Source organism: Jaculus jaculus, chromosome 6, assembly GCF_020740685.1.
Source record: "Jaculus jaculus isolate mJacJac1 chromosome 6, mJacJac1.mat.Y.cur, whole genome shotgun sequence".
NCBI lineage: Eukaryota > Metazoa > Chordata > Mammalia > Rodentia > Dipodidae > Jaculus > Jaculus jaculus.
In genome coordinates this window covers 65,901,117-65,973,205 of record NC_059107.1, presented here as the reverse complement: position 1 = coordinate 65,973,205, position 72,089 = coordinate 65,901,117, and the positions used below count along the sequence as shown (strand labels likewise).

At 42.6% G+C, this 72,089-nt stretch overlaps 1 long non-coding RNA gene across 1 annotated transcript; it reads right to left on the bottom strand.

The window, feature by feature from the left end:
- Window positions 1–33,017: 33,017 nt before the first annotated feature.
- On the bottom strand, window positions 33,018–70,779 carry LOC123461587. The gene is made up of 3 exons (XR_006637727.1): window positions 69,967–70,779; window positions 69,654–69,744; window positions 33,018–33,347 (listed from the first exon to the last, which is right to left on the bottom strand). It is a non-coding gene; the product is annotated as an uncharacterized LOC123461587 (long non-coding RNA).
- Between the last annotated feature and the right edge of the window lie 1,310 nt (window positions 70,780–72,089).

Here is a 72,089-nt window from a genome sequence, read left to right as displayed (position 1 = left end):
TACAGATATATATCCAGTTTTCCCAACACCATTTGCTGAAGAGGCTCTCTTTTCTCCAATGAGTATTTTTGGCATTTTTATCGAATATAGGTGGCTATAACTACCTGGACTTACATCTGGGTCTTCTATTCTGTTCCATTGATCTACATGTCTGTTTTTGTGCCAGTACCACGCTGTTTTTGTTACTATGGCTCTGTAGTATAGGTTAAAATCAGGTATGGTGATGCCACCCACCTTATTTTTGTTGCACAGTATTATTTTAGATATTTGAGGCTTTTTGTGATTCCAAATGAAATTTTTGATTGTTTTTTCTATTTCCATGAAGAATGCCTTTGGAATTTTTTTTTTAAATTTTTATTTATTTATTTGAGAGCGACAGACACAGAGAGAAAGACAGATAGAGGGAGGGAGAGAATGGGCGCGCCAGGGCTTCCAGCCTCTGCAAACGAACTCCAGACGCGTGCGCCCCCTTGTGCATCTGGCTAATAGGGGACCTGGGGAACCGAGCCTTGAACCGGGGTCCTTAGGCTTCACAGGCAAGCGCTTAACCGCTAAGCCATCTCTCCAGCCCTGCCTTTGGAATTTTGATAGGGATTGCATTAAACGTGTACATTGCTTTTGGTAAGTTTGCCATTTTCACAATATTGATTCTTCCAATCCTGGAACAAGGGATGTTTCTCCACTTTCTAGTGTCTTCTGCAATTTCTTGCGTGAGAGTTTTAAAGTTCTCATTGTAGAGATTCTTTACTTCCTTGATTAGGTTTATTCTAAGGTACTTTATTTATTTTTATGCAATTGCGAATGGGAGTGATGCTCTGATTTCATCCTCTGTGTGTTTGTTGTTAGCATATATGAAGGCTACTGATTTCTCTGTATTTATTTTGTATCCTGCTACATGGCTGTAGGTTTTGATCAGCTCTAACAGTTTGCTAGTAGAGTCTTTAGGGTCCTTTATGTATAGAATCATGTCATCTGCAAATAATGATAACTTGATTTCTTCCTTTCCAATTTGTATCCATTTTATGTGTGTCTCTTGCCTTATTGCTATGGCTAAGACTTCCAAAACTATGTTAAATAAAAGTGGGGACAGTGGACACCCTTGTCTTGTTCCTGATTTTAGTGGAAAAGCTTCCAGTTTTTCCCCATTTAGTAATATATTGGCTGTAGGCTTGTCATAAATAGCTTTTACTATATCGGGATATGTTCCTTCTATTCCCAGTCTCTGTAGGACTTTTATCATGAAGGGATGTTGGATTTTGTCAAATGCTTTCTCTGCGTCTAACGAGATGATCATGTGATTTTTGTCCTTCAACCCATTTATATAATGTATTACATTTATATATTTGCGTATATTGAACCATCCCTGCATCTCTGGGATACAGCCTACTTGGTCAGGGTGAATAATCTTTCTGATATATTCCTGTATTCTGTTTGCCAATACTTTGTTGACAATTTTTGCATCTATGTTCATGAGGGAGATTGGTCTGTAATTTTCTTTTTTTGTTCTATCTTTGCCTGCTTTTGGTATCAGGGTGATGCTGGCCTCATAGAAGGAGTTTGATACAATTCCTTCTTTTTCTGTTTCCTGGAAAAGCTTAAGAAGAAATGGTGTTAGCTCTTCCTTAAAGGTCTAGTAAAATTAAGCAGTGAATCCATCTGGGCCTGGGCTTTTTTTAGTTGGGAGATTATTGATAACTCTTCAGCTCTCCATGTTCGTTATAGGTCTATTTAAGTGATTAATCTCATTTTGATTTAATTTAGGTAGGTCATATAAATCAAGGAAATCATCCATTTCTTTCAGATTTTCATACTTGGTGTAGTATATGCTTTTATAGTATGTCCCTATGATTTTTTGAATTTCTCTTTTTCATCTCTGATTTTATTAATTTGTGCCTCTTCTCTCTTTCTTTTGGTCAGATTTGCTAAGCGTTTATCAATCTTGTTTGTCCTTTCAAAGTACCAACTCTTTCTTTCATTAATTCTTTGGATTTTTTTTTGTGTCTATGTCATTAATTTCTGCCCTAATCTTTATTATTACTTCCTGCCTGCTGATTTTTGGTTTGCCTTGTTCTTTTTCCAAGGCTTTAAGGTGAAGCATTAAGTCGTTTACTTGCGACCTTTCTAAGTTCTTAATATTTTCACTTAAGGCTATAAACTTACCTCTTAGAACTGCCTTCATTTGTCCCAGAGATTTTGGCATGTTGTGTTCTCATTATCATTTGACTCTATAAATTTTTTGATTTCCTTCTTGATTTCTTTATTGCCCCATTCATCGTTTAGTAGTGTATTGTTTAGTTTCCATGATTTTGTGTATGCTCTATAGCCTTTCTTGCTACTGATTTGTAGTTTAATTCCATTTTGGTCAGATAGAATGCAAGGAATTATTTCAAATTTCCTGAATTTGTTAAGATTTGCTTTATGTCCTAATATATAGTCTATTTTTTGAGAATGTTCCATGTGCTACTGAAAAGAATGTATATTCTGCAGCCTTTGGAGGAAATGTCCTGTATATATCTGTTAGTTCTATTCCTTCTATGGCCTCATTTAGTCCAGATACCTCTCTGTTTAGTTTTTCCTGGGATGACCTGTCAATTGATGAGAGTGGGGTGTTAAAGTCACCCACCACCATTGTGTTTGGTATTATCTGTGACCTTAGTTCTAATAGTGTTTGTTTGATGACTTTGGGAGCTCCCATGTTAGGTGCATATATGTTTAGGATTGTAATGTCCTCCTGTGGGAGTGTGCCTTTCTTTAATCAATATAAAGTGATATTCCTTATCTTTCTTAACCAACATTGGACTGAAGTCTACATGTCAGATATTAGGATAGCAACCCCTGTTTGTTTTTTAGGCCCATTTGCTTGAAACACCGTCTTCCAACCTTTCACCCTAAGATAATGTCTGTCGTTTGTAGAAAGGTGTGTTTCTTGGAGACGACAAATTGTAGGATCCTGCTTTTTAACCCAGTCTGCAAACCTATGTCTTTTCGTTGGGGCACTGAGGCCGTTGATATTAAGAGATATTATTGAAAGGTGTGTATTTATGTTTGCCATTTTTTTGTGTGTGTGGTTCTGGTTCTACCTGTGCTCTCTTGTGTTAACTAGTATTTGAGTAGTGCTTGTTTTTTCTAGATTCCCTATATGTCTGCTTTTCCTTTTCTTCAGCATGGAGGATTCTATCAAGTATTTTCTGTAGAGCTGGTTTTGTCTTCAAATACTCCTTTAACCTGCTTTTGTCATGGAATGTCCTTATTTCTCCGTCTATTTGAATGGATAGCTTTGCAGGATAAAGTAACCTTGGTTGACAGTTGTTATCTTTCAGAACCTGGAATATATCACTCCAAGCCCTTCTGGCTTTAAAGGTTTGTGTTGAATAATCTGCTGTAATCCTGATGGGCTTGCTTTTGCAGGTAACTTGATTTTTCTCTCTAACTGCTTTCAATATTTTTTCTTTGGTTTGTGTGTTTGGAAGTTTGATTATAATATGGCAAGGAGAGGTTCTTTCCAGGTTTTGTCTCGCTGGGGTTCTAAAGGCTTCCTTTATCTGCATTGGCACCTCTTTCCCAATTTGGGGGAAATTTTCTTCCATGATTTTGTTGAAGACACCTGCTATGCCTTTGGAGTGGTATTCTTCTCCTTCTACTATGGCCTGAATTCTTTTTATTTTATTTATTTATTTTATTTATTTATTTATTTATTTATTTATTTATTTATTTATTTTTTTAAATTTTTTTGCCCTGAATTCTTATATTCGATCTTTTCATAGTGTCCTGAATATCTTGAAATTCCCACTTATACTTTTCTATAAGTTTGTCTTTCTCTTTGTTGGACTGTATTAGATCTGCCACCTGGTCATCTAGCTTAGATATTCTGTCCTCTCCTTCATCCATTCTACTGGTGAGATTTTCTACAGAGTTTTTTATTTCATTAACTGTGTTCTTCATTGCTAGTAATTCTGACTGGTTTTTCTTTATTATTTCTATTTCCTTATTTATGTCTTGTATTGCCTTCTTTATTTCATGAAATTGGTGTCCTGCCTCTTCTTTGATTCCTTTGATTTCCTCTTTGAGGTCCTCTTTGACTCCTTTGATTTGTTCTCTGACTTCTTTGAACATATTTACAATCATTCTTTTGAAATCTTAGGCATTTCCTCTAACTTGTTGTCACTGGAGGTCATTTCTGATGCATTAATACTGGATTTATATCGTCTTGCTTTTTAGTGTTTCTTGTGTTATAATGTATATATATTTGCATCTTGGATTAAGTTAATGCTTGGATTTTCTAGCTAGCTAAGTATTCTTAGCTGTATCAATTGATTTGATGTTATATATCTTCAGGAAAGGAGCTTAAAGTGTTAGGTGTGGCTCTTAAGACTCTCAGAGTATCTAGAAAGGTGCTCCTAGGGGTTGAGTTTCCCTGCTATGGGAGTATTCTAGTAGGCTGAGTGGAATAAAATACAGGTAGATTCTAAAATTTAACTAAACACTACATATTCAATCAAAAACAGCACCAAGGGCTGGAGAGATGGTTTAGCGGCTAAGCGCTTGCCTGTGAAGCCTAAAGACCCCTGTTCAAGGCTCGGTTCCCCAGGTCCCACGTTAGCCAGATGCACAAGGGGGCGCATGCGTCTGGAGTTCGTTTGCAGAGGCTTGAAGCCCTGGCACGCCCATTCTCTCTCTCCCTCTATCTGTCTTTCTCTCTATGTCTGTCGCTCTCAAATAAATAAATAAATAATTTAAAAAAAACAGCACCAAATATTTATGCAAGAGTAGTTATTGTAACAACCAGATCCTCTATGAACAAAGAGGTTAAGATTTCTGGTCTGTTGAGGGATCCAAGTTAGCTTGTGACCAAGTGAGACCCTTCCCTGGTGCAATCAATCCCAGTCACCTTTTTGGATGATTTTGGTCTCAGTCAAGTTGCTGCCTGGGTTGTTGGGCTGCTGTTCTTATTTCTGGAGCAGGGCACTGGATTTTCCTGTGGGGCAAACCAAGCCTGGAAACTGTGGCCCTGCAGAACAGCACCCCCCACTGGTGGAACCACCAGTGCTGCTCCTGAAGCTGCCGCTGCTGGATCTGTCACCGTTGCTGCTAAAGCTGCTGCTGCTGGGTCTATCACCTCTGCTGGGTCCACCACTGCCACCGCTGCTGCTGCTTTAGCTGCCACTGCTGGATCCTCTGCTGCTGCTGCTAGATCTGTGACTGCTGCCTCTGAAGCTGCTTCTGCTGGGTCCGCTGCTGCTGGTGCCGGAGCCACTGATGTTGCTGCGGGACCCTGCTCCTGCTTGGGTCCTGCTGTTTGTTCAAGTTGGCATGGCTGGGTCCCGGGACCGCTGCTCTGTTCGCTGGAGCTGGGTACAGGTGGTGGGGGAGAGGAAGGAGCCCCAGCTACTCTGGTTCTCTCGCTGTTCCACGTGTCACTCACTGCCATTCTCTCTTCATGTTTCTTGAGTTGTGGAGAGCTCCGGTGTGAGTGGAAGCTCCCCTCACCTGGCTTTTCCTGTGGCTGGAGCCAAGCCTGGTGGCTTTCTGGTGTGCTGCCACAGCCAGTCGGTGGACCTGCTGCGGCCTCTTTAGCCAACCTGTGCAGGCTCTGGATCTCTTCTACTTCTCCACTGCCATTTCCATTTCCTATACACCTCATTTTTTAGTAAAAGTGTGTATTTTGCTGAGTTTTTTTGGTCTTTATCCCCCCCTAGGCTGCTTTGGCGTGGTACCTAAGCTGCCATCTTAACCAGAAGTCCCCAGTGGAATTTTGATGGGGATTGCATTGAATGTGTAGATTGATTTTGGTAAGATTGACCTTTTCACATATTGATTCTTACAATCAAAAAACATGTGATGTCTTTCCATTTCCTAGTATCTTCTGCAATTTCTCTCTTGACTGTTTTAAAGTTTTCATTGTAGAGATCCTCCACTTCCTTAGTTAGGTTTATTCCAAGGTATACTTTTTTTTTTTTTTTGAGGCAATTGTGAATGGAGGTGATTCCCTGATTTCATCCTCAGCATGTTTTTTGTTAGTATATTGGATTTCTGTGTGTTTATTTTGTATCATGCTACACTTATAAAATTGTTTATCAGGGGCTGGAGAGATGGCTTAATGGTTATAGTGCTTGCCAGCAAAGTCAAAGAACTCAGGTTTGATTTTCTGGGACCCACATAAACCAGATGCACAAGGTGGTGCATGCTTCTGAAGTTCACTTGCAGTGGCTGAAGGCCCTAGTGTGGCCATTCTCTCTTTCTCTCTGCCTCTCTCTCTTGAATTAAATTTAAAAATGAACAAATTTTTATTGTGCTTACCATAAGATGGTGGCTTAGCAACCACACCAAAGCAACTTAGGGGAGAAAAAGCAATAAATAAATAAATAAACAGCAAAATATACTGTTATATTAAAAAGTGGTGTATAAGAAATTATCAACCACAGTAAAGAAGTGGGAGAGATCCAGAGTATCTAGGGACCACAGAAGCAGCTCCAGCAGCAGGGACACCAGGTTCACACAGCCATGGCTACCAGGCTCAGCCTGAGCTGCAGGAAAATCCAGGTGAGAGGATTTTCCACTCACACTAGCCTCCTCAAAAACTCAAGAAACATGAAGGGGAGGACAGAAGGGACCAGTGCAGCAGGTTGGGAGGATGAGGATCATGGGGACCAGCAGGAGAACTTCAGCCACCATCCACAGTCTAACCCCACTACCAGTGCCAGATAGCACCAGACACCTGGGTAAGGGAACTCACCTACACAATACCCAGCACAGGTGAACAGAGCAGTCTGACACAGGCAGCCTTACTGAGCCCACAGTGTAGTAAAGGGGGCCAAGTGGGAGTGCAGCATAATTGAGACCAAAGCCAGCCCAAAAGGTAACTGGGATTACACCAGGTCAGTACCTGCCAAATAAGCCTGCTACATAGGCTTGCATTGGAAGTGCTAATTTCAACTTCCATGTCAAGGTAAATTATATGTTAAATCTGATAGATGGTCAGATTTGCCATGCTTTTTCTTTTCTTTTCTTTTTTGTGATTTTTTGAGGTAGGGTTTCACTCTAATCCAGACTCACTATGTAGTCTCAGGGTGACCTCGAACTGCTCCTGAGTGCTGGGATTAAAGGTGTGTGCCACCATGCCTGGCTTGGATTTGCCATTCTTAAATAAGCTATATCTGGGGGTTGTCATTTGTTGCTTCCTGATTTACAGTGTCTTTGTCTCCTTTTCTGTCATTCATTGGGTAATGGTCTCAATCGGTCACAAGCTGACTTTGGAACCCTAGACAAGCCAGAAATCTCAACCCCCCCAGTTGACAGGATTAAGGGCATGGGGAAACACACATCCTTAGGGACTGTGACTTTGTTACAGAGGATCTGTTTGTCATAATACCTACTCTTGCATAAATACTCTGTGCTGGTTTTCATTGAATGTGTATATTGTTTAGTTAAATTTTAGAATTTGTCTGTATTTTGTTCCACAAAATCTACTAGAATACTCTCATAGCATGCAAACCCAACACATAGGGTCACTTTTGTGGTTACTCTGAGAGTCTTAAGAGCCACAACTAGCACCTTAAGCTCCTACCCTGAAGATGCATGATATCAGATTGATTGAACCATCTAAATCCAAGGATTAAATTAATCAAAGATACAAAAACTTCTACATTATAATACAAGAAATACAAAAAATCAAGACAATATATATCCACCAAAATGTATAAATTCATCAGAAATGGCCTCCAGGAAGACTGATTTAGAGGAAATGCCTGAGAAAGATTTCAAAAGAATGATTATAATATGCTCAAAGAAATCAAAGAGGAACAAAAAGAATCAAAGAAGACACAGGAAACCAATTTAATGAAATAAAGAGGTCAATACAAGACATGAATAAGGAAACAGAAATAATAAAGAAAAACCAGTCAGAAATCCTAGCAATAAAAAACATAGTCAGTCAAATAAAAAGCTCTGTAGAGGACTTCTGGTTAAGATGGCGGCGTAGGTACCACGCCAAAGCAGCCTAGGGGGGAAAAAGACCAAAAAAACTCAGCAAAATACACGTTTTTACTAAAGAGTGAGGTGTATAGGAAATTGAGGCGGCAGCGGAGAAGTAGAAGAATTATAGAGCAGCCAGAGCCCACACAGGCGAGATAAGCGGCTCCAGGGCTCAGGCAGCTCGGCCAAACGCCGCAGCCGTGGCGCGCAGAAAACCGCCAGACCAGCTCGAGCCACAAGAAAAACCAGGTGTGGGATTTTCCCCTCACACCGCGCTCTCCGCAACTCGGGAAACGTGAGGGGAGAGCAGCAGCGAGCAGCGGAGGAGAAGACCGCGAGTTAGAACACGTGGAGCAGCGAGACAACCAGAGAAGCCGCGGCTCCCTCCCCTCCCCCACCGCCTGAGCCCAGCTCCAGCGAACACAGCAGCGGCCCGGGACCCGGCCACGCCAACTTGGGCTGACAGCGGGACCCAAGCAGGAGCAGAGTTCGACAGCAACTTCAGCGGCTCCAGCACCGGTACCAGCGGCCCCAGCAGCAGCAGACCCAGGAGCGGCAGCAGTGGCAGATCCCGCAGCAGCGGCTACGGGGGGAGCAGCGGCGGTGGTCATGGCAACGGCAGCTTCAGCAGTGGTGGTGGCTCCGGTGGTGGCAGCTATAGGAGCAGCAGAGGCAGCAGCAGCGGCTCGGTTTGCCCCGTAGGAAAAGCAAGTCCCCAGCTCCAGAAATCAGAACAGCAGCCCGACGACCCAGGCAGCAACTTGACTGAGACCAAAATCACCCAAGGTAACTGGGATTGCACCAGGAAGGGTCTCACTGGTCACAAGCTGACTTGGATCCCTCAACAGACCAGAAATCTAAACCTCTTTGTTGACAGAAGATCTGGTCATTATAATAACTACTCTTGCATACATACTCGGGGCTGTTTTTGATTGAATGTGTACAGTGTTTAGTTAAATTTTAGAATCTACCTGTATTTTATTCCACTCAGCCTGCTTAAATACTCCTATAGCAGGTAATCTCAACCCCTAAGAACATCTTTGTAGATACTCTGAGAGTCTTAAGAGCCGCACCTAATACCTTAAGGTCCTACCCTGAAAATATATTACATCAAATCAATTCATACAGCTAAGAATACACAGCTAGCTAGAAAATCCAAGCATAAACTTAATCCAAGATGCAAAAATATATACATTATAACACAAGAAACACTAGAAAGCAAGATGATATAAATCCACCTAAAAGTATTAATGCATCAGAAATGTCCTCCAGAGAGAAAGAGTTAGAGGAAATGCCTGAGAAAGAGTTCAAAAGAATAATTATAAATATGTTCCAAGAGGTCAAAGAACACATGAAAACAATCAAGGAAGAAATCAAAGAGGAAATCAAAGAGGAAATCAAAGGAATCAAAGAAGAGGCAGGACACCAATTTAATGAAATAAAGAAGGCAATACAAGACATAAATAGGGAAATAGAAATAATAAAGAAAAACCAGTCAGAATTACTAGCAATGAAGAACACAGTTAATGAAATAAAAAACTCTGTAGAAAATCTCACCAGTAGGATGGATGAGGGAGAGGACAGAATATCTAAGCTAGAAGACCAGGTGGCAGACCTAATGCAGTCCAACAAAGAGAAAAACAAACTTATAGAAAAGTATGAGTGGGAATTTCAAGATATTCAGGACACTATGAAAAGATCCAATATAAGATTTCAGGGCATAGTAGAAGGAGAAGAACTCCACTCCAGAGGCATAGTAGGCATCTTCAACAAAATCATAGAGGAAAATTTCCCCCAAATTGGGAAAGAGGTGCCAATACAGATACAGGAAGCCTTTAGAACCCCAGCCAGACAAAACCCAGAAAGAACCTCCCCTCGCCATATTATAATCAAACTTCCAAACACACAAACCAAAGAAAAATTATTGAAAGCAGTTAGAGAGAAAAATCAAGTTACCTACAAAAGCAAGCCCATCAGGATTACAGCAGATTATTCAACACAAACTTTTAAAGCCAGAAGGGCTTGGAGTGATATATTCCAAGTTCTGAAAGATAACAACTGTCAACCAAGGTTACTTTATCCTGCAAAGTTATCCATTCAAATAGATGGAGAAATAAAGACATTCCATGACAAAAGCAGGTTAAAGGAGTATTTGAAGACAAAACCAGCTCTACAGAAAATACTTGATAGAATCCTCCATGCTGAACAAAAGGAAAAGCACACATATAAGGAACCTAGAAAAAACAAGCTATACTCAAATACCAGTTAACAGAAGAGAGCACAGGTAGAACCAGTAACACACACACACACACACACACAAAAATGGCAAACATAAATAAACACCTTTCAATAATATCTCTTAATATCAACGGTCTCAATGCCCCAACGAAAAGACATAGATTTGCAGACTGGGTTAAAAAGCAGGATCCTACAATTTGTTGTCTCCAAGAAACTCACCTTTCTACAAAGCATAGACACTATCTTAGGGTGAAAAGTTGGAAGACGGTGTTTCAAGCAAATGGGCCTAGAAAACAAGCAGGGGTTGCTATCCTAATATCAGACAGGGTAGACTTTAGTCTGACGTTAGTCAAGAAAGATAAGGAAGGTCACTTTATATTGATTAAGGGCACACTCCAACAGGAGGACATTACAATCCTAAACATACATGCACCTAACATGGGGGCTCCCAAATTCGTCAAACAAACACTATTAGAACTAAGGTCACAGATAACAGCAAACACAGTGGTGGTGGGTGACTTTAACACCCCACTCTCATCAATTGACAGGTCATCCAGGGAAAGAATAAACAGAGAGGCATCTGGACTAAATGAGGTCATAGAAGGAATGGACCTAACAGATATATACAGGACATTTCATCCAAAGGCTACAGAATATACATTCTTTTCAGCAGCACATGGAACGTTCTCTAAAATAGACCATATATTAGGACACAAAGCAAATCTTAACAAATTCAGGAAAATTGAAATAATTCCTTGCATTCTATCTGACCACAATGGAATTAAACTACAAATCAGTAGCAAGAAAGGCTATAGAGCATACACAAAATCATGGAAACTAAACAATACACTACTAAATGATGAGTGGGTCAATGAAGAAATCAAAAAGGAAATCAAAAAATTTATAGAGTCAAATGATAATGAGAACACAACATACCAAAATCTCTGGGACACAATGAAGGCAGTTCTAAGAGGTAAATTTATAGCCTTAAGTGCCTATATTAAGAAATTAGAAAGGTCGCAAGTAAACGACCTAATGCTTCGCCTTAAAGCCTTGGAAAAAGAAGAACAAGGCAAACCAAAAAGTAGTAGACGGGAAGAAATAATAAAGATTAGGGCAGAAATTAATGAAATAGAAACAAAAAGAACAATCCAAAGAATTAATGAAACAAAGAGTTGGTTCTTTGAAAGGATAAACAAGATTGATAAACCCTTAGCAAATCTGACCAAAAGAAAGAGAGAAGAGACACAAATTAATAAAATCAGAGATGAACAAGGTATCATCACAACAGATTCCAGAGAAATTCAAAAAATTATAGGGACATACTATAAAAGCATATACTCCACAAAGTATGAAAATCTGAAAGAAATGGATGATTTCCTTGATCTATATGACCTACCTAAATTAAATCAAAATGAGATTAATCACTTAAATAGACCTATAACAAACATGGAGATCTGAGCAGTTATCAATAATCTCCCAACTAAAAAAAGCCCAGGCCCAGATGGATTCACTGCTGAATTTTACCAGACCTTTAAGGAAGACTAACACCATTTCTTCTTAAGCTTTTCCAGGAAACAGAAAAAGAAGGAATTGTATCAAACTCCTTCTATGAGGCCAGCATCACCCTGATACCAAAAGCAGGCAAAGATAGAACAAAAAAAGAAAATTACAGACCAATCTCCCTCATGAACATAGATGCAAAAATTCTCAACAAAATATTGGCAAACAGAATACAAGAGTATATCAAAAAGATCATTCACCCTGACCAAGTAGGCTTTATCCCAGAGATGCAGGGATGGTTCAACATACGCAAATCTATAAATGTAATACATTACATAAACGGGTTGAAGGACAAAAATCACATGATCATCTCATTAGATGCAGAGAAAGCATTTGACAAAATCCAACATCCCTTCATGATAAAAGTCCTACAGAGACTGGGAATAGAAGGAACATATCTCAATATAATAAATGCTATTTATGACAAGCCTACAGCCAACATATTAGTAAATGGGGAAAAACTGGAAGCTTTTCCACTAAAATCAGAAACAAGACAAGGGTGTCCACTGTCCCCACTTTTATTTAATATAGTTTTGGAAGTCTTAGCCATAGCAATAAGGCAAGAGACACACATAAAATGGATACAAATTGGAAAGGAAGAAATCAAGTTATCATTATTTGCAGATGACATGATTCTATACATAAAGGACCCTAGAGACTCTACTAGCAAGCTGTTAGAGCTGATCAAAACCTACAGCAATGTAGCAGGATACAAAATAAATACACAGAAATCAGTAGCCTTCATATATGCTAACAACAAACACACAGAGGATGAAATCAGAGAATCACTCCCATTCACAATTGCATCAAAAAAAAATAAAATACCTTGGAATAAACCTAACCAAAGAAGTAAAGAATCTATACAATGAGAACTTTAAAACACTCGAGCGAGAAATTGCAGAAGACACTAGAAAGTGGAGAAACATCCCTTGTTCCTGGATTGGAAGAATCAATATTGTGAAAATGGCAATCTTACCTAAAGCAATCTACACATTTAATGCAATCCCTATCAAAATTCCAAAGGCTTTCTTCATGGAAATAGAAAAAACAATCCAAAAATTCATTTGGAATCACAAAAAACCTCGAATATCTAAAATAATACTGAGCAACAAAAAAGAGGCTGGTGGTATCATCATACCTGATTTTAACCTATACTACAGAGCCATAGTAACAAAAACAGCATGGTACTGGCACAAAAACAGACATGTAGATCAGTGGAACAGAATAGAGGACCCAGATGTAAGCCCAAGTAGCTATAGCCACCTGATATTCGATAAAAATGCCAAAAATTCTCATTGGAGAAGAGACAGCCTCTTCAGCAAATGGTGTTTTGAAAACTGGATAAATATCTGCAGAAGGATGAAAATAGATTCTTCTCTCTCGCCATGCACAAGAATTAAGTCCAAATGGATTAAAGACCTTAACATCAGACCGGAAACTTTGAAACTGCTAGAGGAAAAAGTAGGGGAAACCCTTCAACATATGGGTCTTGGCAAAGACTTTCTGAATACAACCCCAATTGCTCAGGCAATAAAACCACACATTAACCACTGGGACCTAATGAAATTACAAAGATTTTGCACCGCAAAGGACACAGTGAAAAAAGCAAAGAGGCAACCTACAGAATGGGAAAAAATCTTCGCCAGCTATATATCTGATAGAGGATTAATATCTAGGATATACAAAGAACTCAAAAAGTTAAATAATAAGGAATCAAACAAGCCAATCAAAAAATGGGCTATGGAGCTAAATAGAGAGTTCTCAAAGGAAGAAATATGAAAGGCATATAAGCATCTAAAAAAAATGTTCTACATCACTAGTCATCAGGGAAATGCAGATTAAAAGTACATTGAGATTCCATCTCACTCCTGTCAGATTGGCCACCATCATGAAAACAAATGATCATAAATGTTGGCGGGGATGTGGAAAAAAAGGAACCCTTCTTCACTGCTGGTGGGAATGCAATCTGATCCAGCCATTGTGGAAAACAGTGTGGAGGTTCCTAAAACAACTAGAGATTGATTTACCATATGACCCAGCTATAGCGCTCCTAGGCATATATCCAAAGGACTCATCTCATTTCCTTAGAAGTACATGCTCAACCATGTTTATTGCTGCTCAATTTATAATAGCTGGGAAATGGAACCAGCCTAGATGTCCCTCAACAGATGAGTGGATAATGAAGATGTGGTACATTTATACAATGGAGTTCTACTCAGCGGTAAGGAAAAATGAAGTTATGAAATTTGCAGAAAAATGGATGGACCTGGAAAGTATTATACTAAGTCAGGTAACCCAGGCCCAGAAAGCCAAGCGCCACATGTTCTCTCTCATATGTGGATCCTAGCTACAGATGACTGGGCTTCTGCGTGAGAATGAAAATACTTAGTAGCAGAGGCCAGTAACTTAAAAAGGAGACATAAAGGGTGGAGAAAGGAAGGGAGGAGGATACTTAATAGGTTGATATGGTATATATGTAATTACAATGATTGTAATGGGGAGGTAATATGATGGAGAATGGAATTTCAAACGGGAAAGTGTGGGGGTGGGGAGGGAGGGAATTACCAGGGTATATATTTTATAATCATGAAAAATGTTAATAAAAATTAAAAAAAAAAAAAAAAAAAGCTCTGTAGAAAATCTCACCAATAGAATGGATGAAGAAGAGAACCGGATATCTAAACTAGAAGACCAGGTGGTATACCTAATACAGACCAAAAAAGAGAAAGACAAGCTAATAGGAAGGTATGAATGGTTATTTAAAGATATTTGGGACACTATGAAAGATCAAACATGAGAATTCAAGGCATAGTAGAAGGAGAAGAATTTAACTCCAAAGGCATAGTAGGCGTCTTCAACAAAATCATAGAAGAAAACTTCCCCCATATTGGGAAAGAGATGCCAATGCAGATACAGGAAGCCTTTAGAACACCAAACAGACAAAACCTGGAAAGAATCTCTCCTTGCCATATTATATTTAAACTACCAAACACACAAAACAAAGAAAATATACTGAAAGCAGTGAGATAGAAAAATCAAGTCATATACAAAGGCAAGCCCACCAGGATAACAGCAGATTACTCAACACAAACTGTAAAAGCCAGAGGGCTTAGAATGATGTATCCCAAGTTCTGAAAGATAACAACTGTCAACCAAGGTTACTTTATCCTGCAAAGCTATTCATTCAAATAGATGGAGAAATAAGGGCATTCCACAACAAAAGCAGGCTAAAGGAATATTTGAAGACAAAACCAGCTCTACAGAAAATACTTGAAAGGATCCTCCATGCTAAAGAGAAATAAAAGCACACACATAAGGAACCTGGAAAAAAAAAAGGCATATTAAAATAGTAGTTAATACAGGAGAGCAAAGGCAAACCCAGAAGAACTACAAAACAAAAAAAAAGTGACAAAAATAAATACACCTTTTAATAATAACTCAATATCAACAGCCTCAATGTCCCAACCAAAAGACATATGTTTGCAGACTAGGTTAAAAAGCAGGATCCTCCAAGAAACTCACCTTTCAGAATGGAGTTTAAAAGAGGAAAGTGAGGGGAGGGAGGGTATTACCATCAGATATTTTTTATAATCATGGAAGTTGTTAATAAAAATTTGATAAAAAGAAAATAAAAGAAAAGAAACTCACCTTTCTACAAAGTATTGATACTATTTTTGGGTGAAAGTTTGGAAAATGGTGTTTCAAGCAATGGGCCTAGAAAACAAACAGTGATCTCTATCCTAACGTTAGTTAGGAAAGATAAGGAAGGTCACTTTATATTGATTAAAGGAACACTTCAACGAAAATCAGAAGACAGGAAGAAATAATAAAGATAAGGACAGAAATTAACGAAATAGAAACAAAAAAATCCAAAGAATTGGTTCTTTGAAAGGATAAACCTTTAGCACATCTGACTGAGAGAAAGAGAGAAGAGACACAAATTAATAAAAGCAGAGAAAAAAGGTACAATCACAACAGATACCATAGATACACAAAAAAATCACAGGGACATACTACAAGGACATACACTCCACTAAGTTAGAAAATCTGAAAAAAAAAGATGTTTCCTTGATTTATATGACCTACCAAAATTGAATCAAGATGACATTAACCATTTAAATAGACTTATAACAAGTATGAAGGCCCAAGCAGTTATAAAAAAATCTCCCAACTAAAAAAAGTCCAGGCCAAGATGGATTCACTGATGAATTTTGCCAGACCTTTATGGAAGAACTAACACCAATACTTATCAAATGTTTCCATAAATACAAAATTAAGGAATCCTACCAAACTCCTTCTATGAATCCAACATCACTCTGATACACTCAGATAAAGATAGAACAAAAAAAGAAAATTACAGACCAGTCTCCCTCATGAACATAGATGCAAAACTTCTGTACAAAATATTGGCAAACAGCTGGATGTGATGGCACACACCTTTAATCCCAGCACTTGGAAGGCAGAGGTAGGAGGATTGCCATGAGTTTTAGGCCACCATAAGACTACATAGTTAATTCCACAATTCCATGTCAGCCTGGACCAGAGTGAGACCTACCTTAAAGAAAGATCATTCACCCCAATCAAGTAGGCTTTATCCCAGAAATGCAGGAATGGTTCAATGTATGCAAATCGGTAAATGTAACACATTATATAAATGGACTGAAGGACAAAAATCACATGATCATCTCATTAGATGCAGAAAAAGCATTTGACAAAATTCATCATCCCTTCATGATAAAAGTCCTACAGAGACTGGGAAGAGAAGGAATGTATCTCTACATAATAAAGGCTATTTATGACAAAACTACAGTCAACATAATGCTAAATGGAGAAAAACTTGAAGCTTTTCCACTAAAACTAGGAACAAAACAAGGTGTCCACTGTCTCCACTTTTGTTTAATATAGCCATATCAATAAGGCAACAGACACACATAAAAGGGATACAAATTGGAAAGGAAGAGTTCAAGTTATCATTATTTGCAGATGATATGATTCTATACATAAAGGACCCTAAAGACTTATCAGCAAACTGTTAGAACTGATAAACACCTATAGCAATGTACCAGGATACAAAACAAACACATGGCAATCAGTAGCCTTCCTATATGCTAACAACAAACACACAGAAGATGAAATCACAGAATCACTTCCATTCACAATTGCATCAAAAAATAATAACAATAAAGTACCTTGGAATAAACCTAACCAAGGAAGTGAAGGATCTCTACAATGAAAACTTAAAAACACTCAAGCTAGAAATTGCAAAAGACACTAGGAAATGGAAAGCCCAATGTCATGTGTTTGCTCTCATAAGTGCATCCTAGCTACAAATGATTGGACTTCTATGTGAATTGGAATAAAACTCAGTAGCAGAGGACAGTAAGCTAGAAAGGGGATATAAAAAGAATAGAAATGGAAGGAAGGTGGACTTGATAGGATGGTATTGTACATATGTAAGTAGAAGAACAGATTAATGGGGGTGAAAAGGCCTAAGTGAGTTCAGGAGAAGAGACTGAGAAAAGGAAATGTGAAGGGATGGCTAATCAAAATCTAAGAGGATATAAATAAGTCATTTTTTTCCAGCCCTAAAATCCTTATTTTATTTTTGGATTTTTGTTTAAATTGACAACATCCGTGACTGTAAATAGTATCCCATGGTATTTCCCTCCTTTATCCCAACTTCCCCATTGAAACTGCACTCTCATTCATATCCCCTTGCCCCTCTCAATCAGTCTCTCTTTTATTTTGATGTCATGATCTTTTCTTCCTATTATGATGGTCTTGTGTAGATATTGTCAGGCACTGTGAGGTCATGGATATCCAGGCCATTTTGTCTGGAGGAGCATGTTATAAGGAGTCCTACCCTTCCTTTGGCTCTTACATTCTTTCTGCCACCTCTTCTACAATGGGCCCTGAGCCTTGGAATGTGAGATAGAGATATTTCAGTTCTGAGCACTCCTCTGTCATCTCTCAGCACCATGGTGCCTTCTGAGTCATCCCAAGGTCACTGCCATCTGAAAACAGAAGGTTCTCTAACCAAACGTGTGAGTAGCATTAATATATGGGTATGAACATTAAGAGAAGTGCTTACTGGCCAGTTTGGTGAGCATAGTATATACATTTAGCCAGACAGCAGCAGATGTTACACCCCTAGAGCTCATGACTAACCCTTTTGTAGGTTTTCAGTATCAGGGACTTCCCATGGAGTGGGTCTCCAGTCCAATTAGAGGGCAGTTTGTTTCCCCCATAATGGATGTACCACTATTGCACCTGTTGGCTCATTGGGCCTGGGTGGCCGAATTTAAGACTTGCAGTGTCCACTGTTAAGTATCTTCACTGGTGATTTCTCTCTTTCCCATTGAACTGCATGCAGTGTGGCTTTTTCTAGCTTTCTGTCAGCTGGTCTACACGGAGGCAGTTTTCAGCTCAGCTCCAGCAGGATTTCTCTGTGACCTTGCAGCCCAAGTATATGGAGTCTTCAGCAATAGGGTCTTGCCATCTGTTGCAGTCCTGTTCACATTGCTGGTAGAAATCACCCAACCAAGAGTAGCTTCTGGGAAAAAGAGATTTATTTTGGCTTACAGGCTCAAGGGGTAGCTCCACGATGGCAGGGGAAAACGATGGCATGGGCAGAGAGTGGACATCACCCCCTGGCCAACAGAAGGTGGACCACAGCAACAGGAGGGTGTGCCAAACACTGGCATGGGGAAACTAGCTATAAAGCCCTTAAGCCTGCCCCCAACAATACACTCCCTCCAGGAGGCATTAATTCCCAAATATCCATCAGCTGGGAGCTAGCATTCACAACACCTAAGTTTATGGGGGACACTTGAATCAAACCACCACATTCCGCTCCTGGCCCCCATAAACTGATATCCATACATGATGTAAAATACAATGCATTCAATCTGACTTTAAAAGTCCCCATAGTTTTTATCAATCCCAATGATGTTCATACATCCCCATAGTCCAAGATCTTTTAACTGAGCCATAATACCAAAAAATAACCTCAAAAAAACCATAATGGCACAGAATAAGTATTCACACTGCAAAAGATGGCATTGGGCATAGCAAAGAAACATTCAACCAATACAAGATTTAAAACAACCAGGGCAAATTTCAAACTCTGTAGCTTCAAGTCCAGCAACTCTAGCCACTGACAAATCTTCAAGTCTGATAATTCTAACCAGTGACAAGTCTTTGGCATTCCAATTCCGCCCCTCCAGCTAGGCTACTCACAGTCCTGGGAAACTTCATCGGGGCCAGCAGCTCCTTGGCAGCCATCTCATGGTCTCGGCATCTCCACTGGGTCTCCACTGCAAGCCACGGCTCATCTTCATGGCCCCATGGGGTCTCCATGCAGGCAACCAGCAAACCTGCTTCACACTGCCCATGGCCATTTCCAAAACACAAGACCGTGTTGCAAACTCAATGACCCTCTTTCCAGTATTTCTTATACTCCATGATACCAGGTAGGTGCCAATTTGTTAATCCAGGGGAGAATAAAGCAGACTTTGAAGAACAGGACACTCCTTGAGCACTCAGGCCCTTTCAAAAGAGTCTACATTCTTCTTGTTGCCCCAGTGCAGGTCAGCTAGCCCAGTCTCAAAGGTTGTAATCTCTCAGTTGCAGCTGAATGGGCAACAGTTCACCCAAAGATTTTTCTTTCTGTGCCATATTCCTCTGCTCACACCAGTTCATTTCTACGCTAGGCAACCCTGCACAACTTCTCAGGACATGGGCATAAGAGCAAGATTCTCACACAAACTGTTAGCCCAATCCAAGCAAAGCTCTTTCTCACCCTCATAAGCCAAACCTCACAGTCCATAGTTCTTACTGCATTCAGGTCTTGCAGCTCAGACCAGAATAGTCCATCAAGCTGTACTTACAGCACTGCAAGACATCTCTTAGGCCAAGGTTTCAACTCCTCCCACATTCCTCTTGAAAGTCTGCTCCAAAAGGCTGAAGCCACATAGACAGGTGTCTAGCAGCAACCCCACTCCTCGGTACCACTTTACTGTTCCAGTCCTATTCACATTGCTGGTAGAAATCACCCAACCAAGAGTAGCTTCTGGGAAAAAGAGATTTATTTTGGCTTACAGGCTCAAGGGGAAGCTCCACGATGGCAGGGGAAAACGATGGCATGGGCAGAGAGTGGACATCACCCCCTGGCCAACAGAAGGTGGACCACAGCAACAGGAGGGTGTGCCAAACACTGGTATGGGGAAACTAGCTATAAAGCCCTTAAGCCTGCCCCCAACAATACACTCCCTCCAGGAGGCATTAATTCCCAAATATCCATCAGCTGGGAGCTAGCATTCACAACACCTAAGTTTATGGGGGACACCTGAATCAAACCACCACACCATCTAATCCTGGTGGGAAACCAAGGACCTCAGCAATGGCCTGTAATGATTGGGGGCATCAGGGACCTCCCTGGCCAACAACTCCCTGGAAGATATCCCATCCCTGGCACTGAAAATTTTCAGGTAACAATCTATGGCTCCTGAGTGTTCCATTTTTCAAAAAGGTAGGTTCCAGGCTGGAGAGATGGCTTAGCGGTTAAGTAGCTTGCCTGTGAAGCCCAAGGACCCCAGTTTGAGGCTTGATTCCCCAGGACCCACATAAGCCAGATTCACAAGGGGATGCATGTGTCTGTAGTTCGTTTGCAGTGGCTGGAGGCCCTGGTGTGACCATTCTCTCTCCCTCTCTCTATCTGCCTCTTTCTCTGTTGCTCTCAAATAAATCAAAATAACAACAAAAAGGTAGGTTTCCATATGACTTATTTATATTCTCTTAGATTTTGATTAGCCCTCCTTCCACCTTTCCTTTACTCAATCTCTTCCCCTGACCTCACTTAGGCCTTTTCACCACCATTAATCTGTTCTTCTACTTACATATATAAAATCCTATCCTATTAATTTCCCCATCCCTCCATTTTTATTCCCTTTATATCTCCTTTCTAGCTTACTGGCTTCTCTTTTCAGGTGTCAGTGACCTTGGGATGACTCAAAAGGCACCATAGTGCTGAGATGTGACAGTGGGGTGTTCAGAACTGAAACATTTCTATCACCCCTTCTATGGCTCAGGGTCCATTGTGGAGGAGGTGGCAGAAAGACTGTAAGAGCCAAAGGAAGGGTAGGACTCCTTACAATGCACTCTTCTAGACACAAAATGACTTGAACACCCATAATCTCAAAGTACCTGACACTATCTACACAAAACCCTCATAATAAGGGCATGGAATAAATAATCTAGAAAGAAAAATCTGTGGAAACTACAGAATTTAAAGCCCCCAAAGAAGAAATGACAGGATGTCAAAGCATAAGTCTCAGAATGCATAGTAAACCAAGAAAGGACCACCACTAGGGAGATCACAAACAATGGTCACCAGGGAAGTCTTTCTTTGCCTAGTTTTCCCAACAGAGTATAGGTTTTCAAATAGGCCACATGACCTGCCTAGAAGTCTACACAAACAGTTGTCCTCCTGCCTTCTAGAACACACACCTTGCTCAGGAGGTACTACTTCTACCTTCATGACTCCTCCTTAGCCTGCAGAAGCTCTCTAGAACACACAGACCACAACCAAGAGCTAATAACAGCACTATTTACTATTCTCTACTGTATCTGGCACATCAGAACTATTATTTTATTTCTTTTCTTATTTGAGAGAGAAAGCAGTAGATATAGAGAATGGGCATGCCAGGGTCTCTAGCCACTGCAAATTAACTCCAGAAGCATACACCACATTGTGCATCTGGCTTATGTGAGTACTGGGAAATCGAACCTTGGTCCTTAGGCTTTGGAGGCAAGCACCTTGACCACCGAGCAATCTCTCCAGCCCCACACTGGAGCTTTTAACCTTACATAAACTCAAGGGCTCATTCCAGGTCAGAAACCCTGAAGCCTACTGTCATAGCCTTGGATAACCTCATTGAACACAGCCAGTACTCCACTACTTTGATACAGAGTCTCATATGTATCCCAGGCTAGCCTAGAAGTCATGACCCTCCTGTCTCAGCCTTCCTAATGCTAGGATTGCAGGCATGTGCTGTCATGCCTAGCCTTATCCATTACTTCTTCCTATGTGTCATCGATAGAGTAACACCCTACAGTTGATATTCTCATGTCCCTCCTCAAAATTCTGAGAGATTCCAGCCTCAGGGTCCACTCAGTGCTGAACTCTGAAGCCCAGTCTAGAGGCAGAAGGTATCTTGTACCCAAACTGAAGGAGCTCCAGGACTGCTTCAGGCATTGGAAGGAGAGACTGGGGAGGGAGAAGAAAAGGTAGATTTCCTAGGGTTTGGCTTTATAGTAACACTTGAAATACAAAAGTGGTAATAGGTGAGCAATCTCACATGAGACCTTGCCTGTCAACTACCTGATCCTTTCTAGCTCCAAAATCTGATTCCAGATTTAAAAGGCAAAAATGCAAAAAAAAAAAAAAAGGACTTGGGAGGCAAGGCAGAGGTAGGAGGATCACTATGAGTTCAAGGCCATCCAGAGATTACCTAGTAAATCCCAGATCAGCCTGAGCTAGAGTGAAACCATACCTTGAAAAACAAAACAAACAAAAAAGCTAAAAGATGACTCCAGTGGTCTATGTCCCCCAGTCCTGAATGACCTGCCCTGCTGGTTCTTATTCTCCAGGTTTCTGACCCAATGACTCAGCTTCCAGCTTCAGCCTTACCTCACCTTCCCCCTCAGACCTGAGTTTCCCACTTTGCTTACCATTTTACTCTACTCAAGTACTCTGTCTTCATCTGTCTTCCCACTCTCATCCTTCACCACCATCCTCAAGGCACATTTGCCCTTCAACCTTCAAGGACAGTTCCCTGTTGAGCTTCCTTGGTTTTAAGAATAGGTTTCAGTAGGGTGTGGTGATTCATGCTTTTAATCCCAGCACTTGTGAGGCAGAGGTGGGAGGATCTCCATGAGTTTGAGGCCACTCTGAGACTATATAGTGAGTTCCAGGTCAGCCTGGACTACAGCGAGACCCTACCTTGAAAACACAAACAAAAAGAATAGGTTTCAGATACTCAAGACAGCAAGTTAGGTGGTGCCAAATTCTAATTAGAGACTATAAACAAATATGCAAATAAACCAGAAAAATATCAACTAATGATAGGTGCTATGCAAAAAGCACCTGTCTCACCACAACACGGTGGCCCATGTTCCAGCACTCAACAAGCTGGGTAGGAATATTGTGAGTTTGAGGCTAGCTAGGACTACATAGTAATTTCCAGGTCAATCTAGGCTAGAGTGAGACCATTCCTCAAACTGGAAAAAGAAAAAAAATATGTATTTCAGGAAAGAGAAAAAAGGCAGAAAGCACACAGAGATCTGGTGACTGTTCTCTTAACATATAGCTTTCAAGCATAAAACACAATGTATTTAGTTGTGTTTTCCTGGCTAACATATTATGCAGGTGTGGTAGTTTGAATCAGTTGTCCTCCATAAACTCGTGTGTTTTGAATGCTTGCTCCCCAGCTGATGGCAGTTTAGGAGGTGGAGGCTTGATGGAGGAGGTGAGTTGGTGGCAGGCTTGGGGACATTATAGCCAGCTTCCCCTTGCTAGAGTTCAGTTCACTCTCTTGCTGCTGTTTCCCATCTGCTGTGGCAGAGGTGATGCTACCCTCTACTCATTCCATACTTTCCCCTGCCACCATGAAGCTTCCCTTCAAGACTATAAGCCAGGGCTAGAGAGGTGGCTTAGCAATTAAGGCACTTGCCTGAAAGGCCAAAAGACCCAGGTTTAATTCCCCAGGACCCAGGCTAGCCAGATGCACAAAGTGGTTCATGCATCTGGAGTTCGTTGGCAGTCATTGAAGACCCTGACACGCCTATTCTCGCTCTACTTGCCTCTTTCTCTCTCTCCCTCTATCTCTATCTCAAACAAATAAAATAAAACGTTTAAAAACAAAAAAAGACTTGGCCATTGCTGAGGCCCTTAGTTTCCCACCAGGAAAAGATGATAAGACCCTATTGCTGAAGACTCACATACTTGGGCTGCAAGGTCACCGAGAAATCCTGCTGGAACTGAGCTGATAACCTCCTCCATGTAGACCAGCTGACAGATAGCTAGAAAAAGCCACATTGCACGCAGCTTAATGGGAGAGAGAGAAATCACCAGTGGTGATGATAGTCAACAGTGGACACTACAAGCCTTATATTTGGCCAGCCAGGCCAAATGAGCCAATGGGTGCAATAGTGGCACATCTATTATTGGGGAAAATAGTCCTCTAATTGGACTGGAGGCCCACTCCATGGGAGGGAATACATCCCTGACACTGAAAACCTACAACAGGGGTAGTCATGAGCCCTAGGGGTGTAACATCTGCTGGTGTCTGGCTAAATGTATATGCTGTGCTCATCAAACTGCCCAGTAAGCACTTCTCTTAATGTTCATACCCATATATTAATGCTACTCACACTTTTTGTAGAGAAGCTTCTCTTTTCAGATGGCAGTGACCTAGGTATGACTCAGAAGGTATCATGGTGCTGAGAAGTGACAAAGGAGTGCTCAGCACTGAAATATCTCAATCACACCTTCCAAGGCTCAGGGTCCATTGTGGAAGAGGTGGCGGAAAGAATCTAAGAGCCAAAGGAAGGGTAGGACTCCTTATAATGTGCTCCCCCAGACACAAAATGGCCTGGATATCCATGACCTCACAGTGCCTGACACTACCTACACAAGACCATCATCATAGGAAGAAAAGATCATGACATCAAAATAAAAGAGAGACTGATTGAGAGGAGGAAGGATATGATGGGGAGTAGAGTTTCAAAGGGGAAAGTAGAGGGAGGGAGGATATTATCATGGGATATTGTTTACAATCATGGAAGTTGTTAATAAAAAAATAAATTATTTTTTTTAAAAAGACTGTAAAAGAAAAGAGCTGGAGAGATGGCTTAGCAGTTAAGGCACTTGCTTGCAAAGCCACAGAACCCAGGTTTGATTCTCCAGGTCCCACGTAAGACAGATGCACATGGTGGCACATGCATCTGGAGTTCATTTCTAGTGGCTAGAGGCCCTGGCGTGCCCATTCTCACTCTGTCTCTCAGACTGTAAGCCAGAACGAAACTTTCCTCCCACCAGCTGCTTTTGGTTGGGTGCTTTGTGTCAGCAATGAGAAGGCACATGCAACAGCAGGCCACACACAGCAGCTGATCCACTGTCAATGAGTCCCCACCACAACCTGCTCTGCCTTGCACCTCACAGTCACACGCCAGCCAGCCTGGAGGAAAAACAAACTGGTATGAGCTGTCAAAGTCTTCTTGGAACCTTGCCTCTGTAGTGAGTTTCATTTCAAAACTGAAAGGACTGTGGGACTGGGGAAATCCAAAGGTCAACATAGTCAGAAACAGGTGGTTTCCATCAGAAAAGAGTCCAGGCTGGAACTCAAAACAGAAACCAGACCACTGATAAGACAAGGGTTATGATGTCTGTCTCCAAGCTTTAGATGCAATTATATGGTTTCCAATATTTACAACAGGGCATGACCACATATCCCACTCCTGATGACTAAACATCTAATTCTCCGAGGGTTTAAGCAATTCTAGTTTTATTGAGTTTAAGAGTTATGTGGTAGCTCCAATAACTGGGATGCCAGAGGACCTGTGAATTCCTTGAATCTTCAAATGGGCTTCATTTTAGTTGTAATGAATTTTATCACCTCTTCTTCCTGTTTAATCTCCCACAGACCCTTGGCAAAATTCCTTCTCAATAAAACATTTCTAGTTTATTCACAAAGCCCTCTCATAGAAGCAATAACAATATAACAAAAGTATACTTATCAGGGCTAGGAAGATGGCTCAGTAAAAAAAGCAATTGCAGCAGGGCATGGCGCATGCCTTTAATCCCAGCACTTGGGAGGCAGAGGTAGAAGGTTCACCATGAGTTTGAGGCCACCCTGAGATTACATAGTAAATTCCAGGTCAGTCTGGGCCACAGTGAGACCCTACTTTGAAAAACCAAAAAAAATAAATAAATAAGGGGGGTGGCTAGAGAGACAGCTTAGCAATTAAGACATTTGCCTGCAAAGCCAAAGGATCCCAGTTCGATTCTCTAGGACCCACATAAACCAGATGCACAAGGGGGCACATGCATCTGGAGTTCATTTGCAGTGACTGGAGGTTCTGGCGTGCCCATTCTCTCTCTCTCAAATAAATTTAAAAAAAAATTTTTTTAAAGCATCGCTATGAAAGCCTGACTAAGTGCCTGAGTTCAAATCCTTGGAAGCTGTGATGGTCTTCTGTAGTACCAGCTCATATACTGTGAGATGGGAGGTGGAGAAAGGAGGGAGAATTTCCCAGTTCTCAGACAAGATACCTGGCAAGCAAAGCAGTAAACAAGAAACCCACACTCAAATGAGATGGCAAGCAAGGACTAACATCCAAAAAGCCATGAGCTGACCCATACACATACACATGCGCATGCGCACACACACATACACACACACACTGTGATATGCCCATATCATACACTTACATACAAACACCAAAAACTAGACATAGCTATCAGAGAAGCCTGGTTATTTGGTTGAGGTTCATTTGTAGCCAGCTGTGTGACTGTAGGCAGTTTACTTCACCTCTTTGAGCTTGGTTTCAGTTTCCCCATCGGTAAAATAAGGAAGCTAGAAAAAGCTCTTGAGCCGGGCATGGTGGCACATGCCTTTAATCCCAGCACTTGGGAGGCAGAAGGAGGAGGATCACCATGAGTTCAAGGCCACCCTGGACTACATAGTGAATTCCAGGTCAGCCTGAGGTAGAGTGAGACCCTACTTCAAAAAACAAAACAAAAAAAATTATTTGAGAAAAGACAGAAGGGCATGAGAAGTTGAGAGAGAGAATAGTTGCATCAGGCTTCTTGCAAATGAACTCCAGATGCATGTGCCACTTTGTGCATCTGGCTTGATGAGGGCACTGGGTAATAGAACTCAGACAGGTAGCCTTCGCAAGCATGTGCCTTTAACTGATGAGCCATGTCTTCAGCCCCCCGTTTTTTTCTTTTTAAATTTTTTAAAAATTTATTTAGTGTTTTAAAGTTTCTTTTACTAATTTGAGGTCTTCCTGTAATTTTTAATTTTTTTATTTAAACAATTTATTTATTTGAGAGAGAAAGAGAGAGAATGGGTGCACCAGGGCCTCCTGCCACTGCATGTGCCACTTGGATCTGGTTTTATGTGAGTACTGGGGAATCAAACCCAGGTCATTAGGCTTTGCAGGCAAGTGCCTTAACCACTGAGCCAACTCTTCAGCGCCTAAATTTATTTATTTTTTTGTACATGGTACATGTGTGTGCATGTGCATGTACACATGCACATCAAAGTCTCTTGCTACTGGAAATAAATGCCAGACAATATTTACATGGTTATTGGGAAACTGAACCTAGGCCAGCAGTATTTGCAATACTTGTTTTTAAGTTAAAAGGACTCAAGTACCCTACAGGATTACTGATCACGGGACAACCTTATGTGTCAGTCCTCATCTTTTCTTGTTTGAGGCAAGGTCACTTGTTGTTCACTGTGCACACCAGTCTAGCTGACCATGAGCTTCCTAGAATTGTCCTGTGTCCATCTCCCATCAAAGTTATAGACAAAAGCCAAGTCTGACTTTATATGGATTCTGGGGATCAGAACTGGGGTCACCACACTTGCTCAGCAAGATATACATTATAGCCTATGATGGTGAAATTCTACATAAATAAAAAATTCACAAACTTTACAGGCTAGGAATATTGCTCAGTAATTAAAAGCATTTGTGTGCAAAGCCTAGCACTCAAGTTCAGTTCCTCAGTATCCATGTAAAGCCATATACACAAAGTGGCACATGCACATGAAGTTTCTTTGCAGTGGCAAGAGAGCCTGGCACACCCATATTCATATTCTCTCTCTCCCCCATTCTCTCTTTCTCTCTCTTTGCAATTAAAATATTTGTTAGAAAAAAAGAAACTTTAGGAGGCAGAGGTAGGAGGATTGCTGTGAGTTCAAGACTAGGCTGGAGCTACAGAGTAATATCTAAGTCAGCCTGGACTAGAGTGAAACCCCCCCCAAAAAAAAAAATAAAGAAAGGAAAGAAAAACATGGGGGGGGGGAGAAAATTTACCAACTTTTAACGAAAACAAGTTAGTACTTACAAATACAAGCTTGTATGTTACTGCATGAGGTGCTAGGTGCAATGTGTTGTGGTAGGGACTCATTGACGGTAAATCAGCTGTTGTGTGAAGCCTGGGCAGCACAGTAACCAGGAAAACACAACTAAATATATTGTGTTATGTTCTCAAGCTGAACATTAAGGGCACAGTCACCACTGGACTCCTTATCTGTATCACCACAGACTCAAGACATTGGAAAGCTGCTTACATTCTGTAGAGTCTAGGAGTCAAGAATATTAAAACCACGTAAGAAATCACTCATAAATGAAGTTGAAAAATAATTAGGGGCTGAAGAAGATGGCTCAGTGAGCGAAATGCTGATCACACAAGTATGAGGACCTGAGTTCAAATCCCCAGCACCCATATAAATGCCAAGCATAGTGGAGCATGCTTGTAACTCCAGCGATGGGAAGGCAGACCCAGAAGAACTTCCCAGCCAAATCTGTGAGCTCTGGATTCACTGAGAGACCTTGTCTCAACTATAATAGTAGAAATAGAAGGTGATACCTGATGTTGACCTCTGGCCTCACACATATGCACATATCACATATACAGGCCAAAAAAGTTGGGCAGTGATCTCCACACTTGGCAAGCTGACATAGGAAAGTACAAGCCAAAGATCCTGGTTTGATTCCCCAGAACCACATAAGCCAGATGCACAAGGTGGCACATGCATCTGGAGTTCGTTTGCATCAGCTAGCAGCCCTAATGCATCCATCCTCTTACTTTCTATCTCCATCTTTCTCACTGTCTCAAATAAATAAAAATGTTGAATTTTTTTAATATTTTGGTTTTTTGAGGTAGGGTCTCACTCTAGCCCAGGCTGACCTGCAATTCACTCTCGTCCCAGGATGGCCTCAAACTCATGGTGGTCCTCCTACCTCTGCCTCTCAAGTACTAGAAAAAAAGGCATGTTCTACCACTCCTGGCTATTTTTTTAAATTTAGCCCACGATGGCCTTGAATTCACTATGTATATAGCTGTAGAAGACTTTGAACTCCTGATCCTCCTGCCTCCACTTTCCAAGTGCTGAGATTACAGGTGTGCATCACCATGCCTGGCTAGCAATTCACTGTCTACTCTAGCAACTCTGACAGCCACAGCTGCACAGAAGAAATACACAGGGAGGCTTTGACAGTTTACTATGCTCAGGCTTGAAAGCAGACTGAGCAAATCACACATGTGTAGGGAGAGGAATTGGGGACAGTGACAAAGAGATGGAACTTTTTCTTTCTGTGTCCTTCCCACTTCAGAAAAAACTGGCAAGCTCCCCCACTCCCCCAGCTTATCCTCTCTGTCCCTACATACTCTCACCTTCCAAATTTTAGGTCTGTCTCACTGTCTGTCCCTTTAAGTTTATGACCATCCTATTGTCACCACCTAAAGAAGTCCAAGTCTGGGACTGGGGAGATGCCTTAGAAGTTAGTGCTTGATTGCAAAGTTGGCCAGCCTGGGATTCAATGCCCAAGTCACCCACATAAAGTTGGATGGTGGAACATGCATTTGGGAGGCAGAGGTAGGAGGATCACCATGAGTTCGAGGCTACCCTGAGACTACCTAGTGAATTTCAGGGCAGTCTGGACTAGAGTAAGACTCTACCTCAAAAAAGCCTAAATAAATAAAGCTAGATGTGAATTCATTTGCAGTGTCAAGAGGCCCTGGGATAAACTGGTGTGGTGGCACATGCCTTTAATCCCAGCACTCAGAAGGCAGAGGTAGGAGGATCACTCTGAGTTTTAGTCCACCCTAAGACTACACACTGAATTCTAGCTCAGTCGTGGGCTCCAGTGAGACTCTACCTTGAAAAAAAAAAAAAAACAAAACCCAGAAATATTTATTTATTAGACGGCCATGGTGAGGCAACATCTTTAATCCCAGCACTCAGGAGGCAGACGTAGGAGGATCTCTGTGAGTTCAAGGCCACCCTGAGAATACATAGTGAATTCCAGATCAGCCTGTGCTAGAGTGAGACCCTACCTTGAAACACACACACACACACAAATAGATATCACAGGAAGGGAGTCTGGAGAGGTGGCTCAGTGAATAGGATAAGGTGCTTACTTGCAAAGCCTACTAGTTTGGGTTTGACTTCCTAGTACCCACAAAAAGCCAGATGCATACATGTGCGGTTCATGTGCAACAGTAAGATGCCCTGGTGCATTCATCCTTTTTCTTTCTTGTTTTGGTTTTTTTGGGTTAGGGTTTTGCTCTAGCCCAGGCTGACTTGGAATTTACTATGTAGTCTCAGGGTGGTCTTGAACTTGTGGTGATACTCTTACCTCTGCCTCCCAAGTACTGGGATTAAAGGCATGCATCATCCCATTCTCACTTGCTCTTTCTCTTTTTCACACAAACATACACACACACACAAGTAAAAATATTTTAAAAATCACATCAGAGGCTAGAAGGATGGCTTAGCGGCTAAGGCGTTTGCCTGCAAGGCCAAAGGACCCAGGTTCGATCCCCAGGAACCACTTTAGAAAGATGCACAAGGAGGTACAAGTGTCTGGAATTCATTTGCAGTGCCTAGAGGCCCTTGTACACCCATTCTCTCTCTCCCTCTTTTTCTGTCAAATAAGTAAATAAAACTAAGATATTTAAAAAAAAAAAACACATCAGGCTGGAGAGATGACTCAGCAGTTAAAAGGTACTTGCTTGCAAAGCCTCATGACCCAGGCTCCATTCCCCAGTACCCACATAAATCCAGACACACAATGTGGTGATTACATCTGGAATTCATCTGCAGTGGCAAGAGGCCCTGGTGTGCCCATTCCTCCTCTCTCTATCTTTCCCTCTCTCTGCTTGCAAAAAGATATAATAGGTGCACCAGGGCCACCAGCCATAGCAAGTGAATTCCAGTCGCATGCACCACCTTGTATATCTGGTTTACATCTGTCCTAGGGAATCGAACCTGTGTCCTTTGGCTTTACAGGCAAGTGCCTTAACTGCTAAGCCATCTCTCCCACCTGTGGCACATGCCTTTAATCCCAGCACTCAGGAGGCTGACGTAGGAGAATTGCTGTGAGTTTGAGGCAAGCCTGAGACTACATAATGAATTCCAGGTCAGCCTAGGGTACAACAAGATTTGACCTCAAAAAAACAAAAATCACTGAGTGTGGTGGTGCGCACCTTTAATCCCAGCACTTGGGAGGCAGAGGTAGGAGGATTGCAATGAGTTCAAGGTCACCTTGAGATTACATAGTGAATTTCAGGTCAGCTTGGGCTAGAGTGAGACCCTACCTCAAAAAAGAAATAAAATAAAATAAAATGAGGGCTGGAGAGATGTCAACAGTTAAAGGCACTTGCTTACAAAGCCTAATGAATGACCTAGGTTCAATTCCTCAGTACTTATGTAAAGCCAGATGCTTAAAGTTGCACATGTGACTAGAGTTCCTTTGCAGCAGCAAGAGGCTCTGGCATATCCATACTCACTCTCTCTAATAAATTAATAAATTATTGAGCAGGAGAGATGGCTTAGCAGTTTAGGCACTTGCCTGCAAACCCAAAGGACCCAGGTTTGATTCCCCAGGACCACGTAAGCCAGATGCACAGGGTGGTACATGCGTCTGGAGTTCGTTGGCAGTGACTGGAGGCACTGGAATGTCCATTCTCTCTTTCTATTTGCCTCTCTCTCTCAAATAAATAAATAAAAATAAGTTAACAAATTCTTTTTTTTCAAGGTGAGGCCTCACTATAGCCTAAGATGACCTGGATCTCTATTGCTACAGGATGTCCTTGAAATCACAGCAATCCTCCTACCTCAGACTTCTGAGTGCTGGGATTAAAGGTGTACACCACCATGGCTGGCTAACAAACATTTCTGGAGCCAGGCATGGTGACACACACCTTTAATCCCAGCACTCAGGGGGCAGAGGTAGGAGGATCGCCATGAGTTTGAGGTCACCCTGAGACTACATAGTGAATTCCAGGTCAGTCTGAGCAAGAGTGAGATCCTGCCTCAAAAAAGCAAATAAATAAATAAATAAATATTTCTGTTTTTTTTCATATTGGGTTTTTGTTGTTGTTTTGATTAAAGGTGTACATCAGGACATCCAGATAATAAATATTTATTTTAAAAAGATATCACTTTAAGCCACGCATGGTGGCACAGGCCTTTAATCCCAGCACTCAGAAGACAGAAGTAGGAGAACAGCCATGAGTTCAAGGCCCCCCGAGACTACATATTTAACTCCAGGTCAGCCTGGACCAGAATGAGACCCTACCTTGAAAAAACAAAAACAAAACAAACAAACAAACAAACAAAAATCAGCTACTGAGAACTCAACACTAAAGGAGATTAATATGACCTCCAAGGCTTAGGGAACATTGCAGAAGTCGGGGCAGAAAGAATGTAAGAGGCACAGGGCAAGAAGATGTAATGTGAGGCATCCCTCCCCAGTACCACACAGATTGACTAGTGCATTTATGCCTACACAATCATCACCAATAACTACACTGAAGGTCCTTGGTGAAATGGGACAGGGAAGAAGGGAATGACCAATTTTCAATACGTTCCTATATTAAAGTTCTCAGTTAAAAATAAATAAAATTTCTGCTGGGCATGGTGGCACACTCCTTTAAAGCACTCTGGAGGCAGAAGTAGGAGGACTGTGGTGAGTTCAAATGAGTCTACATAGTGTATTCCAGGACAGCCTGGACTACAGTAAAACCCTACCTCAAAAAACCAAAAATAAATAAATAAAATCTCAATATGGCACCTTTTTTTTGTTATTGTTGTTTGTTTTTCAAGGTAGGGTCTCAGTGTAGCCCAGGCTGACCTAGAATTCACTATATGCTCTCAGGTGGCCTCAAACTTACAGTGATGCTCCTGAATTAAAGATGTGGGCCACCATGCCCAACTAAGACATCTGCTAGTACTTCCCAAATCATTTCTGGTGACCTTATTTGTTTTCTGAAGTAGGGTCTCACTCTAGCTCAGGCTGACTTGGCACTCACTATGTAGTCTCATGGTGGTGGCCTTAACCTCAATGATCCTCCTTGTGCTGGGATTAAAGGTGTGCACCACCATGCCCAGCTTTCCCAAATCATTTCTATTTTTGGTTATGAAGGTCAGTTACCACAGACCAGCTTGTTGCAAGTGGAAGTTTTTGTCTGAGCAGTTCTCATAGCTTTCTGAGCCAATTCATTTACAGATAGGAAACTGTAGCCAGTTTCTTCATGTCATGTATTTCCATGTGACTCCACATCTTCATATACAGTCCAATTTCTTCAAAATAAATGAAGTAATTCTCAGCAGAGCCACCTAGATGAGGAAGTTCCACATGGAGGACAGCACATTCTCAGCCATCTTATTCTTCATGTCCTCCAGTCCACCTTCGGCGATAAGGGAACATAGCAGCTCTGCCTTGCCAGTTCTCACTCGAGCATGCACCTCTCCCCTCCACAGTGGTCACTCCACCTAATTTAAAATGAAAGAAAGAAAACATAGGCTGGGGATATGGGTCAGTGGTAAGAGGGCTTACCTAGCATTCATGAGGACCTGGGTTCCATGCCCAGCTCTGAAGAAAAAAAAAGAGAAGAGGGAAGGAAGGAAGGTGGGTATGGTGGTTTGATTCAGGTGTCCCCTATAAACTCAGATGTTCTGAATGCTAGATTCCCAGCTGATGGAAATTTGAGAATTAACACCTCTAGGAGGCAGTGTGTTGTTGGGGGTGAGCCTATGGGTGTTACAGCCAGTTTCCCCTTGCCAGTGTTTGGCACACTCTCCTGTTGCTAGTGTCCACCTGATATTGGCCAGGGGGTGATGTCCACCCTCTGCTCATGCCATCATTTCCCCCTGCCATTGTGGAGCTTCACCTTGAGTCTATAAGCCAAAATAAATCCCTTTTCCCCAAAAGCTGCTCTTGGACAGGTGGTTTCTGCCAGCAGTGTGAACCTGACTGCAACAGTGGGGCAATGTAAGACATACTATAAATACTATTCTGCCAATGAACCTGACATCTGTTTTTTGTTTTTTTGATTTTGTTTTTTGAGATATGGTCTCACTCTAGTTCAGGTTTACCTGGAATTCAGTATGTAGTCTCAGGGTGCCCCCAAACTCAAGGGGATCCTCCTACTTCTGCCTCTCAAGTGCTGGGATTAAGGTGTGCACCACCACGCCCAACTGACATCTTTTTTTTATCCCCAAGGCAGAGTCTTACCCTAGCTCAGGCTGACCTGGAACTTACTCTGTAGCTCTAGGCTGACCTCCAACCCACAGTGATCCTCCTACCTCTGCCTCCCAGGTGCTAGTATTAAAGGGATGCACCAACACCCCCAGCTAAAAATAACATCTTGGACAGTGGGGTTCAAGATAGGTTCTCACTCTTGCCCAGACTGACCTGGAATTCATTATGTAGTCTCAGGGTGGCCTCAATCTCATGGTGATCCTCCTACCTCTGCCTCCTGAGAGCTAGTATTAAAAAAAATAACATCAGGGCTGGAGAGATGGCTTAGCGGTTAAGCGCTTGCCTGTGAAGCCTAAGGACCCCGGTTCGAGGCTCGGTTCCCCAGGTCCCATGTTAGCCAGATGCACAAGGGGGCGCACGCATCTGGAGTTCGTTTGCAGAGGCTGGAAGCCCTGGCACGCCCATTCTCTCTCTCTCCTTCTATCTGTCTTTCTCTCTGTGTCTGTCGCTCTCAAATAAATAAATAAAATAAAATAAAAAGTTAAAAAAAAATAACATCGGAAACCAGGGTGTAGTGGTGCATGTCTCTAATCCCAGCACTTAGGAGGAGGCAGAGGTAAGAGGCTCGACATGAGTTAAAGGCCACCCCGAGACTACATAGTGAATTCCAGGCCAGCCTGGGCTAGAGTAAGACTCTACTTCAAAAACAAAATTAAAAAAAAATTCCACTGGGCTGGAGAGATGGCTTAGTGGTTAAGGCACTTGCCTGAGAACCCTAAGGATCCATGTTCAACCCATGTTCAACTCCCTAGGTCCCACATAAGCCAGACACACAAGGTGATGCATAGGCAAGGCTGCACATGTGTACAAGGTGGCACATACATCTGGAGTTTGATTTGCCTACAAAGCCTAAAGACCAAGGTTCAATTCCCCAGTACCCAAGTAAAGCCAAATGCATGAGATAATGCTTGCTTCTGGAGTTTGTTTTCAGTAGCTAGAGGCTCTGGCATGCACATTCTCTGTAAATATATCTGCCTCTTTCTCTCTTTCTTTGTCTCAAATAAATAAATAAATAAATTTTAAATGACATCTTTGGGGCTGGAGAGATAGCTTAGACTCTACAGATCCCACATAAGCCAGATGCACAAGGTGATGCAAGTGCAAGTTCACATATGTGCGCTAGGTAGCACACGCATCTGGAGTTGCCCTGGTGTGCCAACTCCCTCTCTCATTTAAAAAAAAAAATGACATCTGGGCTGGCAAGATGGCTTAGCAAATAAGGTACTTACATGTGAAGCCTAAGGACACAGGTTCCATTCTCCAGTACCCACATAAACCAGATGCACACAAGGTGGCACATGTATCTGGAGTTCGTTTGCAGTGGCTGGAGGCCATGGCATGTTCATTCCCTCTCTCTATCTGCCTCTTTCTCTCTGACTCAAATAAGTAAGTAAAGTATTTTTTTTTAAATTGTTATCTTTTTGCGGGGGTGGGGGTTCAAGATAGGGTCTTACTCTAGCCCAGGCTGATCTGGAATTCATTCTGTATTCTCAGGGTGGCCTCTAACTCACAGCAATCCTACTCTGCCTTCCCAGGTGCTGGGATTAAAGGTGTGTGTCACCACATCTGGCTTCAGCTAAAATGACATCTTTTTTTTAAGGCGTAAGCTACCACGCCCAGCTATTTTTATTTATTTATTTGAGACAAAGAGAAAGACATAAGGAGAATGGGTATGCCAGAGCCTCTAGCCACTGTAAACAAACTCCAGATGCATGTACCACTATGTGCATCTGGCTCACATGGGACCTGAAGAATCAAACCTGGGTCCTTAGGCTTCACAGGCATGTGCCTTAATTACTAAGCCATCTCTCCAGCCCTAAAATGACATCTTTTAAAAAAATATTTTTGAGGGCTGGAGAGATGGCTTAGCGGTTAAGCGCTTGCCTGTGAAGCCTAAGGACCCCGGTTCGAGGCTCGGTTCCCCAGGTCCCACATTAGCCAGATGCACAAGGGGGCGCACGCGTCTGGAGTTCGTTTGCAGTGGCTTGGCGCGCCCATTCTCTCTCTCCCTCTATCTGTCTTTCTCTCTGTGTCTGTCGCTCTCAAATAAATAAATAAATAATTTAAAAATATATATATTTTTGAAAGCCAGGCGTGGTGGTGCACGCCTTTAATCCCAGCACTCGGGAGGCAGAGGCAGGAGGATCACCATGAGTTCGAGGCCACCCTGAGACTACACAGTAAATTCCAGGTCAGCCTGGGCTAGAGTGAGACCCTACTTCAAAAAACCAAAAAAATAAAAATAAAAAATTATATATATATATTTGGAGCTGGGCATGGTGGCACATGCCTTTAACCCCAGCATTCGGGAGGCAGAGGTAGGAGGATCACCATGAGTTTAAGGCTACCCTAAGACTACATAGTGAATTTCAGGTCAGCCTGATCTAGAGTGAGACTCTACCTCAAAAACCAAAAAGAAAAAATATATATATTTTGGGGCTGGACAGATTGCTCAGCAGTTAAAGATGCTTGCAAAACCTGATGGCTTGGGTTCAATTCCCTAGTACCCATGTAAAGCCAGATGCACAAAGTGGCACATGTGTCTGGAGTTTACAAAGCCAGGAGGCCCTGGTGCACCCATACTCTTTCTCTCTCTCTCTCATATAAATAAATATTTTTGAAAATATTTTTATATAGTACTTGTGGGAGAGAGAGAGAGAGAGAGAATGGCCACACCAGCGTGTCTTGCCAACTCCAGGTGTATGTGCCACTTTGTGCATCTGGCTTTACGAAGGAATTGAACCCAGAATGGCAGGCTTTGCAAACAAGCCCCTTTCATTGTTGAGCCATTTCCTCAGCCCAGATTGAAATCTTTTTAAAAAAAAATTTGTTGGGCTGGAGAGATGGCTTAGCGGTTAAGCGCTTGCCTGTGAAGCCTAAGGACCCCAGTTCGAGGCTTGGTTCCCCAGGTCCCACGTTAGCCAGATGCACAAGGGGGCGCACGCATCTGGAGTTCGTTTGCAGAGGCTGGAAGCCCTGGCACGCCCATTCTCTCTCTCTCCCTCTATCTGTCTTTCTCCCTGTGCCTGTCACTCTCAAATAAATAAATAAAAATAAAAAATATTTTTAAAAAAATTTGTTTATTTTTGAGAGTGACAGACAGACAGAGAGAGAAAGAGGCAGATAGAGAGAGAATGGGTGCGCCAGGGCCTCTAGCCACTGCAAATGAACTACAGATGCATACAACTCTTGTGCATCTGGCTTACATGAGTCCTGGGGAATCAAGCCTCGAACCAGGGTCCTTAGGCTTCACACTTAACTGCTAAGCCATCTCTCCAGACCCAAACTGAAATCTTTTTAAGCTTAGATGTCTTCATGTATAAAAGCACTTGATGAGCAACCATAATGACCTGAATTTGGATCTCCAGAACCCATGTAATGCCAAATGTGGTAGCATACACCTATAATCCTGAGAGGGGCAGAGACTCAAGAATCCTCAGAAGTTTGTAGGTCAGCTAGAGCAACAAGAGATCTTGCCTCAAATAAGGTTGAAAACAAGGATTGATATACAAGATTGTCCTCTGACCTCCACATATACTATAGCACATGCATGTATGTACATACACACACACACATATTTATACAACTGAAATCATTATTTATTTATTCATTTTTGTTTATTTATTTATCAGAGAGAGAATGGGGTGCTGGGGCCTCCAGCCACTACAAACAAACTCCAGACACATGTGCCACCTATGAGTACATGGGTTCTGGGGAATCGAACCTGGATCCTTTGAATTTGCAGGCAAGCACCTTAACCACTAAGCCAACACTTCAACCCTTATTTATTTTAAATACTTTATTTATTTATTTATTTGAGAAATATAGGGGTAGAAGGAACAGGCATACCAGGACCTCTAGCCACTTTAAACAAACTCTAGACACATGCACCACCTTGTGCATCTGACTTACGTGGGGACTAGGGAATTGAACCTGGGTCCTTTGATTTTGCTGGCAAGTGCTTTAACTGCTAAGCCATCTCTCCAGCCCTGAAATTAATTTTTAAAATTCTGTCATTTGTAACATGAACGGAAAAAGAAGATCATCATATTAGGCAATATAAGCCAAGCACAGATAGACAAGTATTGCATGGTTTCCCCAACCCATAAAATATAAAAAACATGACCTCATAAAAGCTGGGAGTAAAAGGGTGGCTACCAGAGGAGCCATCCTGGAGAGAGGAAGAGGAAAGTGGAGTAAAGAAGTGATCAGGCATATGAAGTTCTGCTGTGCCACTACAATAACATACTGTACATTCAAAAGCTAGAAGCAGGAGACTTGAATACCACACAGGATATTAGAAGGGAGAGATAATGTTTAACCTAATTTAAAAATTGCATTGTATACATGTATTGAAATATAACAGGAGGCTAGAGAGATGGCTTAGAAGTTAAGGCCTTGCCTACAAAGCCAAAGGACCTAGGTCTGATTCCCCAGTATCCTCATAAAGCCAAGTGCACAAGGTGGCATATATCTCTGGAGTTCATTTGCAGTGGCTAAAGGCCCTGGCATGCCCGTTATTTCTCTAAATAAAATAATTTTTAAAAACATTTAAAATTAAAAAATATATATATGATTATGGTGGTGTATACCTTTAGTCCAGCACTTGAGAGGCAGATCTCCATGAGTTTGAGGCCACCCTGAAACTACATAGTGAATTTCAAGTCAGCCTGGGCTAGAGCAAGATCCTACCTTAAAAAAGGGATGGAGAGATGGTTAAGGCATTTGCTTGCAAAGTCAAAGAACCCAGGTCTGATTCCCCAGACCCAAATAAGCCAGATGCACAAGGGAGTATATACATCTGGAGTTTGCAGTGGCTGAAGGCCCTGGCACACCCATTTTCTCTCTCTCTCTTTCTCATATAAATACATAAAATAAAAAGAAAGAAAGAAGGAAGGGAGGGAGGGAGGAAGATAGATGACATGGGGCTGGGGAGGTGGCTCAGTGAGTAAAATGTTTGCCATGCAAACATGACAGCCTGAGTTTGGATCCCCATCACTCACATCAAATGCTCAGCATACCTACAATCACAATGTTGGGAAGGTAGAGACAAGGAGGATCCCTGGGGCTCACTGTCTACCTAGTCTACGTTCAGTGAGAGACCATATAGAAAAATAAGGTGAAAAGCAACTGAGGAAAACCCATGTTGACCTCTAGCCTACACACCCACTCACATACAAAAGAAAATAAAAATTAAGCTAGGCATGGTAGCACACACCTTTAATCCCAGCACTTAGTAGACAGAGGTAGGAAGATTGCTATAAATTCGAGGTTGCATGTTGGCACACACCTTTAATCCTAGCACTCGGGAGGCAGAGATAGGAGGATGGCTTTAAGTTCAAGGCTAGCCGAAAAATACATAGTGAATTCCAGGTTAGCCTGTTCTAGAACAAGACCCTACAAAAAAAGAAAGAAAATAAAAATAAGTGAAATAGCATATGGCACCCCATAAATACTTATTAGTTAAAAAGCTATTTTCTGGGCTGGAGAGATGGCTTAAGGCTAAGGCATTTGCCTGCAAAGCCAAAGGACCCAGGTTTGATTCTCTAGGACCCATGTTAGCCAGATGCACAAGAGGTCGCAAGCAATTGGAGTTCCTTTGCAGTGGCTGGAGGCCCTAGCATGCATTCATTCTCTCTCTATATATATATACCTCTCTCCCTCTTTCTCTGTCAAATAAATATTTATTTAAATATTTTTTAAAAAGTTTTAAAAAGCTATTTTTGCCAGGTGTGGTGGTACATGCCTTTAATCCCAGCACTCAGGAGACAGAGATAGGAGGATTGCTGGAAATTCAAAGCCACCCTGAGACTACATAGTGAATTCCAGGTCAGCTTGGGCTAAAGTGAGACCCTACCTCAAAAGAAATAAGTAAATAGCTACATTTTTAATCTAGGCGTGATGGCACACGTCTTTAATCCCAGCATGTGGGAGGCAGAGGTAGGAAGTTCATTTTGAGTTTGGGGCCAGCTGCGACTACATAGTAAATTCCAGGTCAGCCCGGCATATAGCAAGGCCCTACCTCAGTAAACAAAACAAATAAACAAATTTTTTTTAAAAAACATGAAAATTGAAACAATAAATATGTTTCCTCTTCCAACCCTCCTCAAAAAAATAAAATAAAAACCTTTTCATGAAGCAGATGACTTATGAAGGCCTTTTGGGTAGACAAGATCTACCTCAGTAGGCTTGGGCAGTCTTAGTCTGTGAGTTGTTCATCACCTAGTGGCTGAATACAGTAAGCGCAGCTTGCCAAGTGCCATAATAAATTGTGAGCTACTCTGTGAGTTCTGAAAGTGCAGATTCCCCTCCTAGAAATTGAAAGAGTTGGAAACTACAAGTTCTCCCAATTTCTGTGCAACTGAAAGGATAGGGGAAAGGGCCATTTTGTGCCTAAATAAAGATAAGAAATGACACAGAGATATGTGGGGCTTCATCTTTAAGGGAGTGAGAGATGGATAATGATTTGGTGCAAGCTGACCTGAAGTGAAGACAAGCTGAGAGGTTCTGAGAAAACTGCAGAATTACTCGGAAATAGGAAGACTGTCATTAGAGGTCCCTAAAATTAGCATGTGGATTTATCCTGTGTAGCCCCAGGCTGCTGGTCTCAATTAAATTTCAACCCAAAACAAAATGCCAGGCATCATGGCAAATGAGCTCTGATGTCAGAACTTGGGAGGCCGAAGCAGAATTGTGATGCCTAGGTTATTTACACACTGAAAAAAAAATGAGCTGGATATGGTGGCACACACCTTTAATCCCAGCACTTGGGAGGCAGAGGTAGGAGGATTGCTGTGAGTTTGAGGCCAACCTGAGGCTACCTAGTGAATTCCATCTAGGTCAGCCAGGACTAGAGTGAAACCCTACCTCCAAAAATAAAAACAAAAGGGAGGAGGATAGAAAGAAGATGAAAGGAAAGAAAAAAGAAAACTTTCCCTGCCAATGATAGCTATCCATCAACATAACATTATGAAGAAATCAGCCTTGGGTAGGAAGGTCATGACTCTGAAGCCAGCCTAGGCTATATTCCATATCAGCCTGAGATATATAGTAAGACCTTTTCTCAAAAATAGAAAGAAGCCAGGCATGGTGGCATGCACCGTAAATCCCAGGAGGCAAAAGTAGGAGTTCAAGGCCACCCTAAGACCACATAATGAATTCCAGGTCAGCCTGGGCTAAAGTTAAGCCCTACCTTAAAAAAAAAAAAAAAGGCTGGAGAGATACCTTAATTATTTATTTGAGAAAGAGGAGCGAGAAAGAGGCAGAGATAGAGAATAGTTGCATCAGGGCCTCTGGCCACTGCAAATGAACTCCATACATATACACCACCTTGTGCGCCTGGTTTACATGGGTCCTGGGGACTTGAACCCAGGATCTTTGGCTTTGCAAGCAAGTGCCTTAACTGCTAAGCCATCTCTCCAGCCTTTTTTTTTTTTTTGGTTTTTCAAGGTAGCCTCACTCTAGCCCAGGCTGACCTGGAATTCACTACATACTCTCAGGGTAGCCTCAAACTTACAGCAATCCTGTTACCTCTGCCTCCTGAGTGCTGGGCTTAAAGGCATGCACCACCACACCCAGCTAGAAGACTATCATCCTAAAGTAAAAACAAGCACCATCAAATAACTAAAGATTACTCCTCCAGGTAACATAGTATAACCCAGTAGGCTGTATTACCTGTGTATGTAGACAAATTATTTAAACTGATTTGCCTCAGTTTTACGTGTAACTTTAGATTAATAAGCCCCTATTCTCCCTCCCTCATAGCCCCTTCTAGCTTCCTGATCTCTACTTAAGACTTTTATTCCAATGCATATACACATGTAAACATTTTTTTCCAAGTCTATAATTTCTACTATTTTTTTATTTGAGAGATTGAGAATGGACTTAAGGGGAGGGTATAATAGATATGTAAATAGAGAAGCAGAATACTGGGGGGTAGAATGACCTAAAGTGGAGGAGATGGGAGGAGGCTTAATCAAAATTTAAGATGTTCTACATAAGCCATACAGAAACTCAATTTTTCACTAGCTAATAATTATGTTAAAAAGACAGAGACCAGGAATAGATGGTAAGATCCTATTGCTGAAGACTCCATATACTTGGGCTACAAGGTCACTGAGAAATTCTGCTGGAACGGAGCTGAAAACCTCCTCCATGTAGATCAGCTGACAGAAAGCTGGAAAAAGCCACACTGCACACAGCTCAATGGGAGAGAGAGAAATCACCAGTGAAGATACTCAACAGTATCTTCAATATATACAATCCTTATATTTGACCAGCCAGGGCAAATGAGGCAACAGGTGCAATAGTGGCATATCTGTCATGGGGTAAACCAACCGTCCTCTAATTGGACTGGAGGCCCGCTCCATGGGAGGGACTACATCCCTGATACTGAAAACCTAAAACAGGGGTAGTCATGAGCCCTAGGGGTATAATGTTTATTGCTGTCTGGCTAAATGTATATACTGTGCTCACCAAACTGCCCGGTAAGCACTTCTCTTAAATGTTCATACCTCTATATTAATGCTACTCTCACTTTTTTCATTAGAGAAGTTTCTCTTTTCAGATGGCAGTGACCTTGGGATGATTCAGAAGGCCTCATGGTCCTGGGAAGAAGTGACAGAGGAGTGCTCAGTGCCGCAAGAGGTTGCAGAAAGAATGTAAGGACCAAAGGAAGGTCCTCACAACATGCTCCTCCAGGCACAAAATGGCCTGGATATCCATGACCTCACAGTGCCTGACACTACCTACACATCACCATCATAATAGGAGGAAAAGATGATGACATCAAAATAAAAGAGACACTGATTGAGAGGGGGAGGGGCCCTGGTGTGCCCATTCTCTCTGTCTGCCTGTCCTTCTCTCTCTGACTCTCTCAAATAAATAAATAAAACTTAAAACTTTCAGTGCCAGGGATGGGATATCTACCAGCAAATTGTTGGCCAGGGAGGCCCCTCAGTCCTCCAAAGCATTATAGGTTCCTAGTCAAGGCTCTTAGTTGCTCATAAGAACTAGATGGTAAGACCTTATTGTAGAAGAGTCCATCCACATGCTTGGACTGCAGGTCTAAGCTAGAGCTGAGCTGAAAGCCTCCTCCTTGTTGACTATTTGTCAGAGTGCTAGAAATAGCTCTGTAGACTATTGAGAAAGAAAAGTCATCAACAGATTAATGGTCATAACCAGCAGTGGACTGCAAGCTTTATGGCTGGCCAATCAGGCCAAGTATGCTAACTGGTGCAATGGTGGCATGTCTGTTACAGGAGGAACCAACTGCCCTCTGATTGAGTTTCAGGCCTGCTCCATGGGAAAGAATTACTGCCTAGTATTGTAAACCTAATGAAAAGACTAGGACTTGCTTGGGAGGTCCTAAGCCTTTGGGGGAAAATTACTACTGTTGTTTTGCTAAAGGGATATATAATATAAATACTTATGTCTATTTCCATATATAAACAGTAGAATCTTCTCTTTTCAGATAGCAGTGACCACTGAGATGACTCAAAACTCATCAATGTGCTGAGAAGTGACAATGGAGTGTTCAGCACTGAGCCATGTCTATCACATCCTCCAATGCTCAGGGACCACTGCAGAAGAGGTAGAAGATGAATATAATAGATAAAGGTAGTGGAGGATTGCTTACGATACTATCTTCCAGACAGAAAATGGCCTTGATATTTATGACCTTACAGTGGTTGATGCTACCTACACAAGACCTATTGGAGAAGAAAAATGGTGGCATCAAAACAGAAAAGAGAGTAAGTAGAAAGAAGTAATTCAGTGGATGGGGAACTTGGAAAAGGAAAAAGATAGGGTAGTGGAAGGGGATTGTCATCATGGGATATTGTCTAAGATTTATGGAAATTGTCAATAAAATGTTAAAAATAAAAAGATATTCTCAGGCTGAAAAGATGGCTTAGCCAGATGCACAAGGAGGCATATGTGTCTGAAGTTCCTTTGCAGCAGCTAGAGGGCCTGGTGTGCCCATTCTCTCTATCTGCCTCTCTCTCTCGTGCGCACACTCTCGCTCTCTCTCCCTTTTTCAAATATATAATTTTTTTTTTCTTTTTGGTTTTTCGAGGTAGGGCCCATGCTACAATAAGAAAATGCTTAAGCTGGGTAAGGTGGTGCACACCTTTAATCCCAGCGCTTGGGAGGCAGAGGTAGAAGGATCGCCAAGAGTTCAAGGCCACCCTGAGACTATATAGAGAATTCTAGGTCAGCCTGGGCCAGAGTGAGACTACCTTGAAAAAAACAAAGCAAAACAAAGAAGATGCTTAAATCACAAACCATTAGGAAGGTCAAAACCCAAGCCTGCTACCTTCACCAGCACTTATCTCCAACTAACAAGACACAGTTCTAATCCAGTCTCTCCTCTCCATTTGCTAAATGGTAAAGACAAAGGCTCTGAAATACAACTACCTGGATCCATCATTCACATGCTATTAGGGGTTAAGCCTTAACTGTCATCTCTGTTAAGTAGAGAATAGTTATTGTTAATTCTGGTAACAGCAGATAAGTGGGAAATACTTTCTATGTGCCAAATATGATGCCAAGCACTTTACTTGGCTATGTCATTTAAACATATCTCATAACAACTTTACAAGAGAGGTAATATTATTACATTTTACAGATACAAATGAGAAAAACAAGGTAGTTTTCTTGCCCAAGGCCACAAAGTAAGTTACTGGTAAAGCTCACTTGTCAGAGCAAGAGGTCTGCTCCCAAACTATACTCCTTACTCCTCAAGTGATCTGCTTCTTAAGAACCAATGGCATATGGTTACGTTGCTGAAATACAACAGTCTATGGAAGTGCTCAACTCACGGGATGTTCATCTAAGATGATTACTGCTGCCGTCATTATTATGTCTACCCTTTTACTTTTCACCAGCAATTACTCCTTCAACCATTCCAATGTCATCTGAAGGAAAAGGAATGCTTTCCTATTTAGGTGCTGCTCACTGAGAAGTTCTGGGTATGGTTCCAGTATTTCACTCCTTCATGTAATACAGGGGCTACCTGGGTAGAGAGAGAGGAAAATGTTTACTAGGAACCTTTACTCCACAGAAAGCAGTACACTGGGGCTGGAGAGATGGCTTTGCAGTTAAGGCGCTTGCATGGAAGCCTTAGGACGCAGGTTCAATTCCCCAGTACTCACGTACACCAGATGCACAGGGTAGCACATGCATCTGAAGTCCATTTGCAGTGGCTAGAGGCCCTGGCATGCCCATTCTATCTGGCACACACTCCTTCTCTCAAATAAATAAATAAAATATTTTAAAAAAAAAGACTGCTCAAGAGAAGCCTTTTGAAAAAAAAAGAAAAAAGCAGTAGACTGGGGCTGAAGAGATGGCTCAGTGGATAAACTGCTTGCCACACAAGTGTGAGGGCCTGAGTTCAAATACCAAGTAGCCACCTATCATCTCAGTATTTGGGAGGCAGAGAAAAGGGACCCCCAGGAAAAGCTAGCTAGCCAGACTAGCCAAATTGATAAACTCTGGGCTCCAGCAAGAGACCCTGCCTTCATGGGGTGCAATCAAGAAAGATACCAATGTCAACTTGTGGCCTCGGTGTGCATATGCACACACACACACATGTGAACACATACACACACATTCTACACATGCATACACATGCAAAAAATAAACAAAATAAATAAATAAGATGGGTGTGGTGGTACACACCTTTAATCCCAGAACTTAGAAGGCAGAGGTAAGAGGATCTCCATGAGTTCCAGGCCACCCTGAGACTAAAAGTCCAGGTCAGCTTGGGCTAGAGCAAAACCCATCTCAAAAAATCATAAAATAACAATAATAATTAATAATAGTGAACATGTGGTATGCTAAAAGTTTTTAATTTTTTAAGTATTTTATTTTTATTTATTTATTTGAGAGAGAGAAAGAGGCAGAGAGAGAGAGAGGGTGCAAGGGCCTCCAGCCACTGCAAACAAACTCTAGATGCATGTGGCACCTTGTACATTTGGCTTACAAGGGTCCTAGGGAATTGAACCTGAGCTTTGCAGGCAAGCGCCTTAACTACTAAGCTCTCTCTCCAGGCCTTTATAAGGAAAAAAAAAAAAAAAACTTGTTACTTATTCATTTGCAAGTAGAGAATGAGAGAAAAATGGTTGTACCAGGGCTTCTAGCTGCTACAAACAAACACCACTTTGTGCAACTGGCTTTATGTGAGTACTGGGGAGTCAAACCCAGGTTGTTAGGTTTTACAGGCAATTGCCTTAATCACTGAGCAATCTCTCTAGTCTTTTCCTTTCTTCCTTCCTTCCTTCCTTTTTTTTTTTTTTTTTTTTTTTTTTTGGTTTTTCAAGGTAGGGACTCACTCTAGACCCAGCTGACCTGGAATTCACGATGTAGCCCCAGGGTGGCCTCAAACTCATGGTGATCCTCCTACCTCTACCTCCCAAGTGCTGGAATTAAAGGTATGCACCACCATGCCTGGACTTTATTAATTTTTTTTGTTGTTTTTTTTGAGATAGGGTCTCACTCTAGCCCAGGCTGACCCGGAATTCACTATGGAATCTCAGGGTGTCCTCGAACTCATGGAAATCCTACCTCTGCCTCCCGAGTGCTGGGATTAAAGATATGTGCACCACGCCCGCCTTATTAATTTTTTAAATATTTTATTTATTTGAGAGAGAGAGAGAGGAGGAGGAGGAGAGGGAGGAGGCAGATAGAGAGAGAATGGGCACTCCAGAGCCTCTAGCCACACTGCAAAGGAACTCCAGAAGCATATGCTCTGTGCATCTGCATGGGTCCTGGGGAATGGAACCTGGGTCTTTGGGCTTTACAACCGCTCTCCAGCCCTTGTTATTTTTTGAGGTAGAGTCTCGCTCTAGCCCAGGCTGACCTGTTATACACTATATAGTCTCAGGGTGGCCTTGAATTAATGGTGATCCACCTACCTCTGCCTCCCAAGTGCTGTGATTAAAGGCGTTTACACCATGCCCAGCTTAATATTTTTTGTTTGTTTGGTTTTTACTAAGGTAGTGTCTCACTTTACCTCTGGCTGACTTGGCACTTGCTTTGTAACCTCAGGCTGACCTTGAATTCACAGTCATCCTCCTACCACCACCATGCCTGGCTAAAGATTGTTTTTAAAAAGATTTTTTTCGTTTGTTGTTTTTGTTTTTCAAGGTAGGGTCTCACTCTAGCCCAAGCTGACCTGGAATTCACTCTGTAGTCTCAGGGTGGCATTGAGCTAACGGTGATCCTCCTACCTCTGCCCCCCAAGTACTGGGATTAAAGGTATGAGCCACCACACCCTGCTAAAAGAATTTTTAAATGAAAGATTACTCTCAGTGAGGTATGGTGCAGTACACCTATAATCCTAGTACTCAGGAAGCTGAGGCAGAAGGATCACAACTTCAAAGTAGCCCAGGCTACACAGCAACACTATCTCAATAAAACGTAAGAGACTGGGGATGTTAAAACAGTAGGTAGAACACCTGCTTAGCATGCACAATTCCTTAGGCTTGATACCTAGCACTGTATAAAACCAGACATGATAGTACACACCAGTAATCCCAACAACTCAGGAAGTACAGGTAGGAAGATCAGAAGTTTAAGGTCTTCCTCAGCTACACAGTCAGTTTGAGGCCCACTTGGAATACATGAAATCCTGTCTCAAACATAAAACAAAACATGTTTATTACTCTCATAAGGAAACATACACGTAGGGCTGAGGAGATGACCCAGTGGTTAACAGTGCTCACTTGAAAAGCCTGCCATCCCACATTCAATTCCCCAGTACCCACATAAAGCCAAATAAAAACATGGTGCATCTGTTGTTCATTTGCAGCAAGGGGACCTGGGACACCCATACATACACACAAATATATGTAAATAAAAATATTTTAAGGCAGGCATGGTATGCATACCTTTTATCTCAGCACTTGGGAGGCAGCACTAGGAGGAATGCTATGAGTTTGAGGCCAATCTGGAACTACAGAGTGAGTTCTATAGTTGTCGCATCTGCCTTGACCAGCAAGGAAGACACAACCACCAGTTCTTCTTATGGCAGTTTATTCAGGCAACTTCTAGCTTCATCTCCTCCTCCCCCTCTTCCCTCCCTCCCCCCCCCCAGCCTCGGATGGGGCTTCCTTATACGCACACTCACTCTGCCCAATCACCCCAGGCTACTCAACCTCTCCAGGCAAGCATCAGACCCAATGAGCAGCGGTGAGGGCAAGCTCCTCCAAATATGGAAGCATCAGAAGCCAATGAGCAGTGGTGAGGGCGAGCTCCTCCAAATATGGACTTGTTTGTCCCAAGCATAGAACTTCCGTCAGGCACCATCTTTAGGGCTTGGCCCGAGGGGCTCTCCACATATAGTAAGATGCATCTTTAAAAAAAAAAACCTACTGCCCTAGGTTCAGTTCCCCAGTACTGATGTAAACCAGATGCACAGGTGGCACATGCATCTGGAGTTCATTTGCAATGGCTACAGGCTTATTCTCTCTCTATCTGCCTCCTCTCTCTCCCCAATAAATAAAATATTTTTAAAATTATACCAAGCATGGTGGCTCACACCTTTAATCCCAGCACTAGGAAGCAGAGGTAGGAGGATCACCATGAGTTCGACACCACCCTGAGACTACACAGTGAATTCCAGGTCAGCCTGAGCTAAAGTGAGACCCTCCCTACCTCGAAAAACCAAAAATAAATAAATAAATAATAATAATAAAGACCAGACGTGGTGGTACACACTTTTAATCCCAGTACTTGGGAGACAGAGATAGGAGGATCACCATGAGTTCAAGGCCACCCTGAGATTACATAGTGAATGACAAGTCAAACCCAAACTAACAATAATAAATATTTTTTTTTAAATTAGGGCTAAGAGGCAGGCGTGGTGGCGCACACCTTTATCCCAGCACTGAGAAGCAGAGGTAGGAGGATCTCCTTGAGTTTGAGGCCACCCTGAGACTACATAATGAATTCTAGGTAAGCCTGAGCTATAATGAGACCCTACCTCAAAAAAAAAAAAAACAACAAAAAAAAAAACTAGGGCTAAGCATGGTGGCACACGCCTTTAATACCAGCACTCAGGAGGCAGAGGTAGGAAGGAGGACTTCAGCCAATTCGAGACCACTCTGAGACTACACAGTAAATTCCAGGTCAGCCTGGGCTAGGCTAGAGAAAAACCCTACCTCAAAAAAAAAAGAAAACAAAAAAAGAAAGAAAGAAAAAAACTGTGGGAAAATGTAACTAGACAATTTGTTAGGACTCAACTAAAAAAAAACAAACAATTCATGTGGTATATCATCCTTTTTATAATCAGTGTTCCTACATGGGGAAAACACACTACTTGCATGTAAACAGTAATTTAATATTTAACATTAATGTGTGGCAAAACAGAAAACAGCTAGCATGAGGTACAAAATGACTTTTCAATAAAAAGTAAGTTTTGCAGTAAAAAAAAAAAAAAAAACAAAAAAAAAACTAGGGCTGGAGAGATTGCTCAATGGTTAAAGTGCTTGCCTGCAAAGCCTAACGACCTGGGTTCAATTCCCCAGTGCCTATGTAAAGCCAAAGGCACAAAGTGTCACATGTGTCTGGAGTTTGTTTGCTGCAGCTGGAGGCCCTGGTGTGTCCATTCTCTGTCTCTCTTCTATCTCTCTCTGCTTGAAAATGAATACAAATTAAGAAAAATAGAAATTTATTTTAAAAGTTATAATAAAACCAAAAAAAAAAAAAAAACCAAACTAAAAAGAAATGAGCCAGGTATGGCAGTGCACGCCTTTAATCCCAGCACTCAGAGGCAAAAATGCAGGAAGACTTCTGTGAGTTTGAGGTCAGCATAGAGTGAAACCCTACCTGGACAAAACAAAAACAAAAGTCTTGTGATTCCACAATTTGAGAGGTAGAGGAATGAGGATCAGGAGTTCAAGGCCAGCCTAAGCCACATGAGAGAGATCCTCTGCCAAATAAAGAAACAGAAAGAGGAAGACAGGAGGAAAGGAGGGAGGGGCTCAAATGAGTGCAGGGATGCAAGGAATGTTTGACATACTCCCACTCCTAGAGGCTAAGATAAGGGAAACCAGGGAAGAAAAAATTGAGAAAGTAGGGTCCAAGGGTAGAAGAGCCAAAGGAGTGGCACCCTGGAACCCACTGAAGCTAGGCTACAACAAAGTACGTCATAGCTAGGAGAGGAAAAAAAGGAAACAAGGAAAAAAGTCAGCAGAGAAGGGATCAAGGAATCTTGGTAGAGTTCTCTAAACTTCTCTTTCCCACTCTGCACATAATACTGTGTTTCTCTTAATCCTGGCAAGATCCAGCATTGCCCAATGGCTATATATAAGGTTTCTGTTTAAGACAGCTGTATCCATGTTTCAACAAAACAAAACCAAAAATCAATCGTCTTAATCTGGAGAAAACACACACTTTACCCAGTGAATAAAGCTTTGTATGGTTAAAGTTGTTGTCTCTCAGAAACAAAAGTTTCAACATCTTCTGTGTGCTCAATAGATGGGATCAGAGAAATGGGCTAGTTACATCTATTTATTTTCTTCTACATAAAAGAGCAATTATCCTAAAACTCCCTTCCCTCCTTTATACCTCAAATACCCAAGCCATCTAAACAAAGACAGACATATGTCTTTTAAAACAGCAGAAAGGCTAGAGAGATGGTTCAGCCACTGAAGGCACTTGTTTTCAGAGCCTGATGGCCTGGATTTGATTCCCCAGTACCACTTAAAGGAAAATGCACAAAGCAACGCATATATCTGGAGTCTGTTTGAAGTAGCAGGAGACCTTGGCATGCACATAGTGGCAAGTGTAAATATAATGCCAGCACTCTGAAGTATGAAGTAGAACTTTTTTTTTTTTTTTTTGCCAAAGTTACAACCCTATCTGACCTGAAATTCACTATATAGTCTCATGGTGGCCTTGAACTCACAGTGATCCTCCTACTTCTGCTTCTCAAATGCTGGGGTTAAAAGTGTATGCCACCATGCCCAGCTTTGAAGTAGAATTTTCAGTTCAGAGCCAAAGTGGGCAAAATAGCATCCAGTTGGGTGTGTACTACATACTGAGACTATGTCTCAAAAAATATAAAACAACATAGTGCAGTGTGGTGGTGCATGCCTTTAATCCCAGCAGTCAAGAGGCAGAGGTAGGAGGATCACTGTGAGTTCAAGACCACCCTGAGACTACATAGTGAATTCTGGGTCAGCCTGGGCTACAGTGAGACCTCAGAAAACCAAAAATTAAACAAAATAAAAAATTCTAAAAGCAAAACACAATTGGATCCCAGATTTAAAAATTGGATGACAAACCCAATTAATAAAACTAAATAGAGAGTTCTCAAAAGAAGAAATACAGATGGCATATAAACATCTAAAAAAATGCTCTACATCCCTTGTTATCAGAGAAATGCAGATTAAAACTATGTTGAGATTCCATCTCACTCCTGTCATATTGGCTACCATCATGAAAACAAATGACCATAAATGCTGGCAAGGATGCAGAAAAAGAGGAGACCTTCTACACTGCTGGTGAGAATGCAATCTGGTCCAACCATTGTGATTCCTGAGTAAGCTAAAAATAGACCTACCATACAACCCAGCTATAGCACTCCTAGGCATATATCCTAAGGATCATTTCACTACCTTAGAGATACTTGCTCAACCATGTTTACTGCCACTCTATTCACAATAGCTAGGAAATGGAACCAGCCTAGATGTCCCTCAACTGATGAGTGGATACTGAAGATATGTCACATTTATACAATGGAGTTCTACTCAGCAGTAAATAAAAATGAAGTTATGAAATTTGTAGGAAAACGGATGGATCTGGAAAGGATTATACTATGTGAGGTAACCCAGGCCCAGAAAGTCAAATGGCACATGTTCTCTCTCATATGTGGATCCTTGCTACACATGAACTGGACTTCTGTGTGAGTAGGAAGAAAACTCAGTAAGCTGGAAAGGAGATATAAAGGGAATAGAAAGGAAGGGAGAGGGGAACTTAATAGGATGGTATTGTATATATGTACATAGAAGAACAAATTAATGGGGGTGAAAAGCCCCAAGTGAGGTTAGGGGAAGAGAATGAGTAAAGGAAAGGATGGAAGGCTAATAAAAATCTAAGAGGATATAAATAAGTCATTTGAAAACCTACTTTTTTGGACACTCAGGAGCCATAGATTGTTACTAGAAAATTTTCAGTGCCAGTGTTGCAGTCAGGTTCAGCATTGCTGGTAGAAATCACTCAACCAAGAACAGCTTCTGGTAAAAAAAAAAAAAAAAAAAAAGTTTTTTTTTGGCTTACAGGCTCAAGGGGGAAGATCCATGATGGCAGGGAAAACAATGGCATGTGGACATCACCCCCTGGCCAACATATGGTGGACAACAAGGACAGGAAAGCATGCCAAACACTGGCATAGAAAACTGGCTATAACACCCATAAGCCCACTCCCAACAATATACACCCTCCAGGAGGTATTAATTCCCAAATCACCATCAACTGGGAACTTAGCATTCAGAACACCTAAGTTTATGGAGGACACCTGAATCAAACCACCACATTACACCCCTGGCCCCCATAAACTGATAGCCATACATGATGTGGAATACAATGCATTCAGTCCAACTTTAAACATTCCCATAGTTTTTATCAATTCCAATGTTGTTCATACATCCCCATAGTCCAAGGTATTTAAACTGAGCCATAATACCAAAAAATAACCTCAAAAAACACATAATGGCACAGAATAAGCATTCATACTGGAAAAGATGGCATTGGGCATAAGAAATATTCAACCAAAACGAGATTTAAAACAACCAGGACAAACATCAAATTCTGTAGCTTCAAGTCCAACAACTCTAGCCAGTGACAAATCTCCACATTCGATAATTCTAACCAGCAACAAATCTCTGGCATTCCAATTCCACCCCTCCAACTAGGCTACTCACTGTCCTAGAAAATATCATTGGGGCCAGCATCTTTCTTTAGCAGCCATCTCATGGTCCTGGCATCTCCACTAGGTCTCCACTGCAACCCACAGTTCATCCTCATGTCTGCATGGGGTCTCCATGCAGGCATCCAGCAAGGCTGCTTCACACTGCCCATGACCATTTCCAAAACACAGGACCGTGGTCCAAACTCAATTACCCTCTCTTTCTTGTTTTTCTTATATTCCACAATACCAGGTAGAGTGCCAATTTGTTAATCCAGGGTGGGGGGGAATAAAGCAGCCGTTGAAGAACAGGACACTCCTTGAGCACTCAGGCCCCTTCAAAAGAGTCTACATTCTTCCTGTTGCCCCACTGCAGGTCAGCTGGCCCAATCTAAATGGTTGTAATCTCTCAAACAATTTGCAGGTGAATGGGCAGCAGTTTAGGCCCAAAGATTTCATTTTATCTGTGCCATATCCCTCTGCTCACACCAGTTCATTTCTATGCAAGCAACCCTGCACAACTTATCAGGACATAGGCATAACAGCAAGCTTCTCACAAACTGCTAGCCCAGTCTAAGCAAAGCTCTTTCTCTCCCTCATAAGCCAAACCACAGTCCATAGTTCTTACTGTATTCAGGTCTTTTAACTCTGACCGGAATAGTCCATCAAGCTGTACTTACAGCACTGCAAGGTACCTCTCAGGCCAAGGATTCAAATCCTTCCACATTCCTCTTGAAAATCAGTTCCAAAAGGCCAAAGCCACACATTCAGATGACTAACAGCAACCTCACTCTTGGTACCACTTTACTGTTGTTGCAATCAGGTTTACATTGCTGGTAGAAATCACCAAACCAAGAGCAGCTTCTGGGAAAAAGAGTTTTATTTTGGCTTACAGGTTCAAGGGGGAAGCTCCATGATGGTGGGGAAAACGATGGCATGAGCAGAGGGTGGACATAACCCCCTGGCCAACATAAAGTGGACAACAAGGACAGGAGAGTGTGCCAAACACTGGCATGGGAAAACTTGCTATAACACCCATACATACACTCCCAACAATATTTTGCCTCCAGGAGGCATAATTCCCAAATCTCCATCTACTGAGAACCTAGCATTCAGAACACCTAAGTTTATGGGGGACACCTGAATCAAACCACCACAGCCAGGGATGGGATACCTTCCAGTGAGTTGTTAGCCAGAAAGGTCCCTGATGCCCCCAGAGCATTACAGGCCATTGCCAAGGCCCTTGGTTTCCTACCAGAAACAGATGGTAAGACCCTATTGCTGAAGACTCCACATACTTGGGCTACAAGGTCATTGAGAAATCCTGCATAAAGCTCCTACATGTAGACCAGCTGACAAAAAGTTGGGAAAAGCCATGCTGCATGCAGTTCAATGGAAGAAAGAGAAATCACAAGTAAAGATATTCAACAGTGAACACTACAAGCCTTAGACTTGGCCCACCAGGACAAATGAGCCAATGGGTGCAATAGTGGCACATCTGTTATGGGGAAAACCAACTGCCCTCTAATTTGACTGGAGACCTGCTCCATGGGAGGGAATACATCCCTGATCCTGAAAACCTACAACAGGGGGGTAGTCATGAGCCCTAGGGGTGTAACACCTGCTGCTGTCTGACTAAATGTATATAATATGCTTATCAAACTGCCCAGTAAACACTTCTCTTAATGTTCATACCCATATATTAATGCTACTCTCACTTTGCTAGAGAACCTTCTCTTTCCATATGGCAGTGACCTTGGGATGACTCAGAAGGCATCATGGTGATGAGAAGTGACAGAGCAATGCTCAGCACTGCAATATCTCAATCACATCTTCCAAGGGTCAGGGTCCATTGTGAAAGAGGTGGTGGAAAGAATCTAAGAGCCAAAGGAAGGGTAGGACTCCTTACAATGTGCTCCTCCACACAAAAAATGAATGGCCCAGATATCCATGACCTCACAGTGCCTGACATTGCCCACACAAGGCCATCATAATAGGAGAAAAAGATCATGACATCAAAATAAAAGAGAGACTGATTGAGAGAGGGAGGGGATATGATGGAGAGTGGAGTTTCAAAGGGAAAAGTGGGGGGAGGGAGGGAATTACCATGGGATATTTTTTATAATCATGGAAGTTGTCAATAAAATAAATTTAAAAAAATAAAAATTGGATGACAGCTGGGATACACTATTATACTATCCTTCCTTTATTCTTTCCTTCCTTCTTTTTTTTTTTTTTTTTTTGGAGGGGGGAGCTCTAGGGGTAGGGTCTCATTCTGGCCCAGGCTAACCTGGAATTCACTGTGTAGTCTCGTGCTGGAGTCAAATTCATAGCACTCCTCCTACCTATGCCTCCCAAGTGCTAGGATTAAAGGTGTGTACCACCATGCATGGCCCTTTCTTCTTTCCTTGCTTCCCTGTCTCTTCCTGCCTTCTTTTCATTTATATATATATTTGAGGGGGCAGGAGTTCTGGTGATCCTGCTACCTCTGCCTCCTTAGTGTTGAGTAAAGTCATGCACCACCACACCTGACTAAACATTTTTATTTATTTTGAGAGAGACAGAGAGATAGACTCCAGTTGCATGTGTCACTTTGTGTTCCTGGCTTTACATGGGCACTAGGGAATTGAACTTGGTGTGGTGGTTAGATTCAGATGGCCCCCATAAACTTAGGTGTTCTGAATGCTAGGTCCCCAGCTGATGGTGATTTGGGAATCAATGCCTCCTGGAAGCACTGTATTATTGGGGGCAGGCTTATAGATATTATAGCCAGTTTCCTCTGTGAGTGTTTGGCACACTCTCCTACTGCTATTGTCCACCTGATGGTGGTGAAGAGATGATGTCCACCCTCTGCACATGCCATCATTTTCCCCTGCCATCATGAAACTCCCCTCCCCCCCACCCAGTCTATAGGGCAAAATAAATCTTTTTCCCACAAGCTGCTCTTAGTTGGGTGATTTCTGTCAGCAATGCGAACATGACTGCAACAGTAAAGTTGATTACTGGAGGAATGGGATTTCTGCTAGACACCTGACTGTATGGCTCTGGCCTTTTGGAACTGATTTTCAAGAGGAATGTGGATTTGAAACCTTGGGCTAAGAGATGCCTTGCAGTGCTGTAAGTACAGCTTGGTGGACCATTCTTGTCAGAGTTGGAAAACCTGAATGCAATTAAGAACTATGGACTGTGAAGTTTGGCTTGTGAGGATGAGAAAGAGCTTTGCCTGGACTGGGCTAGAAGCAATTTGTGTGATAGGCTTGCTGTTATGCCCGTGTCCTGAGAACTTGTGCAGAGTTGCTTTGTATAGAAATGGACATATATGAGCAGAGGGATGTGGCACAGAAAAAAATGACATCTTTGGGCCAAAACTGCTACCTGTTCAGCTGCAATTGTATAAGAGATTACAATCATTGAGATTGGGCCAGCTGACCTGCATTGTGGCCACAGGAAGAATGTGGTCTTTTGAAGGGGCCTGAATGCTGAAGGTGTCCTATTCTTCAAAGTCTGCTTTACCCTCCCCTGGATTAACAAATTAGCACCACACCTGGTATTACAGAATATAAGAAATTCAGGAAAGAGAGGGTCATTGAATTTGCAGCACAGTCTTGGGTTTTGGAAACACCCATGAGCACTGTGAAGCAGGTTTGCTGGATGCCTGCATGAAGACCCGATGAAGCCTTGAGGATGGACCATGGGTTGCAGCAGAGACCCAGTGAAGATGCCAGGACCACAAGATGGCTTCTAAGGAGAGCTGCCGGCCCAGATGAAGTTTTCCAGGACTGTGAGTAGCCTAGCTAGAGGGACAGAATTGGAACTCCAGAGACTTGCTGGCTACAATGCTCAGACTTGGAGACTTGTCACTGGCTAGAGTTGCTGGACTTGGAACTACAGAGTTTAATGTTTGCCCTCTTTAGATCTTGTACTGGTTGAATATTTCTTTGCTATGCCTAGTGCCATCTTTTGCAATATGAGTGCTTAATTCTGTACCATTATGGGTTTTGGGGGGATTTTTTGGTATCATGGCTCAGTTAAAAGACCCTGGATTATGAGGATGTTGGAACATTAGGATTGGTTAAAAAAAAAAAAAAAAAGGAGACTTTTAAAGTTGGACTGAATACATTGCATTTCACATCATATATGGTTATAAGTTTATGGGGGCCTAGAGCAGAATGAGATGGTTTGGTTCAGGTGTCCCCATAAACTTAGGTGTTCTTAATGCTAGGCCCCAGCAGATGGGAGATTTGGGAATTAATGTCTCCTGGACGCAGTGTATTGTTGGGGGTGGGCTTATTACAGCCAGTTTCCCCTTGCCTGTGTTTGGCACAGTCTCCTGTTGCTATTGTCCACCTGATGTTGGTGAGAAAGTAATGTCTACCTTCTGCTCATGCCATCATTTTATCCTGCCACCATGGAGTTTCCCCTCATGTCTGTAACAAAAATAAACCCTTTTTCCTACAAGCTGCTCTTGGTCAGGTGATTTCTGCCAGCGATGCGAACCTGACTGCAACACTTGGCAAGCAAGTACCTTTAACCCCTGAGTCATCTCCCCAGCCTTTTCTTCATCTTTGTTTTCAAGGTAGGGACTTGCTGTAGCCCGGGCTGACCTGAAATTCACTGTGTAGTCTTAGGATGCCCTTGAACTCACAGTGATCCTCCCACCTCTGCCTCTGTGCTGGAATTAAAAGTGTGTGCCACCACACCTGGCCTCTTCGGCTTTTTAAAGATAAGTCTTATTATGTTACCTAGGCTGATCTCCAACTCCTGGGCTCAAATCTCCCAACTGAATAGGACCACCAGCACACACTACTGTGCCCTACTACACCTTCCTTCTTTATTGGACATTGGATTATTAATCATTTACTCATTCAAAAGCTATGCATTTTCTTCTTAGAATTTCTAAACAGGAGCTGGATATGGTAGTACACATTTGTAATCCCACTCTCAGGAGGTTGAGGCAGGACTTCTATAAGTCCAGCCTGGGCTAGAGACTGCCTCAGAAACAAGGTTCCTTAGCATGGCTCTGTGGGTTAAGTGCACTTGCTATGCAATGCAAGCATGAGGTCCTGGGACCATCCCCAGCAACCATGTAAAAGGCCAGGCATGTCTGTAAGTCTGGCATTACGGGAAATATAGACAGGAGGTCCCTGGTCAGCCAGTCTAACCACAAACATGGGGAGCTCCAGGTTCACTGAGACAGTCATCAGGGAGATAAGGTGGAGGCACAGTTGAATACACCTAACATCTTCCTCTGGCCTCTACCTGTATGTGCTCCTGCTGCATGCATCTTCACACACATGTGCAGATATCACATGCACACATACAAAAAAATTCCTCTCAAGAGGGCTGGGGAGATTGCTCAGTGGTTAAGGTGCTTGTGTGCAGAGCCTAATGACCTAGGCTGGATTCCCTAGTACCCACATAAAGCCAGAAGCACAAAGTAGGGCATGCATTTGAAGTTTATAACCGCTGGAGGTCCTGCTTTGCCCATTCTGTCTCTCTCTTTCTCTCTCTCTGCTTGTAAATAAATAAAAATATTTTTTCAAAACATTTCTGGGCATGGTTAGTGCATGCCTTTCATCTCAGTACTTGGGAGGCAGAGGTAGGAAAATTGCTGAGTTCAAGGCCAGTCTGAGACTACATAGTGAATTCCAGGTCAGCCCACCACAAAAATAAATAAATAAATAAATAAATAAATAAATAAATAAATAAATAAATAAAACCCAGGCTGGAGAGATTGCTTAGTGGTTAAGGCACTTGCCTTCTAAGCCTAAGAACTCAGGTTTGATTCCCCAGTATCCACGTAAGCCAGATACACCAAGGTGGTACATGCATCTGAAGTTCATTTGCAGTGACCAGAGGTCCTGGCATGCCCATGCATTCTCTCTCTCTCTTAAAATAAATAATTAAATATTAAAATACAAGTAAATAAAAATAAAACTTAGGGCTGGAGGGATGGCTTAGCAGTTAAGGCTAAGGACCCAGGTTCGATTCCCCAGGACCCACATTAGCCAGATGTACAAGGGGGAGCATGTGTCTGGAGTTCATTTGCAGTGGCTGAAGGCCCTGGCACTCCCATTCATATTCTCTCTCCCTCCCTCCCCCCCCCCTCTCTCTCTGTGTCAAATAAATAAATAGAAATAAAACATTTTAAAAAAAAAGAATAAAACCTGGCTGGGTGACCCTGCTGGCACTCTAAGCTGCTGAAAAATGAGGTATCGGCTCTTCATTTGCTTTTTTTGTTTGTTTGTTGGGGATAAAAAAGACTTTCTCGTGCTACTGTAAATCACCCTTCCCTCATCTGTGATCTGTAACTAAACAAAATAAACTTGTTGCTGCTTTGCAAATCTGGGGTGAAAATATAAATAAATAAATCCCTCTCTAGTAAAAAGCACAATTTCATTTTTTGTTGTTGTTGAAACTGGGTCTCATGTAGCTCAGGCCAGCCTCAAACTCACTATGCAATCAAAGATGACTTTGAACTTCTAATACTCCTGCCTACACTTTCAGAGTGCTAGAATTACAGGTATGTGCAACCATACTTGGTTTTATATGATGAACCCAAGGCTTCATGCCTTGAGTTTCAGTCAACTTTTAGTTGCTGTCAGAAAACACCCAAGAACAGTTTATGGGAGGAAAGAGTTTATTTTGTCTTATAAACTCAAGGGGAAGCTCCATGATGGCAGGGAAAATGATGGCATGAGCAGAGGGCAGACATTACCTCCTGGCCAACATCAGGTGGACAACAGTAACAGGAGTATGTGTCAAACACTGGCAAGGGGAAGCTGGCTTTAACACTCCTAAGTCTGCCCCCAGTAATACACTGTCTCCAGAAGGATCCAGTTCCCAAACTGGCACCAGGTAGGGACCTAGCATACAGAACACATAAGTTTATTGGGGACATCTGAATCAAACCACACTAGGCAAGAACTCTACCAAACTAAGCTATAGCCGTAGCTCCAGGCAAGTGTAATTCCTAATGTCTTCTTCATTTTGTAAGAAGTACTGCTTCAAAATCAAGATTACCACTCTGTGTTCTGACAATGATAGTAAAGTCTCACTAATACCCACTGCTGAAAGAGCAGAAAAATAACCACTAAAAATTGAATAATGCAAGCATCCTTCATACCTTCCTGAAATGGTTTCAACTTCAGAATTACTATGCTTCTCTGTCTTGACCCTAGTCTGGAATATTCTTCCTTGCTGCCAACCTCACATCCAGGACTCTGGGTATCATTTTATTTAGACCTCAGACCCCTTCCAAGGCTAAATAAATTCAGGCTCTTCTGTGCCCTCTGCTAACTCAAACCCTAAGACTTAAAACACTATTCAGTGTCACTATTTGTCTCCTCTAGACCATAAGCAGCTGAAAAGCCAAGGACATGATCTCATTCTTTTTGTTTCATCCACACAGGTTCTTGCTGTGCATCCCTGCATAGCCCCAAACTGACAGCAATCTTTTCCTTAGCCTCCCAAGTGCTACGATTGCATGTGCCACCACTTGGCTTCATTCTTTCTTAGATCCTTACTGTCTACAATTTACCAAGGGAGCAATCAATAATTATTAGAAATGGGGAGATAGGTACCTCAGTCACTAAAGTCTTCTTAAAAACATATTTTATTTATTTACAAAGAGAGAGAGGAAGAGCATGCCAGAGCCTCTTGGCACTACAAACACACTCCAGATTCATGCACCGCTCTTGTATATCTGGCTTTACATGAGTACTGGGGATTTGAACCCATGCTGAACCCAGAATGGTAGGTTTTGCAAACAAGTGCCTTTAAATGCTGAGCTATCCTCTAACCCCAAGTGTTTAAGTATGAAGACCTGAGTTTCATCCCTAGAACATATAATAATAATAAAAAAAAATCTAGCAGTGACATGTGCTTGTAATCCTAGCACTGGGGAAGTGGAAACAAGCAGATCTCTGAAATTCACTGGCCAGCCAAATTATCCTAATTAGACACAATCTATGCCAGTGAAATCTCATCCCAAGAAAAGTGGATGGGAAGCCTTGCGTCATGGCGCAACCTTTAATCCCAGCACTCAGGCAGTAGACATAGGAGGATAGCAGTGAGTTAGAGGTCAGCCTGAGACAACATAGTGAATTCCAGGTCAGTCTGAGCTAGAGTGAGACTCTACCTCCTGGGGGGTGGGGGGAGCCAGGCGTGGTGGCACATTCTTAACTGCTAAGCCATCTCTCCAGCCCAATGTGGTGGCACACTCTTTAATCCCAGAACTTGGGAGGCAGAGGTAGGAGGCTTGCCATGAGTTCAAGGTCACCCTGAGACTACAGAGTAAATTCCAGGTCAGCCTGAGCTAGAGTGAAACCCTACCTCAGAAAATAAAACAAACAAACAAACAAAAAAGATTGAAGCACATTCTACCTACTATTAACTCAGAAGTCATCATGCCAGCTCTCTTTGATGCCTATACTTATCAAAAGGGAAGGATGGGACACTAAGTTATTCTCTTTATCTTCCTCCTATTAACCCTGTTTTTCCTCTTGTTAAATATAATTTTATTTTCTGGGCATGGTGGTACACACCTTTAATACCTGGGAGGCAGAGGTAGGAGAATTGCTTTGAGTTTAATGCCAGCCTGAGACTACATCATGAATTCCAGGTCAGTATGGGCTTGAACAAGACCCTACATTGGAAACACACAAACATAAACATACATACACACACATATATATATATATATATATATATATATGTTTATGTTTATATATGTAAATATATATATATAAATATACACACACACACACACACACACACATATATATTTGCAAGCAGAGAGAATGAAAGAGAGAGAGAATAGGCACATCAGGGCCTCTTGCTGTTGCAAACAAACTCCAGATGCATGCACCACTTTGTGCATCTGGCTTAAGTGATACTGAAGTGAAGCCTGAGGCCCAAGCTACTACTGAGTCATCTCTCTGGCCCTTTATTTTTATTTTGTAATTTTTTGTTGTTTGTTTTGCGGCAAGCCCCACAGACTGGCCTTTTTTTTTTTTTTTTTTTTTTTTTAATACCAGAAAGCAAGAACAAGAATGAGAGAGAGAATTGGCATGCCAGAGCCTCCAACTACTGCAATCAAACTCCAAACACGTGTGCCCCCTTGTGCACTTGTGTCACTTTGTGTACCTGGTTTACATGGGACCTGGAGGGTCAAGCATGAGTCCTTAAGCTTTGCAGAGAAGCATCTTAACTGCTAAGCCATCTCTCTAGCCCTTTGCAAATTTCTATTTATTTATTCGCATGTGTAAATGTATGTGTATGTGTGCAGTAGGTAGGGAGAGCATGCCACTGTTTGCTGAAATTGCAAGTGAATGGTAAATGTATGTGCCACTTTTTGCATCTGGCTTTACATGGGTATGTGGGGAGTCAAACCTGGACCAGCACGCTTTGTAAGCAAGAACATTTAACTGATGAGCTCTTTTCCCAGCCCCTCCAATACTGTATTTTTTCTACCTTTTTATCTGTTTGTTTGTTTTTAAATATATTTTATTTATTTGAGAGAGAGTGCGCACACCAGGGCCTCCAGCCACTGCAAACTTCAGATGCATGTGCCCCATTGTGCATCTGGCTTATGTGGGTCCTAAAGAATCGAACTGGGATCCTTTGGCTTTGTAGGCAACTGCCTTAACCACTAAGCCTCTCTCCAGCCCTTCTTTTGTTGTTGTTTTGTTTTCCCAGGTAAAGTTTCACTCTAGTTCAGGCTAACCTGAAATTCACTATGCAGTCTCAGGGTAGCCTGGAACTCACAGTGATCCTCCTACCTCTGCCTCCCAAGTGCTGGGATTAAAGCTGTGTGCCACCACACCCAGCCCCTCTACCTTTAAAAAATTTTTTTTAATTTATTTGCATGCATGGGCTGGAGAGATGGCATAGCGGTTAAGCGCTTGCCTGTGAAGCCTAAGGACCCCGGTTCGAGGCTCGGTTCCCCAGGTCCCACGTTAGCCAGATGCACAAGGGGGCGCATGTGTCTGGAGTTCGTTTGCAGAGGCTGGAAGCCCTGGCGCGCCCATTCTCTCTCTCTCCCTCTATCTGTCTTTCTCTCTGTGTCTGTCGCTCTCAAATAAAAAAATAAAATAGGGCTGGAGAGATGGCTTAGCGGTTAAGAGCTTGCCTGTGAAGCCTAAGGACCCCGGTTCGAGGCTCGATTCCCCAGGCCCCACGTTAGCCAGATGCACAAGGGGGCGCACGCGTCTGGAGTTCGTTTGCAGTGGCTGGAAGCCCTGGCGCGCCCGTTCTCTCTCTCTCCCTCTATCTGTCTTTCTCTCTGTGTCTGTCGCTCTCAAATAAATAAATAAAAAATTTAAAAAAAAATAAAAATAAAATAAAATAAAAATAATAATAAAAATAAATTTATTTGCATGCAAACATGCATGCATGCAGGGTCCCTTGTCAGCACAAACACCAGACGCATGTTCTACTTGAACACCAGACAAATATACCACATCTTGTGTCTGGTTTTACACTGATCCTGGGGAAATGAACCCAGACTGGTAGGCTTTTCAAGCAAACACCTTTAATCACTGAGCCACCTCTATCTTATTATTTTAGGTCTTTCTTTTTCTTATTTCTCTTCCTGACTTTCTACCTTTTGTATTTGCGTTCTGGTCTCATTTTTCACTTGAACATCCCTCTGTCCTCCCTTTCACATTCCTTACTCAGGCAAAGATATCAAGGGAGATTCATGAGCATTGCTTTACTCAAAGGACAGAAACTGAACCAAAGATGTCATTGTTTCCTAGTAATTTTTTTTTTATTTTGATGTACCTTTAATCCATTTTGAGTTCATGTTTACATATGCTATGGGGTAGGGGCCCAATTACATCCTTTTCTCAGGGGCTAGCTAATTGCTAATTGTTCAAATACCATTTGTTAAAAGACTACTCAGAATCGATGTTTTAGGGTGGGTTTTTTGTTGTTGTTGTTGTTTTGTTTCTTGTTTTGGTTTTCCGAGGTAGGGTCTCACTTTAGCTCAAGCTCACCTAGAATTCACTATGTAGTCTTCGGGTGGCTTTGAACTCATGGCAATCCTCCTGAGTGCTGGGGTTAAAGGCATGCACCACCATGCCTGGCTTTTCTTGGTAATTTTTGCCTATGTCAACTTATCTCTTGTATATCTCAGAGAAAGAAGAAGTGATTTCCTAACAGCAATGCAGGGCCACTGACACATGAGGCTCAAGTGCTGTCATATACAAAGAAGGTAAGATATTTTTCTAGTTTGTAAGGGCCTGTAATATAATAAGGAAAAGGCTCTCTTTTGGCAATGCTGAGGATTAACACCCAGAACCATGGACATACTAGGCAAGTACCCCACCACTAAGCTATAGCTCCAAGGCTGTTATTATTTTAAACAAGAGAAAGAGGCCTTTAATCCCATCACTCAGGAGGCAGAGGTAGAAGGATCACTGTAAATTTAAGTGAATTCCAGATCAGCCTGGGCTAGAGGGAGACCCTTCCTCAAAAAAACAAAAAGAAAGAAAGAGAGAAACGGGGCTGGGAAGATAGCTCAGTGGATAAAACACTTGCCACACAAGCATGTTCAAATCCCTAGCACCCAGGTAAAAGCTAGATGCTAGTTGGGTGTGGTGGCTCATGTCTTTAATCTCAGCACTTGGGATGTTAAGGTAACCTGGAGTTACAGACTGAGTGCCTGGTCAGGGGGAGGGAAGAAAAAGAAAAGGCTGGATGCTATATTGGAATCCCTGTATATCTACAGCAGGAAAAGAGGTAGAGACAGAATTTCCTAGAAGTCTGCAGGATAGCTAGCCTGATGAATACAGCAGTGAAAAACAGTGAGAGACCCTGCCTCAAACAAGGGAGAATATGAGGAACCACACACACACACACATCTACACATGAGCCAAAAAATAGAAAGATAAAGAGGGAGGTAGACATGGTGGTACCCATCTCTATTGCACTTGGGATGCTGAGGCAAACTTAAAGGCAGCCTGGCCTCTAAAAAGGAAACAAGAGGCCTGGAGAGATGGATCAGCATTTAAGGTATTTGTTGCAAAGCCTGACAGCACAGGTTCAATTCCCCAGGACCCAGGTAAAACCAGATGCACAAAGTGGTATATGCATCTGGAGTTTACAGTGACAAGAGGTACTGGCATACCCATTATCTCTCTCTGTCCTGTTTCTTTCTTTCTGTCTCAGCTTGCAAATAAATAAATAAAATATTTAAAGAAAGAGAGACAAGGAGGGAGGAAAGAAGGAAGGAAGAAGGAAACAAAACAGAACAAAACAATTCTGTAGAAATGGTTGTATTAGATGTTCTCTATCATTTAATAATGTACTTGTGGACTAAAAGATATAAGTGCTGTATAAAGTCAGCCAATTATGTTATTAGCATATCTGCCTTTATTGTATTTCTCATTAGCCTAAATAGAAGGGCCTTGATTTTTTTTAAAGCATTTGAATGCACTTGTTTGGTATTGTATTTATTCAATAAAGTGCTTAATTAGTGCTTAAAAAAAAAAAAACAAACAGAACAAAACAAGAGAGCCAGGCCCTTTAATCCCAACACTTGAGAGGCAGGGGTAGGAAGATCACTGTGAGTTCAAGACCATCCTCAGACTACATAATCAGTTCCAGGTCAGTTTGGGCTAGAGTGATACCCTGCCTCAAAAAATTTAAAAAAAAAAGACAGGCATGGTGGTGCATGTCTTTAATCCCAATACTCAGGAGGCAGAGGTAGGAGGATTGCCATGAGTTTGAGGCCACCCTGAGACTATTTGGTGAATTCCAAGTCACCCTGAGCTAGAGTAAGATGCTACCTCAAAAAAACAAGGAGGAGGAGGAAGAAGAGGAGAAAGAAAAGAAGGAGAAGGAAGAAGGAAGAGGAAGAAGAAGGAGAAGGAAGAAGATGAAGAGGAAGAAGAAGAAGGAGAAAAAGAAAAGGGCTGGAAAGATTGCTTAGTGGTTAAGGCACTTGCCTGTAAAGCCAAGGGGACAGGCTCAATTCCCCAGTACCCACATAAACCCAGATACACAAGGTGGAGCATGTATCTGTAGTTTGTTTGCAGCAGCTGGAGGAGGCATGCCTATTCTATCTGCCTCTTTTTCTCCTTTCTCGCTCTCAAATAAATAAATAAATAAAATTTAAGAAAATAAGAAAGCACACACCTTTAACCCTAGCACTCGGGAAGCAGGGGTAGGAGAATGGCTGTGAGTTCTTTGAGGCCACTTGAGATTACACAGTGAATTCCAGGGCTAGAGTGAGACCCTCCCTTAAAAAAAAAAATTACATTTAGAAAAAAAAAAAGCTGGGCATGGTGGCACCTTTAATCTCAGCACTCTTGGAAGGCAGAAGTAGGAGTACTGCTATGAGTTCGAGGCCAAGTTAAAACAACTACAGAGTGAATTCCAAATCAGCCTGGGCTAGAGTGAGACCCTACCTCGAACATTTAAAAAAAAAAAAAAAAAAGTTTGTTTTTTTTTTTTTTCCCCAGAGGATCTCACTCTAGCCCAGGCTGACCTGGAATTAACTATGTAGTCTCAGGGTGGCCTTGAACTCACTGCCGTCCTCCTACCTCTGCCTCCCGAGTGCTGGGATTAAAGGCATGCACCACCACGCCCAGCTAAACAACTTCTTTTTAAGCAAACAGAAAATGAAAGAAAGGAAGGGAGGAGAAAGGGAGGAAGTAAGTCAAGAGCCCAAGGCAACTGAAATAAATGTTTGGGACAGAAAAACTGATCAACTGGAAGGACTTCTCAGATTACCGTAATGCTATAATAGACATCAAAGGAAGAGTCACAGGCATATACCAAGGAAAAAAACTATCTGCAACTAGGAGTCAAGAGACCTACCTCATGTCCTAACAAGATGTGTAAGCTTAAGCAAGTCATTTCTCATCCAGTAATTTTCAGGGTGGGTGTGGTGGCACATGCATCCACTCTTAGCACTCAGGGGGCAGAGCTAGTAAGACCACTGTGAGTTTGAGGCCACCCTGAGATTACATAGTAAATTCCAGGTCAGCCTGAGCTACCTACCTCAAAACAAAACTCAAAAACAAAAAAAAACAAAAAACAAAAAAAAAATTTCAGTATAAAGTATACAGTTGAGCAATAGAGAAGAGCACGCAAAGTTCTCCTATGGCCTCCTCAAGTATACATATTGCACACATAACTGCAGATACCAAACTCACATAAGTGTGAAAATTCCAGACTAAAAAAAAAGTTTTGTTATGTATGTAAAGTTGTGTTATGTATGTATGTGTATAAGTCTGGGTCATCATGTAAAACTTATTATAATGGTTTGCTTTTGAAACTGTGAGAACCACTGTACTAGAACATAGAATACTGCTTAGGAGAGTGCTAGCACATACTAAGCACTTGATACTGTATTTATTGTTGTCATCACTGCTACCTATCCAGTACAGCTGTTTGCAGAGTTAAGTAAACTAATGTTAAACGGCCGAGTGTGGTGATGAACATCTTTAATTCTAGCACTTGAGAGGTTGAGGTAGGAGGATCGCTGTGAATTCAAGGTCAACCTGAGCTAGAGTTAGCCTAGGCTAGAGTGAGGCCTTACCTCAAAAAAAAAACAACAAATAAACATAATAATAATGTTAAGACACTTTAGAATGTTTGATATATGACATTAATGTACAGTCAAACAAATTTTTAAAAAACCCTCTATCTCTGACACCCACACAAGCAGAGTTGTTTAGGCACATATTTGTTACTTGCTCCCACTACCTGCTATAATGAAGAGTCCACAGACTGTGATTTATCTAACATTTGCTATTCTCTGTCCATATCTGCAGAGAAATGAAGGCTTGGCACCAGGTAAAATAACTTAAGTTTTTATCTGGTTGGAACAATGGGGTGGGAAAGCTGGCAATCCAGCACAGGAATAGCTAAAAGAAGTGAGTGAGTAGTACACATTGAGAACTTCTCACTCTCTCAGAGCTAAGTAGAATAAAAAGTGCCACAAATGAAGACAGACAGACAGATTATTTGAGATTTTGGGACAGGGCTGAATTGCTTCCAGCTCTCTGTCCTCAATCAGATGTTTCTTACAATATCTGAGGTCTGAAGAGATGGCTCAGCAGTTTAGCTTACTTGCAAAGTCTGACAGTCCAGGTTTGATTCCCCAGTACCCACATAAAGCCAGATGCACAAAGTAGCGCATGCATGTGGAGTTTTGTTTGCAGTGGCCTCTGCGTTGGCATGCCCATTCTCTCCCTCCCTCCCTCCCTCCCTCCTTCCTTCCCTCCCCCCCTTCTCTCTCTCTCTCTCTCTCTTTCCTTCTCTCTCTTCTCTCTCCCTCTCTAACCCTCTCCCTACTTACAAATAAATAAATATTTAAAGAATAATGTTGGGCATGGTGGCCTCCCAGCACTGGGGAGGCAAAAGTAGGAGGATTGCTGTGAGGTAGAGGTCAGTCTGAGACTATATAGTGAATTCCAGGTCAGCCTAGGCTAAAGCAAGATCCTACTCCCACCCCAACCCCCCCCCCCAAAAAAAAATCTGAGTTCATTCAACTGTCACTAAAACCAGGAAAACTAAGTTCTCAAACATACAAATAGGGGCTAACTACATAACAGTCACCTGAGGAATTCCTTGAAACGTCAAACTCATCTAGTACACTGAAAACAACATTAAAATCTAAAAATCAGTTGGACCTGGTGGCTCAAGCCTTTAATCCCAGCATTGGAGGATCGCCATAAGTTTGAGGCCACCCTAAGAATACATACTGAATTTTAGGTCAGCCTGGCCTAGAATGAAACCCTAACTTGAAAAACCTAAATAAATAAATAAATCTAAACATCTGGATTGGAGAGATGACGTAGTGGTTAAGGTTCTTGCTGGTAAAGCCAAAGGACCGAGGTTCAATTCCCAGTACCCACAACAAGGTAGCACATGCATCTGGAGTTCATCTGCAGTAGCTACAGGCCCTGGTGTGCCCATTCTCTCTCTCTCCTTATAAGTAATTTTTTTTTAAATTCTAAAATCCTGCCAGTAGTTATACATGCTGTAATTCCAGGCAGGAAGACCAATAGTTTAGACTAGCCTGAACTACACAAATGTCTCAGAAAGAAAGGACTGGGAGCTGGGAGTGGTGGCACAAGCCTTAAATCACTTGGCAGGCAGAAGAAGGAGGATCACCATGGGTTTGAGGGCACCCTCACACTACATAGTGAATTCCAGGTCAGCCTGGGCTTGAGGGAGACCCTACCTCAAAAAACCAACAATAAATAAATAAATAAATAAGTGAAGGGCAGGGATGTACGGATGTGCTCAGTGTTAAAGACACTGCCTGGCGGGCGGGAGAGATGGCTTAGCGGTTAAGCGCTTGCCTGTGAAGCCTAAGGACCCCGGTTCGAGGCTCGATTCCCCAGGCCCCACGTTAGCCAGATGCACAAGGGGGCACACGCGTCTGGAGTTCGTTTGCAGTGGCTGGAAGCCCTGGCGCGCCCATTCTCTCTCTCTCCCTCTGTCTTTCTCTCTGTGTCTGTCGCTCTCAAATAAATAAATAAAAAATGAACAACAACAACAAAAAAGACATTGCCTGGCAAGTACAAGGCCCTGTGTTTGATCCCCAGCAACACAAAAATAAATTCTAAAACCTTAATTTAAATAAAAACCTGCAAATCATGCTCACCAGTATGAAAATCAGAAGGTGTGGATTCTATCCCCGACACTGTGCATCCCTGAATCAGCCATTTCATCTTTCTAGGTCTAAGTGTCTTGTTCTGTTAAAAAAAAAAAAAAAAAGTGAGAGGAAAAAAAACTCTTATCGTGCCGGGCATGGTGGTGCATGCCTTTAATCCCAGCACTCGGAGGATCACTATGAATTCGAGGCCAGCCTGGAACTACATATTGAGGGAGAGGTCAGCCTGAGCTAGAGTGAGACCCTAACTCAAAAAAACAAAACAAACAAAAAAAAAAAAAAAAAAAAAAAAAAAAAAAAACACCTCACTTTAGGTGATCGTAGTAAAAACTAAAGACACTATGCAGCAAAGATTCTAGCATAATATCTCGCTCTGGCAAATCCATAGCAAACGTATCGACTATGAGTGGACCTCAGCTAGCGTGGTGGCGCAGTCCTTTAATTACAGCCTCAGAGGCAAAGGTAGGAGGATCGCCTTGAGTTCGAGACCACTCGGAGACGACAACGTAGTGTAATCCAGGTCAGCCTGGACTAGAGCGAGACCCTACTCAGGGTGGGCAGGCGGGCGGGGGGTGGACCTCAGTTGTGGGTAAACTGAGGCTCATGGGGCAGCTGGCTTGTGAATAGTTTTTATACACTTTTTTAAAAATCTTTGTAAAAGCCATGGTCTGAGCCGAGTGTGGTAGTGTAACCTTTAGTTGCAGCAGAGGAGGCTGAGGTGGGTTCCTGATGTTGGAGCAGACTAGGGCAGATCAGCCTGGACTAGTGATTCCCTGTGCGGGAGGCGGCTGTGCTAGGTGGTATAGAAAGCTGTGATTTCTAGGTGCTTCAGTACTTGGCATTAGAAGTCTTCGTGCTTCCCTTCCCCATTCACTGCTAAACTTTTCTTTTCTTTTCGAGGTAGGGTTTCACTCTAGCTCAGGCTGACCTGGAACTCACTAGGGTGGCCTTGAACTCAGGGGGGTCCTTCTACCTCTGCCTCCCAAGTGCTAAGATTCAAGACGTGCGCCACCACGCCCGGCCATTGCTACAACTTTTGTTACTTGGAAAGTATTGTGGCTCCATTTTAGTTATTCACAATTCCTTTCCAAATCAAGGACGTGGGGACCACTAAAGTTCTTCCACCCAGCTTTGAAGCAGCCTGCAGGTTCCTCCCGGAAGGGACACAAGGCTCGCGCTAACACAAAAAGCCGGAGCACGGAGGGACGCGTTCTGGAGCCTTAGCGCCACCCCACCTGTGGGCTACGCACCCAGGACCCTGGTCGCCATTTTGTGTTTGGGGAACATGGCGGCCCACCGCTCCCCCACCGCAGGGAAGCGGGCGGTGGGGCGCCACGCTACGAAGGTACTCTGAAACTAGCGGCTGCGACCTGCTCCGCTGGGCCTGGGCCAGAGCGCAGGCCGGCGCAGCACGGACGCCTGGCAGACCGACGCCCGCCAGCCATCTACTAGCGCCACACGCCCGCGGGCCTCCAAGATGGCGGCCGCGCAGAGGGCGAGCGGCCTCAGAAAGCGGCAGGAACCCTCACACTGGAGCAGACGCCCTCAGTACGAGGTGTCTGCAAACGCGCATTAGTGTTTCAAATGTCAGACCAGTCGTGGAAATGACACAGTGCAGGAGGTGGAGTTTCTGAACAATTCGCGGACAGCAAAATGCAGACAAAGCGTTATGTAAATGGGCGCCATTCTTTTGGCGGCTGTATGCTAACACTTGGTTAAAACACCGACCGCTGGGCCAGCGATGGGGGCTGCGCTGCCCTCCGCCACCAACAGATGCCAGCTAGAGGGGGCCCAAGGCGAGGGTCTGCTGCGGGGAGGCCACAGGCCGGGACCAAGGGGGCCCACGTGCCCAAACGCGGCGCGAGCCGCTCCTAGGCCGCGCCGCCCTGGTGCCCGGAAGCTGGCGCCAGCCCCTCCCGGCGCTCGCCCTCGCGCATGCGCGTCTGCCTCCTCAGGCGCCTGTTTCAAACCCGTGGCGTCCTGGCTAGCGCCTGCGTGGACTGCCAGGGCTGCCCGTGTAGCTCCTCTCCCAAACCCTGTAGCACCACAAGAAAGTGATATGCGTCTCCCGGGCTCAGCGTTAACGCTTCCAGCCGCCCGCTGGCGCCGTTTGAGTCACCACAGCACGTGCTCCTTCTAAACCTGCCGAACGCTGTTTCTGCCCAGCGTGCACCGTCCCTGCACCACCGCAGGGCCCTCAGGGGGATGCTCTCTTTTTCCTTTCAAGCATCGCCTGCGTATTGGCGCAGTCTTGTGACCTAAAGAATCGGGTCCTCATTTTTTTTCTAGGGGTCCTGCGCGACAAGCACTTCCGGGGTCAGAGGGTACGCGGGGTTGAAAGCGGGCTTCCCGCCCCGCCCAGACCGCCGAGGCTGCCGCCGGAGTCGCCACCGCCGCGCCCTCGCCCACCCGCCCGTCCGCCGCTCC